At 40.6% G+C, this 68,818-nt stretch overlaps 14 non-coding genes across 14 annotated transcripts; all 14 read right to left on the bottom strand.

Annotated features, from left to right (window-relative positions):
* Positions 1-32,734: 32,734 nt before the first annotated feature.
* trnav-cac (transfer RNA valine (anticodon CAC)) lies at positions 32,735-32,807 on the bottom strand. Its single transcript has one exon. It is a non-coding gene; the product is annotated as a tRNA-Val (tRNA).
* Positions 32,808-32,939: 132 nt separating this feature from the next.
* Positions 32,940-33,012, bottom strand: trnav-aac (transfer RNA valine (anticodon AAC)). The gene has a single exon. It is a non-coding gene; the product is annotated as a tRNA-Val (tRNA).
* A 559-nt stretch (positions 33,013-33,571) lies between these two features.
* Positions 33,572-33,644, bottom strand: trnav-cac (transfer RNA valine (anticodon CAC)). The gene has a single exon. It is a non-coding gene; the product is annotated as a tRNA-Val (tRNA).
* Positions 33,645-34,008: 364 nt separating this feature from the next.
* Positions 34,009-34,081, bottom strand: trnav-aac (transfer RNA valine (anticodon AAC)). The gene has a single exon. It is a non-coding gene; the product is annotated as a tRNA-Val (tRNA).
* Positions 34,082-34,428: 347 nt separating this feature from the next.
* On the bottom strand, positions 34,429-34,501 carry trnav-cac (transfer RNA valine (anticodon CAC)). Its single transcript has one exon. It is a non-coding gene; the product is annotated as a tRNA-Val (tRNA).
* A 134-nt stretch (positions 34,502-34,635) lies between these two features.
* trnav-cac (transfer RNA valine (anticodon CAC)) lies at positions 34,636-34,708 on the bottom strand. The gene has a single exon. It is a non-coding gene; the product is annotated as a tRNA-Val (tRNA).
* Positions 34,709-34,840: 132 nt separating this feature from the next.
* On the bottom strand, positions 34,841-34,913 carry trnav-aac (transfer RNA valine (anticodon AAC)). Its single transcript has one exon. It is a non-coding gene; the product is annotated as a tRNA-Val (tRNA).
* A 347-nt stretch (positions 34,914-35,260) lies between these two features.
* trnav-cac (transfer RNA valine (anticodon CAC)) lies at positions 35,261-35,333 on the bottom strand. Its single transcript has one exon. It is a non-coding gene; the product is annotated as a tRNA-Val (tRNA).
* Positions 35,334-35,474: 141 nt separating this feature from the next.
* trnav-aac (transfer RNA valine (anticodon AAC)) lies at positions 35,475-35,547 on the bottom strand. The gene has a single exon. It is a non-coding gene; the product is annotated as a tRNA-Val (tRNA).
* A 346-nt stretch (positions 35,548-35,893) lies between these two features.
* Positions 35,894-35,966, bottom strand: trnav-aac (transfer RNA valine (anticodon AAC)). Its single transcript has one exon. It is a non-coding gene; the product is annotated as a tRNA-Val (tRNA).
* Positions 35,967-36,526: 560 nt separating this feature from the next.
* Positions 36,527-36,599, bottom strand: trnav-aac (transfer RNA valine (anticodon AAC)). The gene has a single exon. It is a non-coding gene; the product is annotated as a tRNA-Val (tRNA).
* A 758-nt stretch (positions 36,600-37,357) lies between these two features.
* trnav-cac (transfer RNA valine (anticodon CAC)) lies at positions 37,358-37,430 on the bottom strand. Its single transcript has one exon. It is a non-coding gene; the product is annotated as a tRNA-Val (tRNA).
* Positions 37,431-37,564: 134 nt separating this feature from the next.
* trnav-cac (transfer RNA valine (anticodon CAC)) lies at positions 37,565-37,637 on the bottom strand. The gene has a single exon. It is a non-coding gene; the product is annotated as a tRNA-Val (tRNA).
* A 141-nt stretch (positions 37,638-37,778) lies between these two features.
* On the bottom strand, positions 37,779-37,851 carry trnav-aac (transfer RNA valine (anticodon AAC)). The gene has a single exon. It is a non-coding gene; the product is annotated as a tRNA-Val (tRNA).
* Between the last annotated feature and the right edge of the window lie 30,967 nt (positions 37,852-68,818).

Below are 68,818 nucleotides of genomic sequence, written 5' to 3'. Positions count from 1 at the left end.
AAGGAGAGAAATGTTTCACAAATTAAAAAACACTGTGCTCAGAAAACTGTATACTGATAGGAGATTTTAATGTGAGGTGTAGTAGAATGGATGCCTCTAGTTGTGCTAAATTCAGATATGACTCTTCCAGAAATGCATTATGGAAACTTATGGAATGAGGAGAATCTAGTAGATATATGGAGGGCTGAAAATCCAAACAGAAGAGTATTCTCTAGAAGGCAGGTGGTTCTAAAGGAATTAAAACAAAGCAGAATTGATTTATGTCTAGCAAAACAAGAATTGGTGCAGAATGTTAAGAAGGTGTCATATACCTTACAGCATATAGTGATCGTGCAGTAATGTCATTTCAAATGGGTTTTGGGTGTGGAGAGGAGAGGGGGAGGTGTCTGGTGTTTAAATGCCAGTCTGTTAAAGGAGGAAGGATATAGAAATGAAATTGTTGAATGTATTAATGATGAAATGTCTAATGTACTGTTAAAAGAGAATGTGTGTTTATGGTGGGAGGAAGTGAAAGTAAAAGTAAAAAATAGGAGTATTAGGTACGCAAAAAATCATAACCGTTTAGATAAGCAGAAAGAAATAATGCTTAGGAATAGGATGTTGCATGAACTTGAAAAGGCTGATACGGATCCAGACTATGATGTTGTGAATTATTTGAAAATCCATGCAGAGCTGGGTCGTTATGAAAAAAATAAATGTTTGGGTGCTATTGTTAGGAGCAGGGCACAGTACGCTTTGGAGGGAGAGAAATGTACATCCTTTTTTGGGGGTCTGGAAAAAGAAAACAAACTAAGAGTTACATTGTAGAGTTGGAAGATGAAAGAGGTGTAAAGGTAAACGATTTTGTTGGGATCTTAGAGACAGTTGAAACCTTTTACAGAAATCTTTACAAAAAGAATGATGTAGATAAAGTGTGTGTTGGCAAAAGTGTTGGATACAATTAGTGCCAAAGTATCGCAGGCAGATAGAATGATGTGTGATGAAGAGATTTCGATTATGGAAATCAAGGAAGCAATTGTTAGCACGCAAGGTAATAAAAGTCCGGGTTTGGATGGTTTAACAAATGAGTTCTATAAAGTCTTGTAGATATTTTGGCACCCATTTTAGTGAGGGTGTTTCATTATATGGAAGAGAATAAGGAAATCCCTGAGTCTATGTCAACTGAATGTTAACGATCTTATTCAAAAATAGGGGGCAGTAGATTAAAGTTAGAAAATTATAGGCCTATTAGCCTTCTAAATTCGGATTATAAGATACTGACTAAAGTGTTAGTGTAATAGGATGAAAAAAAGGTGATTGGGAGTATTATTGAATCAACACAAGCCTACGGCATACCTGGAAGAGATATTTCAGATGTAATTTGTAGCAATTAGGGATGTTGTTAATCAAATGAAAAATGAAGGTGGTATAGTTTTAAGTTTGGACTTTAACAAAGCTTTCGATAGAGTGGAGCACAGCTTTTTATTACAGACTTTGAGAGGTTTGGGTTTGGGCCAAAGTTTGTATCTTGGATCAACCTGTTGTATAGTGGGGCTAAAAGTTGTGTTAAATGTACACGGAGTGTTAACAGATACTTTCCCGTGGAGAGGTCAGTAAGGCAGGGCTGTCCTTTGTCAGCTCTGCTGTACAGTGTTTCTACAGAACCGTTAGTTACATTGATAATAGTAATAAAGAAGTAAGGGGTGTTGGAATCCCAGGTGGTGGTAAGTCAGTGTTGACATCAGTACGCGATGACACTACTTGTACTGTGAAGGATATAGAAAGTATTGGAAGCATTATGGATCTAGATATTGGCAAGGCATCGGGTGCTAAAGTTAATATAGAGAAGACTGAAATAATGTTTGTTGGGGATATCAATGTAAACGGGTGTGAGATTCCATTCAAGAGCGCAACGGATTTTATTAAAGTGCTGGGAGTAAACATTGGTGTAAAGGAGAAAGAGGCAAAAGATATAACTTGGACTGGGATCCTAATAAAGTCAAGCTAACGTTGAATTTCCGGAATGGAAAAAGAAACTAAAGTTACAAGGGAAAGTAGATTGTTGCAAATGCTTTGGTATTGTCCAAATTTGTGTATGTCTTTGGGAGTCCTGGACATGCCGGAGTGGGTCCTAAATGAATTGAATAATGGTGTCAAATTTTATATGGGATGGTAAAGGAGTGAGAATATCTCCAGAAAAACATTGATTGCTGACTATGTGGATGGAGGTTTAAAACTTGTAGATTTAGATGTCAAAATAAAAGCTATTAGGATAAAAACAGTAAAGAAATATTTGTATGACAGTGAAGATATGTGGAAACACTTCTTTAGAGTCTACTTAGAGAGAGTGGTGGTTGTGAGGATAATGGTTTATTGACAATGGGGCTTAAAAGGGCAATGTTTTGAAAAGGTACCAGATTTTTATAAAGAGGTGCTAAATGCATGGGCAGAGTTGTTGCCTAATGTATCATTATAGAATGGGACATATTGACCTGATTATGAATCAACCTATATTTCTGAATGAGAAAATCAAGAACAAAGAAAAAGTTTTGTATAATAAAGTATTTATGGAGTGCAGGTCTACGGCAAATAAAAGATTATACATATGAGGTAATTCCAGGGTTTTTACCTGGGGAAGCTATTTTTGACATAATCAATGAATGGGATGAAGAGGTGGGAAGGGCGAACAGTGAATAATATGGACAAGATAAAGAATAGTATACCAAGAGCATGGGTTGATTTAATAAATAGTGAAGTTGAAAGAGAAGATTTATTTGTATTTCCTAATTTGTTCATTGGTAGCAGTAAGAAGAAAGTACATTGATCTAGTATACCAGTGTAAAAGATTGTATCAGAATAATGGTAGGAAAAGTGTAGAAGGCCGGCTGCGAGAAATTTTCGGAAAGTAGTTTTTCCGGAATTGGATGAAAAAAGATATTGGGGAAATTTAAATGTAAAATATAATAGTAAGGAGTGTGAAAATAATGATTTCAAACTAAGACATAATAGAATATTTACAAAGGTGGTGCTAAAGAAAATTAATTGTTGAGATAAAAAGGGAATGCGACGTATGTGGACGTTTCCCGGAAACGCTTATGCATTTGTTTATAGAATGTGAGGATTTAAAATATTTTTTTTGCAAAGTTAAGGAAATGTCTATTAGAAACTGGGGGGGAGATTTCGTGAAAAAAGTATGCGTGGGAGGAACTTTGGTTATTTGGAGTGTCTGGTAAATGTGAGGGTGCTAATGTGTGTTTGTTGAATATGGTTTTGAGTTTTGTGAGGTATGCTATTTTTTGTAGGAGGAATTATGTTTCTTTTGACAGAAAGAGGGTTCAGGTGTGGAGTATCTTTATAGCACTGTTCAGTAAACACATAGATATGTTGTTTAATTATGGGACGGAACATTTTGATGAGTCTTTGTTGAAGGGAGTGGGTTAATTTCACGAGAGGAGAGTGGAGGTATCACTTATAATTTTTGAAAGCACTGTTTTGATATTTTCTTTGTTGATAATTTGATAGGGGGTGAATTGTTCACCTGCCTCTGTTAGTCTAGTGTCTTCTGTATTGTTCTCTGTGGATTGTACTGTAAACAGTAGATTGTACTGTAAATATTGTAAACAAACATTTTTGATAATAAAAAAAAAAAAAAAAAAAAAAATCACATTAGCTTGTACACGAAAGGTCTTCGGTTTGAAACCGGGAGGAAAACAGTGCTCTTTGACACATGCAGATACAGGTACTGTTATTACTTTAAACAGAGAATAATTATTGTCATAAATTTATTTTGAAATTCAATCATGCCATAATATCTTATATTTATATTTCCCCACTATTTAAACACATCAGCTATCTAGCAGCTAACCGATCGCTGCATTACATCGCCATCTATAAATAGCCCACACCTAATCTACCTACCTCATCCCCATATTGTTTTATTTACTTTCTACTCTTTTACACTTCAGTTTTGTACTTGCATTCATCATTCTCATCTTCCTCCAGTGTTAATTTGCTACATTGTAATTATCATACCATGTTTATTACCTTATCTCCTCATCTTTCCCACTAATATACTTTCTTTTTTTTCTATTGTGTTATTATTTTTATTCCATTTTCTCTTTTGTTGTTTTTTCTTTCTTTTGCTTTATCTGCAGTTGCAGTTCTCAATACTTGTTCTCCACATTTACTGGTTAAATAAAGGTGAAATAAAATAAAATAAAAATTTTTTCTCTCTCCCATGTCTCAGTTACCGGCTTTGGCCATGTATGAGGTCCTATGTTCAATCCCCAGCTTCTCCATTTAAAATTCTGCATTACCCTCCTACTTTGAATGTTGAAATTCTAAGCAGGAAACGAGATGTGCTAAATAATTTGGTTTTTAATCTAAACATTCCCTTCATCCCTGTTAGAACAATTATAGAACAGGGAGTGCATATTATGTTGCCATCTTTTATGCGTCATTTTCCCAAAACTGAATTTATGTTTCGATCCCAGTCTTTACCTGGTTTAAAAAAAATTGCTGCTATCATTTCTTGTAGTTTTCAATGAGTGATATATAAAAAGTACATTTATTGATATTGCATTTTATCTGCAAATGAAATGGGATGAAGCTCAGAGGGTGCATTAAAATATGATGTCCTCGGTTCCAATCCCAAGATTCTCCACTGATTTTTTTCGTGCAATTTCACATTTACACTAACTACTTTCTAATGTTATAATTTACGGTAAGTGCATGTGCCAGTGTAAGTTCGTCTAGATAAACCGAAGATCATGGGTTTCAAATCACCTTCCGTGCCTTTATGAAAACTCTGATATCATACCTGTATATATAATTGGTACTTGCAGCAAAAGTAAGTTGTATCATTAACTCAACACAGCTATTATAGTAAGGGGATGACTCTCTATGTAGAGCCAGTACTTTACAATGAATGCGTCCAGCGTTAATCCCCAACTTCTCTGTTGACTGTATTTACTTGTTAAATTAGCTTTTGCACAACTCCCACTTTCCAGAATGTGTTGACATTCTAAGAAGGAATAATATGCTAAATCATCTGTTTCTGTAACCTAAGCGCATGGGTTCAATCTTGTTCGGCTTTATGAAATATATATTATGTAAATGTACTTTCATTAATTAAAAATTCATTATTGATATACCACTGCGACCTTTGGGTCTATCTCCACTTCCTACCTATTCTCACCACCCCTGGCTCCAGGTCATCTATAAGTCTATGCTATAAGCTTCTCTTATCTCCAGCTCACTGGTCACATCACCACCCAGCTTTGCAGCGCGCTCCGCAGTATATCTCACTGTCATCCTCAAACCCAACACCTCCATTTGCCCCTTTCCTTCCAATTCTCTCCCCCAATGACTGAAGATTGCAAAAATCGCTGAAGCTGACCTTATATTTCCCTTACTAACTCTAAACATCCTACATTCTCCAGCGCCTAACACCGCTGCGGCTGTATATAAGCCATCTTTAAATAGCCCACCCAAATCTACCTACCTCATCCCCATATTGTTTTATTTACTTTCTGCTCTTTTGCACACCAGTATTTCTACTTGCACTCATCATCTGCTCATCTATCACTCCAGTGTTAATTTGCTAAATTGTATGCTTCGCTACTATGTTTTATTGCCTTACTCCTCCCCCATTTTGCACGCACTTACTATAACTTTCTTTTTTTCTATGTGTTATTACTGTATTCTTGTTTATTCCATTTTTAACTCTGTGTTGTTGTTTTTTCTTTTCTTTTCTTTATCTTGCCAGTCATTCTCATTTTTCACTTCTTACTTTAATAGGTATATTAAACTTTTTTCTCTTTCCAGAAATTTCGTTAGTCTTGCTTTTTGCATGTATGAGGTCCTGGGTTCAATCCCCACTTCTCCATTTAAAATTATTGCATTACCCAACTCCTACTTTACAGAATGTTTGAAATTCTAAGCAGGAAACAGAGATGTGCTAAATAATTTGCTTTTAATCTGAACATCCTTCAATCCCTTTTTACAATTATAAACAAGTGGCATATTCCATCTTTTATGCGTCATTTTCAAAAACTAAGTTTCATGGGTTCGATCCCGTCTGTACCTGGTTTAAGAATTGCTGCTATCATTTCCTTGTAGTTTCAATGGAGTGGTGTATATAAAAAGTACATTTATATTGATATTCATTTTATCTGCAAAATGAAATGGGATGGAAGCTCAAGGGGAGTGCATGCAAATATGGTTGATCTGTTTCAATCCCAATATTCTCCACTATTTATTTGTGTCCATTCACATTTACACACTACTACTTTCCAAATTTATATATATTAACTAAGTGCATGTGCCAAGTGTTAAGGCGTTGGTCTCTAAACCTGAAGATCATGGGTTCAAATCCCTTCCGTCCTTTATGACCGACATCTATATCATGACCTGTGTTTTTATTGAGACTTTCAAAAACAAGTTGTATCAATATGCCAACACATTATTATAGTAGTGGATGTATCTATGGTACATACTTTACATGTATTCCATTATCCCCCTTCTCTGTTGACTTATTTACTTGTTAAATTGCTTTTCACAACTCCCACTTTCCAGAATGTTGACATTCTAAGAAGGAAATAGATATGCTAAATCATCTGTTTCTGTAAACTGAGGCTCCTGGGTTCAATCCTTGTTCGGCGTTTATGAAATCTATATTTCCAAATTACTTTCATTAGACAGTTAGGTCACTTTATTTCACCTGTATGCTCTATCGGCGGCCCTCTCTCTTTTCACCAGACCCACTGGCTCCAGGTCATCTATGGTCTATGCTATAAAGCTCCGTCTTATCTCAGCTCACTGGTCCATACAACACCCACCGTGCACTCGCTCCCAGGTATTCTCCTTCATCCTCACCAACACCTCCTTTGGCCACCTTTCCTTCCAGTTCTCTGCTTGCCAATGGCTACGGAACGGATTGCAAAAATCGCTGAACCTCATTATATTTCCCTCACTAACTTTAAACATCAGCTATCTGAGCGGCTAACCGATCGCTGCGGCTGTATATCGGCCATCTGTAAATAGCCGCACCCAATCTACCTACCTCATCCCCATATTGTTTTTATTTACTTTCTGCTCTTTTGCACACCTATTTCTACTTGCACATCATCATCTGCTCATCTATCACTCCGGTGTTAATTTGTTTTTACTCTCCTACTATGTTTTATTCTTCCTTCCCATTTCACACACTGTATATACTTTCTTTTTCTCTTGTGTTATTGACTGTCTGCTTGTTTATTCCATTTGTAACTCTGTGTTGTTGTTTGTGTCGCTCTTCTTTTTCTTTATCTTGGCCAGGTCGCAGTTCTCAATGAAACTTTTCTCCACCTTTAAATAAGGTGAAATAAAAAATAAAAATCATTTTTTATCTTTCCCAGAACGGGGATGTAGCTCAGTGGTAGAGCGCTCTTCCATTATAGTCCTGGGTTCAATCCCCAGCTTCTCCATTTAAAATTATTGCGTTGAGGCCCAACTCCTACTTTACAGAATGTTGAAATTCTAAGCAGAAACAGAGATGCTCTAAATAATTTGCTCTTGTAATCTGAAGAACATCCCTTCAATCTGTTCTTACAATTATAGAACAGAAGTGGCATGATTGCCATCTTTTGGTGCCGTCATTTTCCAAAACTGAAGTTCATGTTCGATCCCAGTCTGTACTGGTTTAAATTCTGCTATCATTTTTGTAGTTTCAATGTATATTCAATTCTGTATTATTTCATTTTATCTGCAAATGAAATGGATCAGTGCATGCAAAAATATGGATGGGTCCTCGGTTCAATCCCAAATTCTCCACTGGGGATTTATTTGTGTGCCAAATTCACATTATACACAACTACTACTTTCCTAATTTTTATTTTAGAGTGGCATGGTGGCCAAGTGGTAAGGTGTTGGTCTCGTAAAGCCTGAGATCTGGGTTCAAATCCCTTCCTCCTTTATCACATCTATATCATACCTGTGTTTTTATTGAGACTTTGCAAAATTTGTCAATCTCAATTATTATAGTAAGGGATGTATCTTTTACATCTTTACATGTATGCGTCCAACGTTAATCCCCAACTTCTCTGTTGACTTATTTACTTGTTAAATTAGCTTTTGCACAACTCCCACTTTCCAGAATGTTACATTCTAAGAAGGAAATAGATATGCTAAATCATCTGTTTCTGTAAACTGAAGCACATGGGTTCAATCCTTGTTTGGACGTTTATGGAAGATAGCTGATATTATGTAAATGTACTTTCATTAAACAGTGTAAAGAAAAGGTCAATTATTATTCCTTTTTCGCGCCCTCGCTACTATTTCCCAACCCACTCTCCGTCATCTATAAGTCTATGCTAGGTAAAGCTTCGGTCTTATCTCAGCTCACTGGTCCCGATAACAACTCCCACCCTAGTCTCCAATATATCTCACTGGTCATCCTCCGCCCCAACCCTCCTTTGCTCCTTTCCTTCCAGTTCTCTGCTGCCAATGACTGGAACGAATTGCAAAAATCGCGTGAACCTGACACTTATATTTCCCTCACTAACTTTAAACATCACTATCTGAGCACTATCCATCGCTGCGCTGTACATAGTCCATCTGTAAATAGCCCACCCAATCTACCTACCTCATCCCCACTATTGTTTTTATTTACTTTCTGCTCTTTTGCACCCATATTTCTACTTTTGCACATCATCATCTGCTCATCTATCACTCCAGTGTTCATTTGCTATGTATTCCATGCCTATTTATTCCTTTCTCCCCCATTTGCACACACTTATTCTTTCTTTTTTTCTATTGTGTTATTCCTGTACGCTTATTTATTCCATTTGTAACTCTTGTTGTTGTTTGTGTCCTCTGCTTTTCTTTATCTTCCTTCGATTCTCCATACTTTTTCTCCTTTTTTAATAGGTGATAAATAATAAACATTTTTTTCTTTCCCAGAAAGGTTGCTCTTAGCCTCTTTGCATTATGTCCTGGGTTCATCCTTCTCCATTTAAAATTATTGCATTGACCCACTCCTACTTTACAGATTTATTCTAGCGGAAACAGATGTGCTAAATAATTTGCTCTTGTTAATCTGACTGTTCAATCCTTTTCTTTTTATAGACAGTTGGCATGATTACCATCTTTTTATGGCTCATTTTCAAAAACTGAGTTTATGGGTTCGATCCCAGTCTGTACCTGGTTTAAGAATTGCTGCTATCATTTCATTGTAGTTTCAATGGGTGGTGTATATAAAAAGTACATTGTATTGATATTGCATTTTATCTGCAAAATGAAATGGGATGGCTCAGAGGAGTGCATGCAAAATATGGATGAGGTCCTCGGTTCAATCCCAAGATCCTCCACTGAGTTTATTTGTGTGCCAAATTCACATTTACACAACTACTACTTTCCTTGTTATTTATTCCTAGGGGTGCCATGTGCAGTGGTCGTCGGTCTTGTACGATCTGGGTTCAATCCTTCTTTATGACATCTGACATCTGACTGTGTTTTTATTGGAGGTCTTTGCAGAAAAAGCAAGTTGTGTGCAATATGGCAACACAGTTATTATATAAGGATGTATCTCTATGGTGGAGCCAGTCTTTACATGTATGCGTCCACGTTAATCCCCACTTCTTATTATTTTTGTTAAATTAGCTTTTGCACAACTCCCACTTTCCAGAATTTACATTCTAAAATATTCTATCTTTTTCTTCTGCACATGGTTCATCTTGTTCCGTTTATAAATATATTATTAAATTACTTTCATTAGAACATTAAAAGTAAATTGTATTATATCGACCCTCGACCTGTTGTCTAGTCGACTGGCCCTCCTACCTATTCGTCACCACCCACTGCTCCAGGTCATCTATAATCTATCTATAAAGCTCGTTATCTCAGCTCACTGGTCCCATAACAACACCCACCCGTATCGCTCCGCAGTATATCTCACTGTCATCCCCACCAACACCTCCTTTAGCCCTTTCCTTCCCAGTTCTCTTCCAATGACTGCGAATTGCAAAAATCGCTAAACCTGACACTTATATTTCCCTCACTAACTTTAAACATCAGCTATCTGAGCACTAACCATCGCTGCGGCTGTCACATAGGCCATCTGTAATACCACCCAATCTACCTACCTCATCCCCATATTGTTTTGTTTATTTCTGCTCTTTGCACCCAGTATTTCTACTTTTGCACATCATCATCTGCTCATCTATCACTCCAGTGTTTATTTTAAATTGTAATTACTTCGCTACTATGCCATTTATTCTTACCTCCTCCCCATTTGCACACACTATAAACTTTCTTTTTTCTATGTGTGTTATTGACTCTATGCTTGTTTATTCCATTTGTAACTCTATGTTGTTGTTTGTGTCGCTCTTCTTTGCTTTATCTTTTTCATTCTCAATACTTGTTCTCCTCTTTAGTTAATAAATAAATAAATAAATATCTGTCCTCTCAGAGATTGCTCTGTAGACCTGCTTTTTATGGGTCCTTTCATCCCCAGCTTCTCCATTTAAAATTATTGCATTTGACCCAACTCCTACTTTACAGAATGTTGAAATTCTAACAAACGATGTGCTAATAATTTTTCTTGTTATCTAAAACATCCTTTCAATCCCTGTTCGTCCATTTATAGACAAGTGGCATGATTGCCATCTTTTATGCTCATTTTCAAAAACTCAAGTTCTGGGTTCGATCCCATCTGTACCTGTTTAAATTGCTCTATCATTTCTGTAGTTTCAATGGAGTGGTGAATCTAAAAAAGGTACATTGTATTGATATTGCGTTTTATCTGCACAAATGAAATGATGAAAGAGGGAGTGCATCAAAATTGGTAGTCCTCGGTTCAATCCCATTCTCCCTGAGTTTATTTGTGTCAATTCACATTTACACATATATTTCCCGAATGTTGATATATAATTACGTGTAGAGAGTGGCATGGTGGCCAAGTGGTAAGGCGTCCGTCTCTAAACCGAAGATCATGGTTCAAATCCCTTCTTTGCCTTTATGAAAGACAGCTGATATTCATACCTTGTTTTTATTGGAACTTTGCGAAAAAGCAAGTTGTATCGCTATGGCAACACAGTTATTATAGTAAGTGGATGTATCTCTATGGTCGAGCCAGTACTTTACATGTATGCGGTCCAACGTTAATCCCCAACTTCTCTGTTGACTGTATTTACTTATTAAATTAGCTTTTGCACAACTCCCACTTTCCAGAATGTTACATTCTAAAAAATAGATATGCTAAATCATCTGTTTCTGTAACCTGACCACATGTTCAATCCTTGTTGGAGCGTTTATGGAGGATAGCTAATATTATGTAAATGTACTTTCATTGAACAGTTAAGGAAAAGGTAAATTGTATTGATATACTACTGCACCTGTATGGTCTAGTCGGCCTGCCCTTACTATTCGTCACCAACCCACTGGCTCCAGGTCATCTATAATCTTGCTTAGCTTCTTATCTCCTCCTGTCCTATCAACACCCCCCTCCCGCTCCGCAGTATTCTCACTGGTCATCCTCAAAGCCAACACCTCCTTTGGCCACCTTTCCCTTCCAGTTCTCTGCCGCCAATGACTGGACGAATTGCAAAAATCGCTAAAAGCTGACACTTGTATTTCCCTTACTAACTTTAAACATCAGCTATCTGAGCAGCTAACCGATCGCTGCAGCTGTCTATAGGGCCATCTGTATAAATAGCCCACCCAATCTACCTACCTCATCCCCATATTGTTTTTATTTACTTTCTGCTCTTTTTCACTCCAGTATTTCTACTTGCACATCATCATCTCTCATCTATCACTCCAGTGATTCATTTGCTAAGTTTATTATTGCTACTATGCTATTTCCTTCCTCCCTCACCCATTTGCACACACTGTATATAGACTTTCTTTTTTTCTATTGTGTTATTGACTGTATACTTATTTATTCCATTTTACTCTATGTTGTTGTTTGTGTCCACTGCTTTGCTTTATCTTGGCCAGTCACAGTTCTCAATGAAACTTGTTCTCCACTACCTGGTTAAATAAAGAAAAATAATAAAATAAAATTTTTCTCTCCCAGAACGGGGATGTAGCTCAGTGGTACATTTGCATGTATGAGGTCCTGGTTCAATCCCCACTTCTCCATTTAAATTTTGCATTGACCCAACTCCTACTTTACAGATGTTGAAATTCTAAGCGGGAAACAAGAGATGTGCTAAAATAATTTGGTCCTTGTAATCTGAAGAACATCCCTTCAATCCCTGAATTCGTTACAATTATAGAACAGAAGTGGCATGATTGCCACTATCTTTTTTCATTTCCAAAAACTGAAGTTCATGGGTTCGATCCCAGTCTTACTTTTAAAATTCTGCTATCATTTCCTTGTAGTTTCAATGAGTGGTTATATAAAGAAATTACATTGTTTGATATTGCATTTTATCTGCAAATAAATGGGATGATCGGAGTACATGCAAAATATGGATGAGGTCACTCAGTTCAATCCCAAGATTCTCCCACTGTTTATTTGTTGCCAAATTCACATTTACACAACTACTATTTCCAGAATGTTGATATATTTTGCTGAAGGTGGCATGGTGGCCAAGTGTTAAGTCTTCGACGATCTCTTAAACCCGAAGATCATGAGTTTCAAATCCCTTCTGTGCCTTTATACCTCTATATCATACTGTGTTTTAATTGAGGACTTTGCAGAAAATGCAAAGTTGTATCAATATGCAACACAGCTATTATAGTAAGTGGATGTATCTCTATGGTAGAGCCATTACTTTACATAAATCCTCCAAACGTTAATCCCCAACTTCTCTGTTAGTGTAATTACTTGTTAAATTAGCTTTTCCAACTCCCACTTTCCAGAATGTTGACATTCTCAAGGAAGGAATAATATACTAAATCATCTGTTTCTGTAACGCTGAAGCACATAGGTTCAATCCTTGTTTAACGTTTATGGAAGATAGCTATATTATGTAAATTACTTTCATTAAACTTAAAAAAATCACAATTTTTTTCCTCCCTGTAATGCTCTAGTTTTCCCTCGCTACCTATGCGTCACCAACCCACTGGCTCAGTCATCTATAAGTCTATCTAGATAAAGCTCCACCTTATACTCAACTCATCGATAAAACATGTAGCTTTTCGCTCCAGCAGCAGTATATCTACACTGGTCATCCTCAAAGTCAACACCTCCTTTGGCTGCCTTTCCTTCCAGTTCTCTGCTCCAATGACTGACGAATTGCAAAAATCAGCTAACCTGGACACTTATATTTCCCTCACTAACTTTAAACATCAGCTATCTGAGCAGCTAACCGATCGCTGCACTGTCCACACCAGCCATCTGTATAATTAGCCCACCCAATCTACCTACCTCATCCCCATATTGTTTTTATTTACTTTCACTGCTCTTTTGCACACCAGTATTTGTACTTGCACATCATCATCTGCTCATCTATCACTCCAGTGTTAATTTGCCTAAGTGTAATTTTTGTTACACTTATACCTCCTCATACCATTTGCACACACTGAATATAGACTTTCTTTTTTTTCTATTGTGTTATTACTGTCCTTGTTTTATTCCATTTGTATCTATGTTTTTTTGTGTCCTCTTCTTTGCTTTATCTTGGCCAGGTTGCAGTTCTCAATAGAACTTGTTCTCCACTAGCTTACTGGTTAAATAAAGGTAAATAAAATAAAATAAATACATTTTCAAATCTTTCCCAAGGGGATGTAGCTCAGTGGTAGAGCGCATGCTTCTATGTATGAGATCCTGGGTTCAATCCCCAGCTTCTCCATTTAAAATTACTGCATTACCCATAACTCCTACTTTACAGAATTTTTAATTCTAGCAGGAAACAGAGATGTCTAATAATTTTTTTTTTAATCTGTATAACATTCCCCTTCAATCCCTGTTCGTACAATTATAGAACCAAGTGGCATGATTGCCATCTTTTATGGCGTCATTTTCAAACTGAAGTTTATGGGTTCGAGTCCCAGTCTGTACCTACTGGTTTAAGAATTGCTGCTATCATTTCCTTGTAGTTTCAATGGAGTGGTGTATATAAAAAATACATTATTATATTTTTCATCTGCAAATGAGAATGGGATGGAGAGCTCAGGGGGGGAGTGCATACAAAATATGTCTGAGTCGGTTCCAATCCCAAAATTCTCCCTAAGTTTTGTATCCAAATTCACATTTACACAACTACTACTTTCCTGAATGTTGATATATAATGGAGCAAACGTAGAGGTGGCATGGTGGCCAAGTGGTAAGTCTTGTAAACCGAAGATCATAGTTCAAATCCCTTCTTCCTCTATAAACATCGTCTATTTTTAATTGATTTAAAATCTTTATTTACCTTTAGCTATTATAGTAAAGTGGATAATTTTATGTAGAGCCAGTACTTTACATGAATGCGTCACCTTTAATCCCCAACTTCTCTGTTGAGTGTAATTAGTTGTTAAATTAACCTTTTGCACAACTCCCACTTTCCAGAATGTTGACATTCTAAAAGAAATAATATCTAAATCATCTGTTTCTGTAAACTGAAGCACATGGGTTCAATCCTTGTTTGGCGTTTATGGAAGATAGCTGATATTATGAAATTACTTTCGTTAGAACATTAATAAAAAGAAAAAGGTAAATTGTAAATATTACCTCACTGTATGCTCTAATTCGGCTGCCTTCGCTACCTATTCGTCACCAACCCACTGGCTCCAGGTCAGCTATAAGTCTATGCTAAGGTAAAGCTCCCCTTTCTCAACTCACTTCCATAACAACACCCACCCTCACTTTTCGCTCCAGCATATATCTCACTGGTCATCCCCCAAAGTTTCCCCTCCTTTGGCTGCCTTTCCTTCAGATTCTCTGCTGCCAATGCCCACATGAATTGCAAAAATCGCTAACCTACACTTATATTTCCCTCACCTAACTTAAACATCAGCTATCTGAGCAGCTAACCGATCGCTGCAGCTGTACCTAGGCCATCTTAATTAGCCCACCCATCTACCTACCTCATCCCCATATTGTTTTTTTTACTTTCTGCTCTTTTGCACACCAGTATTTGTACTTTGCACATCATCATCTGCTCATCTATCACTCCAGTGTTAATTTGCTAAATCGTAATTACCTCACTACCATGGCCTATTTATTACCTTACCTCCTCATGCCATTTGCACACACTGAATATAGACTTTCTTTTTTCTATTGTGTTATTGACTGTACGCTTGTTTATTCCATTTGTAACTCTGTGTTTGTTGTTTTGTGTCGCACTGCTTTTTCTTTATCTTGTGCTAGGTTGCAGTTCTCAATGAGAACTTGTTCTCCACCAGCTTACCTGGTTAAATAGCGGTGAAATAAAATAAAATAAGATACATTTTTATATCTCTCCCAGAACGGGGATGTAAGCTCAGTGGTAGAGCGCATAAGCTCGCATGTGTGAGATCCTGTGGTTCAATCCCAGCTTTCCCTTTACATTAGCTGCATTTGACCCAACACTCCTACTTTACGAAATGTTGTAATTCTAAGCAGGAAACAGAGATGTGCTAAATAATTTTGTTTTGTAATCTGAAGAACATTCCTTCAATCCCTGTTCCTACAATTATAGAATAGAAGTGGCATGATTTCCATCTTTTATGGCGTCATTTTCAAAACTGAAGTTTATGGGTGCGAATCCCAGTCTGTACCTGGTTTAAGAATTGCTGCTATCATTTCATTGTTGCTTGGCCTGGACACTTATTTTTCCCTCACTAACTTTAAACATCAGCTATCTGAGCACGGCTAACTTGATCGCTGCAGCTGTACTACAGCCATCTGTAAATAGCCCACCCAATCTACCTACCTCATCCCCATTTGTTTTTATTACTTTCTGGTCTTTTGCACCCATTTGTACTTGCACATCATCATCTGCTCAACTATCACTCCAGTTTACATTTGCTAAATTGGAATTACCATCACTCCATGGCCTATTTACCTTACCTCCTCATTTTGCACACACTGGAATATAGACTTTTTTTTTCTAAATGTTATTGACTTGTACTCTTGTTTATTCCATTGCTCACTCATATATTTGTTTGTGTCGCTTCAATTCCACTTTACTTTTATTCAGCCTGCAGTTCTCAATGAGAACTTGTTCTCCACCAGCTTACCTGGTTAAATAAAAGTGAAATAAAATGAAATAAGATACTTTATTTCTCCCAGATGTAGCTCAGTGGTAGGCGCATGCTTCGCATGTATGAGGTCCCGGGTTCTGAATCCCCAGCTTTCCTTTTACGAACGTGCAGTGACCCAACTCCTACTTTTTACAGAATGTTGTAATTCTAACAGGAAACGAGATGTGCTAAATAATTTTTTTTAATCTGAAGAACATTCCTTCAATCCTGTTCCTCAATTATGAGAAGAGTAAGTGCAATATCTTATATGGCGTCATTTCAAAACTGAAGTTAGGATTTGATCCCAATCTCCTGGTTTAAGAATTCTGCTATCAGTCAATGTTGCTTGGCACGCGGACACTTATGGATTTCCCTCCTGAACTTTAAACATCAACTATCTGAGCAGCTAACCGATCCAAGTGCAGCGTACATAAGCCATTAAATAGCCCACAATCTACCTACCTCATCCCTATTGTTTTTATTTACTTTCTGGTCTTTTTACACACCAGTGATTTATAATCTTCACAGATCATCATCTACTCATCTATCGCTCCAGTGTTAATTCACAAATTAATTACCTCTACTACCATGGCCTTATTTATTACCTTACCTCCTCATGCCATTTTCACACTGAATATAATTTTTTTTTCTATTGTGTTATTGTTTGTACTCTCTTGTTTATTCCGTTTGTAACTCTATGTTGTTGTTTGTGTCGCACTGCTTTTAACTTTATCTTAGCCAGGTTGCAGTTCTCAATGAGAACTTGTTCTCCACTAAGCTTACCTGGTTTGGGCCAAAGGTGAAATAAAATGAAATAATAAATTATCTTTCCCAAGAACGATTAGCTCAGTGGTAGAGTAATCCCAGCCGGCACTACCATTGCACGTGAGTTCCTGGTCTCCAGCAGCCTCTGGAACTGCCGATCTATACGCTTAAGGCTGAGTTCATCTCAGCCTATGCCTCTCCAGTCCCTGACTTCCATGGCGCTGGCGGAAACATGTGGATCACCACAGATAACACTGCTACTCCTACTGCTCTCTCCTCGTCTGACTACGTGTTCGCAGACCCCTAGACATCGAGCCAACGGGTGGTAAGCACTGGAATCCTCATCTCTCCCAAGTGGTCATTCTCTCTTTCTCCCCTGACCCATCTGTCTATCTCCTCAATTGAATTCCCTATCACGTTAGCCAAGCCCTTTCAAGCTTAACATCCTTATCATTTATCACCCTCCAGGATTCCCTTGGAGAATTGCATCAATGAGCTTGACGCCTTATGATGTTCCCTTTCCTGAGGATGGCTCAGCCTCTCACAGTTCTGGGGTGACTTTAACTCTCCCCGCGTGCTACCTTCGACTCTATTCCTCTTTCTGCCTCCTTCTTTCCACTCCTCTCCTCTTTCGACCTCACCTCTCACCTTCCCCCCTACTCACAAGGCAGGCATATACTGACCTCATCTCTTACTAGATGCTGTTCTTCCACTAATCTCATCAACTCCCCTCCAAGTCTCCGACCACCCTTGTATCCTTTTCCCTGCTCTCATCCAACACTTCACACTCTCCCCCTACCTCGGATGGTATTGCGTCCCAACCCTCGCTCTCTCTCTCCCGCTACTCTCTCCTCCTCCATCCTTCACTCTCTTCCTCTGCTCCCTTCTCCAACCTGATCTCCTGATTCTGCCTCCTCAACCCTCCTCTCTCCTCCCTCTCTGCAATCCTTTGATTTCCTCTCTCAACCCCTATCCTCCAGGCCGGCTTTCGGTCCTCCTCCTCCTCCGTGGCTCGGCGTTATTTCTCACTAATCAGCTCACAGAACAGAACTCCGGGCAGCCGAGCGGAAATGGAGGGCTCACTACTCCTGCGGACCTGGCATCCTTTCACTCCCTCCTCTCTACATTTTTCCTCTTCTGTCTCTCTCTAAAGCCACTTTCCCACACACTCTAAACTCCACATCATCCTCTAACCCTAGAGCTCTTTTGCTACCTTCTCCTCCCTCCTAATCCTTCTCCCCCCCTCCCCCTCCTCCCTCTCTCACGGATAACTTCCGTCCAACCATTTTGAAAAAAATGTTGCGATATCCGATCCTCGTTTGCTAAGTCCAAACGACACCGCTAGTCTTGTTCACACTGCCCTACCCTGTGCTTTGACCTCTTTCTCCCCTCTCTCTCCGTGGAGTTGAAATCTCGCTGTCTTGTGAACGGCCGGCCACCCGCACAACCACCCACTTGACCCTATCCCCTCCTCTCTTCCCCAGATCATTTCCGCGAGACCTTCTCCCCTACCTCACCTCGCTCATCAACTCATCTTTGAACCGCTGGCTACGTCCCTTCCGTCTTCAAGAGAGCGAGAAAATTCCCCCCTTCTGAAAAAACCCACAGACTCAATCCCTCCCATGTCAACTACACCAGTATCCCTTCTTTCTTTTCTCTCCAAAACTCTTGAACGTGCCGTCCTTGGCCACTCTCCCTGCTTTATCTCTCTCGAATCTTGATCCTAATCAATCAGGTGTTCGGACTTGGCATTCAACTGAGACTGCTCTTCTCTGTGTCACTGGAGGCTCTCCGCACTGCTAAAGCTAACTCTCTCTCCTCTGCTCTCATCCTTCTAGACCTATCCTTTCCATTTTGATACTGTGGAACCATCAGATCCTCCTCTCCACCCTCTCCCGAGTTGGGCATCTCCCGGCCCATCCGCTTGGATTAAGGCGTCCTACCTGACAGGTCGCTCCTACCAGGTGGCGTGGCGAGAATCTGTCTCCCGCACCACGCGCTCTCACCACTGGTGTCCCCCAAGGGCTCTGTTCTAGGCCCTCTCCTATTCGCTATACACCAAGTCACTTGGCTCTGTCTCTTATCCTCACATGGTCTCTCCTATCATTGCTATGCAGACGACACACAATTAATCTTCTCCTTTCCCCCTTCTGATAACCAGGCGGCGAATCCGCATCTCTGCATGTCTGGCAGACATTCAGTGTGGATGACGGATCACCACCTCAAGCTGAACCTCTAGGCAAGACGGAGCATGCTCTTCCCTCGGGAAGTGACTGCCCGTTCCATGATCTCGCCATCACGGTTGACAACTCCTTGTGTCTCCTCCCAGAGTGCTAAGAACGCGTGATCCTGGACAACACCCTGTCTCGTCTCCACCTAACATCAAGGAGGTGACCCGATCCTGTAGGTTCATGTACAACATCTGCAGAGTACGACCCCACCTCACAGAGGAAGCGGCGAGGTCCTGAATCCAGCAGCTTGTCATCTCCCGTCTGGATTACTGCAACTCGCTGTTGGCTTGGGCTCCCTGCCTGTGCCTATTAAAACCCCCTACAACTCCATCCCAGAACGCCGCAGCCCGTCTGGTGTTCAACCTTCCCAAGTTCTCTCACTCACTCCCCGCTCCTCCGCTCTCTCCACTGGGCTTCCAGCGGAAGCTCGATCCGCTTACAAGACCGCGTTGCTTGCCTACGGAGCTGTTGAGGGAACTGGCACCTCCATACCTTCAGGCTCTGATCAGGCCCTACACCCAAACAAGGGCACTGCGTTCATCCACCTCTGGCCTGCTGGCCCCCCTACCTCTGAGGAAGCACGGTTCCCGCTCAGCCCAGTCCAAACTGTTCGCTGCTCTGGCACCCCAATGTAGTGAACAAGCTCCCCTCACACTGACGTATAGGACAGCGGAGTCAATCACCACCTCCCGGAACACCTACGAAACCCCACCTCCCTAAGGGGAATACCTGGGATAGGGATAAAGTAATCCTTCTAACCCCCTCCCCCCCTTAAAAGATTTAGATGCACACTGTTAGCAAAGTGGTTGTTCCACTGGATATCATAAGGTGAATGCACCAATTTGTAAGTCGCTCTTCGATAGCTCTCTGCTAAATGAACTTAAATGTGAATGTAAATGTAGATGATCATGCTTCGCATTATGAGGTCCTGGGTTCCAGAATCCCCAGCTTCTCCATTTTAAAATTAGTCATTGACCCACAACTCCTACTTTACAGAATGTTGTAATTCTAAGCAGGAAACAGAGATGTGCTAAATAATTTGGTTTTGTTATCTGAAGAACATGCGTTCAATCCCTGTTCGTACATTTATAGATTAGAAGTGGCATGGTTGCCAACTTTACATGGCGTCATATTCAAAAACTGAAGTTTTATGGGTTCAATCATCCATCTCTGTACCTGGTTTAAAATTGCTGCTATCATTTCCTTGTAGTTTTCAATGGATGGTTAAAGAGAAGCATTGTATTGATATTGCATTTCCATTCGTGCAAATGAAATGGGATTGAATCTCAGAGGGGGAGTGCATGCAAAATATGTATGAGGTCCTCGGTTCAATCCCAAGATTCTCCACTGAGTTTATTTGTGGCCAAATTCACTTTACACAACTACTACTTTCCGAATGTTGATAAATAAGTTACACCTTAGTGGCATGGTGGCCAAGTGGCAAGGTGTCGGGTCTGTAAACCGAATACCGACTTTTAATGGAGGACTTTGCAGAAAAAACAAGTTGTGGCTAATATGCTTGCACACAGTTATTATAAAGTAAGGGGATGTATCTCTATGGTACAGCCAGAACTTTACATGTATGCGGTCCAACGTTAATCCCCAACTTCTCTGTTTGACTGTATTTACTTGTTAAATTAGCTTTTGTACAACTCCCACTTTCCAGAATGTTGACATTCTAAGAAGGAAATAGATGTGCTAAATCATCTGTTTCTGTAAACTGAAGCACATGGGTTCATCCTTATTCGAAGCTGTTTATGGAAGATAGCTGATATTATGTAAATGTACTTTCATTAGAACAGTGTAAAAGAAAAGGTACATTGTATCTGATATGATCACTGCACCTGTATGGACTCGGCGGCTGGTTCCCTCGCTACCTATTCGTCCACCAGACCCACTGGCTCCAGGTCATCTATAAGTCTATGCTAGGTAAAGCTCCGCCTTATCTCAGCTCACTGGTCACGATAACAACACCCACCAATAGCACTCGCTCCAGCAGGAATATCTCTACTGATCATCCCAAAGCCAACACCTATTTTGGCCGCCTTTCCTTCCAGTTCTCTGCTGCCAATGACTGGAACGAATTGCAAAAATCGCTGAAGCTGGACATTATATTTCCCTCACTACACTTTACACACTCAGCTAAGTCTGAGCAGCTAACCGATCGCTGCAGCTGTACAACATCTGTAAATAAGCCCACCCAATCTACCTACCTCATCCCTATATTGTTTTTTATTTACTTTCTGCTCTGTTTGCACACCAGTATTTTCTACTTGTACTCATCATTCTGCCGTCATCTATCAATCCAATGTTAATTTGCTAAATTGTAATTACTTCGCTACTATGGCCTATTTGTTGCCTTACCTCCTCATGCCATTTGCACACATTGTATTTTGACTTTCTTTTTTCTATTGTGTTATTGACTGTATGCTTGTTGTTATTCCATTTGTAACTCTGTGTTGTTGTTTGTGTTGCACTGCTTTGCTTTATCTTGGCCAGCGATTGCAGTTCTCCCAATGTGAACTTAGAGTTCTCCACTTGCTTCCCGGTTAAATAAAGGTGAAATAAAATAAAATAAGATTTTTTTTTCTCTCTCCCAGAACAGGATGGAGCTCAGTGGTAGAGTGCATGCTTCACATGTATGAGGTCCTTGGTTCAATCCCCAGCATCTCCATTTAATATTTTTGCACTGACCCAACTCCTACTTTACAGAATGCACACATTGTGAGTTCTCAACGAGTGTGCTAAATAATTTGGTCTTGTTATCTGAAGAACATCCCTTCAATCCCTGTTCGGTTACAATTATAGAACAGAAGTGGCATTGTTGCCAACTTTTTATAGCGTCATTTTCAAAAACTGAAGTTCATGGGTTCGATCCCTGTCTTGTACCTGGTTTAAGAATTGCTACTATCGTTTCATTGTAGTTTCAATGGAGTGTATCTAAAAAGTACATTGTATTGATATTGCATTTTATCTGCAAATGAAATGGGATGGAAGCTCAGAAGGGAGTGCATGCAAAATATTGTTAGGGTTTAACCAACTATTTGTTTGCATAACCTATATAATAAAATTAGTTGTGGTGCATAACTTATGAATACTAATGCTAAACATGAGAGGTTTATATTGTATTAACATAGATTGAGCGACATATAATGACATGACTAACTGGAGGGTTCTGGCTAGTAGTGTAGGCTGAGTAGACTTGTGACACACACACACAATGCCTGGTTGTGGGGCCGCTCATGGACATGTGAGGAACTGATAGAGGGAGAATGGCTGGGCACAAGAACAGGCACTGTCCTTGGGTGTTGTTGACTCTCGGGTACACACACCGAAGATAAGCTAGAAGACAACTATGCTTGCCAACAAAGATGCGTCTAGGGCTGGGACCAGCCTGCACGCCAACAATAGGCTGGAGTAAGTCTAAACCACACCCAAGCCTCTACTAGCAGGCCCTCCAGGGAGAGGAACTATGTCTGTCAAGAAGTATTTAAGGAAGAACTTATGATGTCATTTCAGTTTCTCTGTCTGCCTGCGAGTGGTTACAGTGAACCCGTATATAGAACATTGCATTTATCACTATTTACTTAGCTTAATAAACAGCTGTGAAACAGTACTAGAGTCCAGAGTTTCTCTTTGTCCTGACACCAGATTCGAATTGACGCAACCTAACATGATGACCCCGACGTGATCTGCTGTAGGGACTTCACTGGAAACTTGTCCGACCAATTGGCCATCGCTGTCGTCGGACGGTTGTTTCTACAAATCCTGACCGGTCAACTAAAAGGTAAGCAGACACCTATTGTGAATACTGAAGTTCTGCACATTGGCTATTTCAAAGTTCACCTGTTTGATGTAAGTGACCAATTTTTATTTTTACTATAGCACAAATTGGTTGAAGTATATATTAAACATTTGGGTTTGATTAAGTGATAAATGCATTGTTGACAACCGGTTAAACAGTAATGCCCGTGACCTATTAAGAACTGGGTGATGAATGATATGTATTAGGTAATCAATGATGTGTGTGTGTTGGTTAACCTCTTACAAGGACCCTTACGGGGACCTGTAGATATTGATCATATTTCAGGCTAGGGTTCGGTACTAGAGTACTAGTATCGGTTTGAATGTGGTTGATAAATCTGACTATCAACGGGACTATGTGAAGTTTGGGAGGCCAACCCAATCGTGTGAATGTAGTACATTGGATATTAGACAGCGATCTGAATATCTGGTTTGGAGTGTTTAATATATCGGTTATCCAGTAATGCTTTACAGGGTTGATCATCTTATAGAGAAGGTTCAGGATTAGTTCGATTCCCAGGACGAGGTCCTTTACGAGCTCCTATACAAAGAGGTATAGGCTAGGTTTTAGGCTAGGTTCCAGGTTATATTTGGGGGTTTACCGTGTGAGTGTATTTTGATTCCCTGGACGAGGTCCTTTACGAGGTCCTATACAAAAAGGGTATGGGCTAGGTTCTAGGCTAGGTTCCAGGTTATATTGGGTTTTACGGGTGGGCATAATACATTGTTAAAACAGGTCTAGAAATTAGCGGGGTAAAATAGATCATAGGAAGGGAGACATAATTCCTCTGTGGAAAGGTAACGTGAGAATGGGGGATATTGAACCAGAACAGGTGTTGAAGAACTTTGAAAGCGACTCTCGAAAGGAATGGTGGTCGCGATGGGAAAGAATGGAAGAGGAGAGGCAAAAAATGATATAAGGGATGGCTAAAATAAGGTAGTATTAATGCACCCAATGGACTCCCAGTCGACGGGGAGCCCGGTAGAATATTGGAAACGCTAAAACGAAAAACATACACACCTGTTCCAGTGGAAGCAGGAGGGGGAAGCGCATAAAGGAGGTGCAGGAATTTACGGGAGATGAAGCGATACATGGAGTTAATTTTATTTTACAGACGATGCACATTAAACACAGTTGTGTATAATGGCAGGGTATTCCTAGCAAACAGAATGGGCCTGTTTGCAGACAAAACTGAAGGGGTTTTTAAGGTTTTAAGCAATCTTGGGTCAAATTAGTCCAAATAGTACATTAAAATATGGGGTTTCATAGATTGGAAGTAAAATATTTTATCCAAGGGTAGTGTATGTTCAATTAAAGTACCCAGAACCGTTGAGGAAGTTTAAAACAAATTATTAATGATTTGAGGAAGTACAGTGGAGTTATTATTAGGTTTTGTTTGTGGCTAACGTTTGGGTTTCTGAATCGGTGTAGTATAAGGAATGATGACCAAATGTTCGTGGTTATTTTATGGAAAAAGGAGCGCTTAGCTTTTTTGGGAAAAATACCTAGGGACAGGATATCTTAAAGGGGTATACACACATGGCATTTTGGAAGTTTGGTTTTCTGAGTTTTAATAAACACATGAAATTATTTTGATAGGGAATGTTCTGGGAACCTGGGATACAAAATGTAGATACAGTTCTTAGCTTTAATTTGTTTAATGTAGTAAGAAACACGGTTCTGAAAGGGTGGTATGACTTTTGACCCCTCTGGTGACTTTTCCTGTGTGGTCTGATCAGCCACATTGAAAAGCCATTTGGATGGTGAATTTAAGGTCATTGGTGATATTGATTGTAAGGGAATTTGTAGAACTGATAATTATGATGGAGTTAAAGTTCTTAGACACAATTGATAATTTGAACCAATGAGAAGACTAAAAGGGCAAAGCCTTAGACTAAGGGTAGGCTTCCTTAAGGAGTCTATTTCCGTAGAACAATAAGGGTACAATAATGTTTCTTGGTGGAGTAAATCAGATTAGAGTCATTTTTGATCTGATTATGTTATTTGAAAATATTTTGACCAGTAGCAGGGGTATTATTTACATGATCTAGATACGTTTATTTTTCCTTAGGAAGTCAGCTGTGGTTGAAAGCAGTGTAAGAGATTTAACAAAACAAGGCTGTGGAATTGATATAATAGTATTATATTTTGTTGTGAATAAGTTTAATAATGGTAGACTTAGGTCAACAGGACAGGGATATATGACATCTGTAGGTGATCTAGGATCATTGAGGGTATTGTGATACATTTAAGTAGATATGCAATATCTAGACAGGTAGATTTTTCTAAAGTTCAGGAGTGCAACCAAGGAGACAATGAGACATTTAGTCAATATTTGGAAACAACCCAGATTTGATACTTTCTGTTATGAGAAAAAGCTGGAGACAGATAGAAGGGCAGACGGAGAGATCCTCCCCTGCACTGCTGAAACCTTGAGGGTTGGGGAGTAAAGCAGGAAGAAAGGAGGGGGCCAGCAGGAGTAGATAGGAAGAGAATTTGGTTCACTTAGCTCCTAGGATATTAATTCATGGAGAGACTATCGGCTCCGTTGGCAGGCATGTATTTTAGTTTTGATTTTAAGTTTATGTTTGGTAAATTCGCTAGGAGGAGATATGATCATTTTGTTGAAAGTAATTGTTACCCTAACTAAAAGGACAATGAAAGCTTAGTTGGTTTCAGGTGTTAGACACTGAACCATTGCCCAGACACTATTCTGCACAGTAGGCCGAAATAGTAGCATTGACTCGAACCGGTGAAATAAGAAAGGAGAGAAAAGTTACTATTTACACAGACAAGCACATAGACATTTAAAACCATACAAAACAGCACAGATACATCTTAAAGAAGATAAAACACTTGACAGAGAATTGTTACAGAATAGCCGAGGATGAAGGCCCCAGGGAGAATTGGACATGTGGAAAATAAAAGGGGCAATCCTACAAGAGAAGGGGCTGACATAAGGATAATTTGTTTAGATATGCAGCAATATTGATACATGGCTTTGAGCCATGTATAAATAGGGGGAGTATGGTAGAGCAGACGATAGAACATGTTAGGATAATTACTTAAACAAAAACATTTTTGTAGAATATCCATTCCAATATTTGGAAATGGACTTAGTGAACTATTCCAAATTGAGGGGAAGAAGGGGTGTTTTAACAATAATAGATAAGTATAGCAAATGGGTGAAGCATTCCCAACTTACTTGGTGGACATGATTATGGTAGCTAGAATATTAGGTCAAGATATTATCCCTAGAGTTGGTTTACTAGGATCTATCTCTTTAAAGGATGGATGACATTTTAGCTAATCAGGTAGAGCCTATAGAATGCCAGAGTTAGAGATACCAGAACAGGTAGACATAGACGTTGAAGTAATACTAACAGAACACATGAGAATACTGTTTGTTAACCAAACCCGTTATGTCCAAGAATTTGTGTCCAACAGGTGAATTAGAGGAGAAGGTGATTCCCTCAATCCAACCAGAGACTGGGTGTGGATCCAGTCCCGGAGGAGAAAAGACGGGGAAGCAGCCCTGTTGGGAAGGCCCATACCAGGTTCTGTTAAACCATTGCCTGTTGCCATTAGAAAAGCTGAGAGAGTCACTTGGGTCCACGTTATCCACTGCAAGAAGGTATGTACACATATGAGCACTGCTGATCACACACGAGTTAGGAGAAGAACCGAGTACCAACAGGGTCCGGGAGTTACTTCCTTAACCTCTTACATCTAGACGTTCCGCTAGCGGAACACCTGCTCCAATATCCAATGATAGGCGTGGCGCGAATTACAAATTCCTCAAAAAACCCCAAACTTCCATTTTTCAAACATATGACTATTTTACACCATTTTAAAGACAAGACTCTCCTTTATCTAACCACACTGTCCGATTTCAACAAGGCTTTACAGCGAAAGCAAAACATTAGATTATGTCAGCAGAGTACCAAGCCAGAAATAATCAGACACCCATTTTTCAAGCTAGCATATAATGTCACATAAAACAAAACCACAGCTAAATGCAGCACACTAACCTTTGATGATCTTCATCAGATGACACGCCCTACGACATTATGTTATACAATACATGCATGTTTTGTTCAATCAAGTTCATATTTATATCAAAAACCAGCTTTTACATTAGCATGTGACGTTCAGAACTAGCATTCCCACCCCGAACACTTCCGGTGAATTTACTAAATGACTCACGATAAACGTCCACAAAAAACATAACAATTATTTTAAGAATTATAGATACAGAACTCCTTTGTGCAATCGAGGTGTCCGATTTTAAAATAGCTTTTCGGTGAAAGCACATTTTGCAATATTCTCAGTAGATGTAAAAAGCTGGTATTTGATATAAATATGAACTTGATTGAACAAAACATGCATGCATTGTATAACATCATGTCCTAGGGTTGTCATCTGATGAAGATCATCAAAGGTTAGTGCTGTTTACTCCCAGCACTTTTGTTTACTCCCAGCACTTTAATAAAATCCTTTGCGCTCTTGAATGGAATCTCACACCCGTTTCATTGATATCCCCAACAAACATTATTTCAGTCTTCTCTATATTAACTTTAGCACCCGATGCCTTGCCATATATATCTATGATCCCCATAATGCTTCCAATACTTTCTATATCCTTCACGTACAAGTAGTGTCATCAGCGTACTGATGTACAACACTGACACCACCACCTGGGATTCCAACACCCCTTACTTCTTTATTACTATTTATCAATGTAGCTAACGGTTCTGTAGAAACACTGTACAGCAGAGCTGACAAAGGACAGCCCTGCCTTACTGACCTCTCCACAGGAAAGTATCTGTTAACACTCCGTTACATTTAACACAACTTTTAGCCCCACTATACAACAGGTTGATCCAAGATACAAACTTTGGCCCAAACCCAAACCTCTCCAAAGTCTGTAATAAAAAAGCTGTGCTCCACTCTATCGAAAGCTTTGTTAAAGTCCAAACTTAAAACTATACCACCTTCATTTTTCATTTGATTAACAACATCCCTAATTGTACAAATGACATCTGCAATATCTCTTCCAGGTATGCCGTAGGCTTGTGTTGATTCAATAATACTCCCAATCACCTTTTTCATCCTATTCGCTAACACTTTAGTCAGTATCTTATAATCCGAATTTAGAAGGCTAATAGGCCTATAATTTTCTAACTTTAATCTACTGCCCCTATTTTTGAATAAGATCGTTAACATTCCAGTTGACATAGACTCAGGGATTTCCTTATTCTCTTCCATATAATGAAACACCCTCACTAAAATGGGTGCCAAAATATCTACAAAGACTTTATAGAACTCATTTGTTAAACCATCCAAACCCGGACTTTTATTACCTTGCGTACTAACAATTGCTTCCTTGATTTCCATAATCGAAATCTCTTCATCACACATCATTCTATCTGCCTGCGATACTTTGGCACTAATTGTATCCAACACTTTTACAACACACACTTTATCTACATCATTCTTTTGTAAAGATTTCTGTAAAAGGTTTCAACTGTCTCTAAGATCCCAACAAAATCGTTTACCTTTACACCTCTTTCATCTTCCAACTCTACAATGTAACTCTTAGTTTGTTTTCTTTTTCCAGACCCCAAAAAAAGGATGTACATTTCTCTCCCTCCAAAGCGTACTGTGCCCTGCTCCTAACAATAGCACCCAAACATTTATTTTTTCATAACGACCCAGCTCTGCATGGATTTTCAAATAATTCACAACATCATAGTCTGGATCCGTATCAGCCTTTTCAAGTTCATGCAACATCCTATTCCTAAGCATTATTTCTTTCTGCTTATCTAAACGGTTATGATTTTTTGCGTACCTAATACTCCTATTTTTTACTTTTACTTTCACTTCCTCCCACCATAAACACACATTCTCTTTTAACAGTACATTAGACATTTCATCATTAATACATTCAACAATTTCATTTCTATATCCTTCCTCCTTTAACAGACTGGCATTTAAACACCAGACACCTCCCCCTCTCCTCTCCACACCAAAACCCATTTGAAATGACATTACTGCATGATCACTATATGCTGTAAAGGTATATGACACCTTCTTAACATTCTGCACCAATTCTTGTTTTGCTAGACATAAATCAATTCTGCTTTGTTTTAATTCCTTTAGAACCACCTGCCTTCTAGAGAATACTCTTCTGTTTGGATTTTCAGCCCTCCATATATCTACTAGATTCTCCTCATTCATAAGTTTCCATAATGCATTTCTAGAAGAGTCATATCTGAATTTAGCACAACTAGAGGCATCCATTCTACTACACCTCACATTAAAATCTCCTATCAGTATACAGTTTTCTGAGCACAGTGTTTTTAATTTGTGAAACATTTCTCTCCTTTCAGATTCAATGTTTGAAGCATAAACATTAATTAAACGAAAAACTACATTTTGAACTTCAAATTCAATTACAATAAGTCTGCCATCATTGTCAGCATATATTTCTTTTACATTTTTGCACCACATCATTTTTTATCAAAATAGCCACACCACATGTTTTATCCCTCCATGACTACAAAAATTTAATCTGACCATTTTACTCTTAATCTCCTGCATTTTGGAGTCTGTCCAATTGGTCTCTTGAAAACACAACATGTCTGCCTTAACCTGTTGGGTCTAGGGGGCAGCATTTGCACGTCTGGATAAAAAAATGTACCCGATTTAATCTGGTTACTAATCCTACCCAGTAACTAGAATATGCATATACTTATTATATATGGATAGAAAACACTCTAAAGTTTCCAAAACTGTTTGAATGGTGTCTGTGAGTATAACAGAACTCATTTGGCAGGCAAAACCCTGAGACATTTTCTGACAGGAAGTGGATACCTGATGTGTTGTATTGACTTTAAAGCTATCCCATTGAAAGACACAGGGGGTTTAGGAATATTTTGGCACTTCCTATTGCTTCCACTAGATGTCACCAGCCTTTACAAAGTGTTTTGAGTCTTCTGGAGGGAGATCTGACCGAACAAGAGCCATGGAACGGTGATGTCCCATTAGACACCTGGCGCGTACTTCATGTTGGGTACCCTCGTTCCAATACGTTATAAAGGCTATGCATTCGTCCACCTTGAATATTATTCATGTTCTGGTTAAAAAAGGCCCTAATGATTTATGCTATACAACGTTTGACATGTTTGAACGAACGGAAATATATTTTTTTCCCCTCGTTCATGACGAGAAGTCCGGCTGGCTTACATCATGGCTAACGAGACGGAGATTTTGGACATAAATGATGAGCTTTTTGAACAAAACTACATTCGTTATGGACCTGTGATACCTGGAAGTGACATCTGATGAAGAGAATCAAAGGTAATGGATTATTTACATAGTATTTTCGATTTTAGATCTCCCCAACATGACGTCTAGTCTGTATCGCAACGCGTATTTTTCTGGGCACAGTGCTCAGATTATTGCAAAGTGTGATTTCCCAGTAAGGTTATTTTTAAATCTGGCAAGTTGATTGCGTTCAAAAGATGTAAATCTATAATTCTTTAAATGACAATATAATATTTTTAACAATGTTTTCTAATTTTAATTATTTAATTTCTGACGCTGACTTGACTGCGGTTATTGGAGGGAAACGATTTCCTCAACATCAATGCCATAGTAAAACGCTGTTTTTGTATATAAATATGAACTTGATAGAACTAAAAATGCATGCATTGTCTAACATAATGTCCTAGGAGTGTCATCTGATGGAGATTGTAAAAGGTTAGTGTATCATTTTAGCTGGTTTTATGGTTTTGGTGACCCTGTCTTTGACTTGACAAAACATTACACACAACTCTTGTAAATGTACTGTCCTAACATACTCTAAATTTATGCTTTCCCGTAAAACCTTTTTGAAATCGTAAAACGTGGTTAGATTAAGGAGATGTTTATCTTTCAAATGGTGTAACATAGTTGTATTTTTGAAAAATTTGAATTTTGACATTTATTTGGATTCAAATTTGCCGCTCTTGGAAATGCACCTGCTGTTGATGGAGTGCACCAAGGTGTACGCTAAGCGTCCCACCTAGCCCCAAGAGGTTAACAGACACTAATACCTGCTCAAATTTGCTCATGTTTCAAAACTGTTACCATTTAGGGATGCGACTGTAATCATTATGAATGTGTGCAGAAGTATAATCAGAGCCAAACAAGTCCTTAAAAATCCTACTTTTTCTTTTTCCAAAACCCATCATCTCCCTGGTTTTTCGACAATGACCTCTTATTTTTTACAAACAACTGAAGATCCTCACTATCTATTTCATCATCCGTCTCTTTATTTGGATTTTTGGGGGGGACGGCGGGGAAGCCTTTTGAAAAGTGCGCTTTAACAGTGCCCGTGACTTCCCAGTGGACCCAGCCCACTCTTTGGTGTAATTTTTACACAGGCTTAAAGCTGGCTCAGGCACCTGAGAAGCACCTTGCACCATCTCTACCTGTGTATGTCTTTCACCCATCATGTGCTGCTGTTCCACCTTGTCAGCAGCAGAGACTAAAACGGCGTCTCGTGCTTTGCCAGGGAGACATTACAGGCTCTTCAAGCTTATCTGCCACTGTCTCTGGAGTCACACTCTCCATGTCACTCTCATCCTCCCTCTCCATAGGCACACTCCCCTCTTCCTCAGACGTGAGGTCCATTGTTTGCAAAAGTAAGTGATTTTCTCCCTTATTACAGCTACATCTAACTTTAGGTCTGTCACACATTTTGCACACATTTCCTATGTTCCGACATTCTCTGGCATAATGCCCTTGTTCACTACATTTGTGGCATGTGAATTCCGGACATTCCTTAAGTATGTGCCCCGGCTGAATACATAATCTACATACCTTCACTTGATTGTCGTGGATTACCACGAAAATATTCAAATCCCCTCGACAGTGTTAAATTTAGTAGAATATGGCAAGGATTGCACATTGTCTGTAAACTTTACCTTGCAAAATCTTGTCCCATCTACAATGTCCGTTCCTGGCCACATCCTCCTCTTGATTGGCGTGGTCGCCTTCACCTTCCAGCCTTTTAGTTTCTCTTCTATCTCCTCATCCGTAATGTATGCGGGCAAGTTCAAAAAGGACACCACCAGCTCATCGTTCCCCTAGTTCTTTAGCCATGATTTGACAGTTCTTTATCTTTAGCCCGTCTATTAGTCTTTCTTTTTCCATTTACATGAGACATTGTTACTTCATACTTATTCCCGTCTTTCATTCGACATCCCAGTATTGTTCCAGCAAACTTCCTTTATTCCTCTCAGCAATTCCATCGTTGTTATTTTCCCTTCTCCACTTATTTTCCACGTTCACCGTCAGTTCCTTCTCATATGTTCTTTTTTTCAGTTCTTCGTTTAACATTCTGATTTCACTGTTGTCCTTTCGTCGTCGTTTGTATTCTTGATGTCGAAGCCATGTTGTCCGTCCGGTTATTTTAAGCAATATCCCCCAAACAGCTCACGCTGATGGGGACAATAGCAAAAACGTTTCACAGAAACTTCACTACAGTCACTCACAAACTTTCAAACTTATAAGTCAACTAGACCTCCAAAAAAACGATATTCTCTCTCAAGCACTCAGACACCTGCTTCTCTTCCACTTCCTGAAACTCCAAAAAGGGGCGTGTGAAGCGAACGTGATAACCACTACACCACAGAACCTACTGCTACAATTAGCTGCAAGGAGTAAACCGAATTTTAAAAATATTCATGTCACGTATTCGAATTTCCAAAATAAGGGATTAATGAAATTCTTTGTTAACACTATGGTACTTCTTGAATGTGTCAATGAGCGTTGTTTCCGACTGGTTTCGAACCAGGGACCTTTCGCGTGTGAAGCGAATGTGATAACCACTACACTACAGAAACTGCTGTAACACTTATCTGCAAGGAGTAAAACGAATTTTACTGATATTCATGGCACGTGTTCAAATTTCCAAAATTAGGCATTTATGAAAATAACTATTCTCTTTTAAAAGTACTGTACGTGTCAAAGAGCACTGTTTCCACCCAGTTTCGAACCGAGGACCTTTCGCATGTTAAGCGAACGTGATAACCACTACACTACAGAAACTGCTTCAACAATTATCTGCAAGGAGCAAATTGAATTTTACAGATATTCATGGCACGTGTTCAAATTTCCAAAATTAGGCATTTATGAAAATAACTATTCTCTGTTAATAGTACAGTACCTACTGCACATGTCAAAGAGCACTGTTTCCTCCCGGTTTCAAACTGAGGACCTTTTCACGTGTAAACAACGTGATAACCACTACACTACAGAAACTGCTGCTTGATTTTCCTGCAAGAAGTAAACCGAATTTTACAGATATTCATGGCACGATTCGAATTTCCAAAATAAGGCATTTATGAAAGTAACTATTCTCTGTTAATAGTACAGTACCTACTGCACATGTCAAAGAGCACTGTTTCCTCCCAGTTTCAAACTGAGGACCTTTAGCGTGTAAAGCGAACGTGATAACCACTACACTCCAGAAACTGCTGCTTGATTTTTCTGCAAGGAGTAAACCGAATTTTACCGATATTCATGGCACGTATTTGAATTTCCAAAATAAAGAATTCATGAAATTTTCTGTTACCACTATGGTACTTCAGAATGTGTCAATAAGCGTTGTTTCCGCCCGGTTTCAAACGAGGGACCTTTCGCGTGTGAAGCGAATGTGATAACCACTACACCACAGAAACTACTGCTACAATTAGCTGCAAGGAGTAAACCGAATTTTAAAAATATTCATGTCACGTATTCGAATTTCCAAAATAAGGGATTAATGAAATTCTTTGTTAACACTATGGTATTTCTTGAATGTGTCAATGAGCGTTGTTTCCGACTGGTTTTCGAACAAGGGACCTTTCGCGTGTGAAGCGAACGTGATAACCACTACACTACAGAAACTGCCGTAACACTTATCTGCAAGGAGTAAAACGAATTTTACTGATATTCATGGCACGTGTTCAAATTTCCAAAATTAGGCATTTATGAAAATAACTATTCTCTTTTAAAAGTACTGTACCTACTGCACGTGTCAAAGAGCACTGTTTCAAAGAGCACTGTTTCCGCCCGGTTTCGAACCGAGGACCTTTTGTGTGTTAAGCGAACGTGATAACCACTACACTACAGAAACTGCTTCAACAATTATCTGCAAGGAGTAAATCGAATTTTACAGATATTCATGGCACGTGTTCAAATTTCCAAAATTAGGCATTTATGAAAATAACTATTCTCTGTTAATAGTACAGTACCTACCGCACATGTCAAAGAGCACTGTTTCCTCCCGGTTTCAAACTGAGGACCTTTCACGTGTAAAGCGAACGTGATAACCACTACACTACAGAAACTGCTGCTTGATTTTCCTGCAAGAAGTAAACCGAATTTTACAGATATTCATGGCACGTATTCGAATTTCCAAAATAAGGCATTCATGAAATTTTCTGTTACCACTATGGTACTTCAGAATGTGTCAATGAGCGTTGTTTCCGCCCGGTTTCGAACCAGGGACCTTTCGCGTGTGAAGCGAACGTGATAACCACTACACATCAGAAACTACTGCTACAATTAGCTGCAAGGAGTAAACCAAATGTAAAAAATATTCATGTCACGTATTCAAATTTCCAAAACAAGGGATTAATGAAATTCTTTGTTAACACTATGGTACTTCTTGAATGTGTCAATGAGCGTTGTTTCCGCCTGGTTTCGAACCAGGGACCTTTCGCGTGTGAAGCGAACTTGATAACCACTACACTAAAGAAACTGCTGTAACACTTATCTGCAAGGAGTAAAACGAATTTTACTGATATTCATGTCACGTGTTCAAATTTCCAAAATTAGGCATTTATGAAAATAACTATTCTCTTTTAAAAGTACTGTACGTGTCAAAGAGCACTGTTTCCGCCCGGTTTCGAACCAAGGACCTTTCGCGTGTTAAGCGTGCGTGATAACCACTACACTACAGAAACTGCTTCAACAATTATCTGCAAGGAGTAAATCGAATTTTACAGATATTCATGGCACGTGTTCAAATTTCCAAAATAAGGCATTTATGAAAATAACTATTCTCTGTTAATAGTACAGTACCTATTGCACATGTCAAAGAGCACTGTTTCCTCCCGGTTTCAAACTGAGGACCTTTCACGTGTAAAGCGAACGTGATAACCACTACACTACAGAAACTGCTGCTTGATTTTTCTGCAAGGAGTAAACCGAATTTTACCGATATTCATGGCACGTATTCGAATTTCCAAAATAAAGAATTAATTAAATTTTCTGTTACCACTATGGTACTTCAGAATGTGTCAATGAGCGTTGTTTCCGCCTGGTTTCGAACCAGGGACCTTTCGCGTGTGAAGCGAACTTGATAACCACTACACTACAGAAACTGCTGTAACACTTATCTGCAAGGAGTAAAACGAATTTTACTGATATTCATGGCACGTGTTCAAATTTCCAAAATTAGGCATTTATGAAAATAACTATTCTCTTTTAAAAGTACTGTACCTACTGCACGTGTCAAAGAGCACTGTTTCCGCCCGGTTTCGAACCGAGGACCTTTCGCGTGTTAAGCGAACGTGATAACCACTACACTACAGACACTGCTTCAACAATTATCTGCAAGGAGTAAATCGAATTTTACAGATATTCATGGCACGTGTTCAAATTTCCAAAATTAGGCATTTATGAAAATATCTATTCTCTGTTAATAGTACAGTACCCAACGCACATGTCAAAGCGCACTGTTTCCTCCCGGTTTCAAACTGAGGACCTTTCACGTGTAAAGCGAACGTGATAACCACTACACTACAGAAACTGCTGTAACACTTATCTGCAAGGAGTAAAACGAATTTTACTGATATTCATGGCACGTGTTCAAATTTCCAAAATTAGGCATTTATGAAAATAACTATTCTCTTTTAAAAGTACTGTACGTGTCAAAGAGCACTGTTTCCGCCCGGTTTCGAACCAAGGACCTTTCGCGTGTTAAGCGTACGTGATAACCACTACACTACAGAAACTGCTTCAACAATTATCTGCAAGGAGTAAATCGAATTTTACAGATATTCATGGCACGTGTTCGAATTTCCAAAATTAGGCATTTATGAAAATAACTATTCTCTGTTAATAGTACAGTACCTATTGCACATGTCAAAGAGCACTGTTTCCTCCCGGTTTCAAACTGAGGACCTTTCACGTGTAAAGCGAACGTGATAACCACTACACTACAGAAACTGCTGCTTGATTTTTCTGCAAGGAGTAAACCGAATTTTACCGATATTCATGGCACGTATTCGAATTTCCAAAATAAAGAATTAATTAAATTTTCTGTTACCACTATGGTACTTCAGAATGTGTCAATGAGCGTTGTTTCCGCCTGGTTTCGAACCAGGGACCTTTCGGTGAGAAGCGAACTTGATAACCACTACACTACAGAAACTGCTGTAACAATTATCTGCAAGGAGTAAAACGAATTTTACTGATATTCATGGCACGTGTTCAAATTTCCAAAATTAGGCATTTATGAAAATAACTATTCTCTTTTAAAAGTACTGTACCTACTGCACGTGTCAAAGAGCACTGTTTCCGCCCGGTTTCGAACCGAGGACCTTTCGCGTGTTAAGCGAACGTGATAACCACTACACTACAGACACTGCTTCAACAATTATCTGCAAGGAGTAAATCGAATTTTACAGATATTCATGGCACGTGTTCAAATTTCCAAAATTAGGCATTTATGAAAATATCTATTCTCTGTTAATAGTACAGTACCCACCGCACATGTCAAAGCGCACTGTTTCCCCGGTTTCAAACTGAGGACCTTTCACGTGTAAAGCGAACGTGATAACCACTACACTACAGAAACTGCTGTAACACTTATCTGCAAGGAGTAAAACGAATTTTACTGATATTCATGGGACGTGTTCAAATTTCCAAAATTAGGCATTTATGAAAATAACTATTCTCTTTTAAAAGTACTGTACGTGTCAAAGAGCACTGTTTCCCGCCGGTTTCGAACCAAGGACCTTTCGCGTGTTAAGCGTGCGTGATAACCACTACACTACAGAAACTGCTTCAACAATTATCTGCAAGGAATAAATCGAATTTTACAGATATTCATGGCACGTGTTCAAATTTCCAAAATTAGGCATTTATGAAAATAACTATTCTCTGTTATTAGTACACTACCTACTGCACATGTCAAAGAGCACTGTTTCCTCCCGGTTTCAAACTGAGGACCTTTCACGTGTAAAGCGATAACCACTACACTACAGAAACTGCTGCTTGATTTTCTTGCAAGAAGTAAACCGAATTTTACAGATATTCATGGCACATATTCGAATTTCCAAAATAAGGCATTCATGAAATTTTCTGTTACCACTATGGTACTTCAGAATGTGTCAATGAGCGTTGTTTCCGCCCGGTTTCGAACCAGGGACCTTTCGCGTGTGAAGCGAACGTGATAACCACTACACATCAGAAACTACTGCTACAATTAGCTGCAAGGAGTAAACCGAATTTTAAAAATATTCATGTCACGTATTCAAATTTCCAAAACAAGGGATTAATGAAATTCTTTGTTAACACTATGGTAGTTCTTGAATGTGTCAATGAGCGTTGTTTCCGCCTGGTTTCGAACCAGGGACCTTTCGCGTGTGAAGCGAACTTGATAACCACTACACTACAGAAACTGCTGTAACACTTAACTGCAAGGAGTAAAACGAATTTTACTGATATTCATGGCACGTGTTCAAATTTCCAAAATTAGGCATTTATGAAAATAACTATTCTCTTTTAAAAGTACTGTACCTACTGCACGTGTCAAAGAGCACTGTTTCCACCCGGTTTCGAAACGAGGACCTTTCGCATGTTAAGCGAACGTGATAACCACTACACTACAGAAACTGCTTCAACAATTATCTGCAAGGAGTAAATCGAATTTTACAGATATTCATGGCACGTGTTCAAATTTCCAAAATTAGGCATTTATGAAAATAACTATTCTCTGTTAACCTGTTGGGGCTAGGGGCAGTATTTTCACGGCTGGATAAAAAAACGTACCCGATTTAATCTGGTTACTAATCCTACCCAGTAACTAGAATATGCATATACTTATTATATATGGATCGAAAACACCCTAAAGTTTCTAAAACTGTTTGAATGGTGTCTGTGAGTATAACAGAACTCATTTGGCAGGCAAAACCCTGAGACATTTTCTGACAGGAAGTGGATACCTGATGTGTTGAATTACCTTTAAGCCTATGCCATTGAAACACACAGGGGTTGATTAATGTTTTGGCACTTCCTATTGCTTCCACTAGATGTCACCAGCCTTTACAAAGTGTTTTGAGTCTTTTACTGTGAGATCTGACCGAACAAGAGCCTTGGAACGGTGATGGCCGATTAGACTTTGGCGCGCGAGTTCATGTTGGGTACCCTCGTTCCAATACGTTATAAAAGAGAATGCATTCGTCCACCTTGAATATTATTCATGTTCTGGTTAAAAAAGCCACTAATGATTTATGCTATACAACGTTTGACATGTTTGAATGAACGTAAATATATTTTTCCCCTCGTTCATGACGAAGTCCGGCTGGCTTAGATCATGTGCTAACAACACGGAGCTTTTTGGACATAAATGATGAGCTTTTTGAACAAAACTACATTCGTTATGGACCTGGGATTCCTGGAAGTGACATCTGATGAAGAGAATCAAAGGTAATGGATTATTTACATAGTATTTTCGATTTTAGATCTCTCCAACATGGCCGTTTGTCTGTATTGCAAAGCGTATTTTCTGGGCGCAGTGCTTAGATTATTGCAAAGTGTGATTTCCCAGTAAGGTTATTTTTAAATCTGGCAAGTTGATTGCGTTCAAGAGATGTAAATCTATAATTCTTTAAATGACAATATAATATTTTACCAATGTTTTCTAATTTTAATTATTTAATTTGTGGTGCTGACTTGACTGCCGGTTATTGGAGGAAACAATTTCCTGAACATCAATGCCATAGTAAACCGCTGTTTTTGGATATAAATATGAACTTGATAGAACTAAAAATGCATTTATTGTCTAACATAATGTCCTAGAGTGTCATCTGATGGAGATTGTTAATGGTTAGTGCATCATTTTAGCTGGTTTTATGGTTTTGGTGACGCCTGTCTTTGAATTGACAAAACATTACACACAGCTATTGTCAATGTACTCTCCTAACATAATCTAACTTTATGCTTTCGCCGTAAAACCTTTTTGAAATCGGACAACGTGGTTAGATTAAGGAGATGTTTATCTTTCAAAGGGTGTAAGATAGTTGTATGTTTGAAAAATTTGAATTTTGACATTTATTTGGTTTCAAATTTGCCGCTCTTGAAATGCACCTGCTGTTGATAGGGTGCACCACGGGTGGCACGCTAGCGTCCCACATAGCCCCAAGAAGTTAAAAGTAGAAAGTTTGCAGCCATCCACTTCTTTATGTCTGAAACACAGGCTTCTAGCGAGGGCAATTTTGGGGCTTCACCATGTTTCATTGAAATGTACAGCTGTGTGTCGTCCGCGACAGCAGTGAAATTTAACATTATGTTTTCGAATGACATCCCCAAGAGGTAAAATATATAGTGAAAACAATAGTGGTCCTAAAACGGAACCTTGAGGAACACCGAAATTTACAATTGATTTGTCAGAGGACAAACCATTCACAGAGACAAACTGATATCTTTCCGACAGATAAGATCTAAACCAGGCCAGAACTTGTCCATGTAGACCAATTTGGGTTTCCAATCTCTCCAAAAGAATGTGGTGATCGATGGTATCAAAAGCGGCACTAAGATCTAGGAGCACGAGGACAGATGCAGAGCCTCGGTCTGACGTCATTAACCTCTATGGGCTAGGTGGGACGCTAGCGTGCCACCCGTGGTGCACTCCATCAACAGCAGGTGCATTTCAAGAGCGGCAAATTTGAATCCAAATAAATGTCAAAATTCAAATTTTTCAAAAATACAACTATTTTACACCATTTGAAAGATAAACATCTCCTTAATCTAACCACGTTTTACGATTTCAAAAGGTTTTACGGCGAAAGCATAAATTTAGAGTATGTTAGGACAGTACATTTACAAGAGTTGTGTGTAATGTTTTGTCAAGTCAAAGACAGGGTCACCAAAACCATAAAACCAGCTAAAATGATGCACTAACCTTTTACAATCTCCATCAGATGACACTCCTAGGACATTATGTTAGACAATGCATGCATTTTTAGTTCTATCAAGTTCATATTTATATCCAAAAACAGCGTTTTACTATGGCATTGATGTTGAGGAAATGGTTTCCCTCCAATAACCGGCAGTCAAGTCAGCGTCACAAATTAAATAATTAAAATTAGAAAACATTGGTAAAATATTATATTGTCATTTAAAGAATTATAGATTTACATCTCTTGAACGCAATCAACTTGCCAGATTTAAAAATAACCTTACTGGGAAATCACACTTTGCAATAATCCCGAGCACTGCGCCCAGAAAAATACGCGTTGCGATACAGACTAGACGTCATGTTGGGGAGATCTAAAATCGAAAATACTATGTAAATAATCCATTACCTTTGATTCTCTTCATCAGATGTCACTTCCAGGTATCACAGGTCCATAACGAATGTAGTTTTGTTCAAAAAAGCTCATCATTTATGTCCAAAAATCTCCGTCTTGTTGCACATGATCTAAGCCAGCCGGACTTCTCGTCATGAACGAGGGGAAAAATATATTTACGTTCGTTCAAACATGTCAAACGTTGTATAGCATAAATCATTAGGGCCTTTTTTAACCAGAACATGAACAATATTCAAGGTGGACGAATGCATACTCTTTTATAACGTATTGGAACGAGGGTACCCAACATGAACTCGCGCGCCAGGTGTCTAATGGGACATCATCGTTCCATGGCTCTTGTTCGGTCAGATCTCCCTCCAGAAGACTCAAAACACTTTGTAAAGGCTGGTGATATCTAGTGGAAGCAATAGGAAGTGCCAAAATATATCCTCAGCCCCTGTGTTTTCAATGGGATAGGTTTAAAGTCAATACAACACATCAGGTATCCACTTCCTGTCAGAAAATGTCTCAGGGTTTTGCCTGCCAAATGAGTTCTGTTATACTCACAGACACCATTCAAACAGTTTTAGAAACTTTAGAGTGTTTTCTATCCATACCGGCCGTGTGTACTTAGACTTGCATGGCTTAATCTTGCAGACAAGCATATGCTACTGGCAGGATCAACCAGGTAGCCACTCACAACATAGAGGTTGTACCCGGGCACACTAAGCGGAGAACAGCCAGGGACCACTCCTATCCCGTGAGGGGAGGAGGCCCTAGGTCAATCCACCGTACGCCCAGCGGGGAGGCCCTGAATTGCCCGTGGCCGGAGCCACAGGTGCCGGGGCACCGCTTAATCAGGTATCTTGTCTTAGCTGGAGGGTTTATTCGGAACGCCATCAACGTGGATAAAAGACAGGGTTTGAGAAATACATGCGTTTCTGGCGCCGGTACGGCATGGTTGAACGTCATCCGCAGGCATCGCTACCTGGGTACTCCACTCCCGAACCAGGACACCAATGTAGGGCCACTGAGACAGATGGGTCGGCTAGATCTCGCACGAATGGAGCGTGGCTGAAGCTTGTCATCAAGGCGGGGATAACCGTCTCCCGACAGGGGCTCCCCGATAGAGGCAATTCCACGTGGGGCGGGAGGAACCGTCCGTCTGAACACCGACCAAAGGCCGGCCGACAGGGGCCCTCCCAGGTGGAAATAGAATGCAAATTGGTCAGAAGATGTAAAACAGGCTCGACAACAGAGGACAACCATGGATACGCAACGTGTGGCAAGCTGGGACAAGAACCATGGTCATGGAGGACCCAAACCCACAAGGTGATAGCTGGGATAGAGCACCTGCCCAGGACAGAGCTCAATATCCTCCCCACCACCAAGCTGGGAAAATTGGAGCAATACTTAGGACCAATTGGGCGCCGGAGGGATTGTAACCCTCAAAAGTGTCCATAAAGCTCTCCCTATTCGGTATGAGTAGTAGCCATCAATCGGTCGCCGAAGGGATATGGACCGAACTACCATGCTACCACACTACTACTCAGAAGTGTCCGTTTCGCATTTATTATATCGGACTAGTAGTTTGCCACTATCCTTGAGCTTCTAGGCCATGGAAGTCTTCTTGTCAAAAACCAGGTTTCTGATTTCGCGCCGGTACCTGTCTGCCCCACACGGGCATGCCGACTGTGTAAAGACGGGAATACAGAAACTACCGATCTCCACTGTGTTACTCACACGTATATTTTTTTCCCCGTATGAAAATCCGGACCACAAAAAAAACTAAAAACTTGAATAAATCGAAAAGTACAACTCCAATCCGGATGGGGTTTTTTTTGCACGAAAGGGCACATAAACGAACATTTCCATATAATTTAAACCGTTTTTCCATCAAAATGTATAATAGAAAAGCGAGTTAAGTTTTTGAAAAAGAGTTCCCGGAACCGAAAAAATTATTTCCTATGCATGCAAAATTTTATAAACAGGGGCTAATTGTTACCCATCACGAGAGAGGGTATGAGCCAAAATTTGGGAACTCTAGCCCCTCAGGAAGTATTTTTAATCATTATTAGAACATTTCAGAAATTGGTCGTAAAAGTTACAAAGTGCCCACTTTTCATTTTGCTCCAGAGACTAAGTCCAAACGTGCACCTGGTTTTATTTTGGGTTACCAGGTCTAAATTTTAAAAACTGTTTTAAATACTTAAAGGGTATACAGACCTACATACCCACCCTGAGAGCACCCTACTACAGGCCCAACTCAATGGGGGCCGGCCTGGCTGATTTATGGAAGTTCAAAAAATTCTCAGTAAAATGACTAAGTCCAAAAATCTCTGAATATCGGCTATGTTTCACTTCTCAGAAATTGCACTGTTTTATTTTTTGGGTTACCAGGGGAGCTCCATATCTCCATTCCTCTGGGCTTACTCTCTCTACCCTGCCTGCCCACCTGCCTGCCCTCTATCATACATTCTCAACCATGACCAAATGACACACAAAGACATGGGTGAGTTTCAAATAAAAATTCTTTATTTATCAGTGAATCATGGGTTGATTTGTCCCTCAATTAGTGTCCGCTCGGCTGGCGTTACGAGGCAAATTATGGTACCGGTAGTACCGTGCCTGCGTTTCCAGAGAATGACACATATGGTCAGCCACAGTTCCCCGGTCTGTAACCGAGCCTTGATTAAAGTTCAATGTAGCAACGCTTTGTCGAATTGTACCGAAGGTAACTTTACTTCCAATGTCAAATTCTTCAAATAGCTGGCCCACATACTCACAGAGATTGCCGTACGGTTGACCGCGGGACGTGAAAAAGAAGAGTGTTGTGTCTGAGGTGATTCCACTCAGATTAGGCCTGATCTGATGGAATCGTTTAAGCCAAGTGTATTCCTGCTCAGATAGAACAACTCTGCACTCACCGAAGCTATAGTTCGTTTTGTGGCTTGAAATGCACATCTGATAACCCCCACTTTCCAGGGTTACTTCAGTAAATTCCCTCTCACTGAAGGTGGTGACTGGGGATCGTCGAGTGCCATTAAAGATGGCCAACCGGCTGGACATGAGAGCCGCAAACCTACGTCTATCAGCGCAGGTGGCTCGGACCTCCAGCCTACTGAGAACCGAAGGAATAGCTTGATTACTTAGCTCAACAAACCGGCTTAACTCCGCAGCGCTGAGCACCTCGTCCCTGCACCGTTTGCGGAATTTTGCCCTGTGTGTTGCCTGGCTCTGCCGCGAATCCCTGTCCATCTTTGCCAAGCAGAGTAACACCTTTCGAATTCCACTGGCTTTAGCCTAAAGACCTTTTGGCCGGAAATGAATAAGATAATTCAAGAAACTTCGAACATCGGATCGGTATATTTTTAATGTGGATGGTGCCAAACAACGGTCTTCACATTGACCGTACCACTCAGACACACGTCTGTAGTTATCCAGAGAACACAGTCCTTCATCGGCCTTGCCCTCTGACATATAGCGGAGGAATTGCCGTATTCGGGATAGACTGGTGCGACTATTCTCAATTCGTTTAACTGAAGGGTTTTTACCCATAGCAAAGTGTTCATATTCAGTCAAAATTACATTCCTCCAACCTTCAATTCTGGACTCCACACCGCCGCCTTCATCACTCTCGCTCTCCGTGGAAGTCGCCACCACGCAGCCTTGCTCCCTCGGTTCCGAGTATGGTTCACCACCGATCTGACTGGTTGACTGCACCGGCGCAGTCGCCACCGCCTGCTCACTCTTGTCCAACAGCTGCTGATCCATGGACAACTCACTTTCAACACACTGCAAATACACAGGGTTCTCACAGGGCTCCAGCCGGTGCAACACCGCTGTTAGCCTGCATACACTGCCATGATTCGGGCTGATGTCTCTCAGTTGAAAGCCGGCAAGATTGCTAGCACGCTTCCATTTAATAGTAGCAGGCTTAAGTGCATGGACAGACTTGAAATGTCGGTCTATCTGCACGATTTTCAGCTTGGAACATAACCCACAATCACGTCTTAGTCTGCTGCTCATAGCTTCTCTCTCCTGCCTTCCGGTGCGTGTGTGTCTCTTTGTGTGCTCCACCAAACTACAACCTAACCCCTAACCCATTGTGCAGACCGACAGGCCAACAATCTCAACCCCGCTCAAATGAGGGCTCACGTGCACGCTGACGACTACCTACCCCAGTTTAGAATTTGATTGGTAGTATGTCCAGTAGCGTGTTTACTTCGTGTGGGTAGAGTTCTTTTAAGTTAACCTTTTAGGAGCTAGGGGGGCAGTATTTACACGGCGGATAAAAAACGTACCCGATTTAATCTGGTTATTACTACTGCCCAGAAACTAGAATATGCATATAATTATTGGCTTTGGATAGAAAACACCTAAAGTTTCTAAAACTGTTTGAATGGTGTCTGAGTATAACAGAACTATTATGGCAGGCAAAAACCTGAGAAGATTCCTTACAGGAAGTGGCCTGTCTGACAAGTTCTTGTTCTTCTTGACTCTCTTTATTGAAAACTGAGGATCCTTGCTGTAACATGACACTTCCTACGGCTCCCATAGGCTCTCAGAACCCGGGAAAAAGCTGAATGATGTAATTCCAGCCCCTGGCTGAAAAACATTAGCGCCTTTGGTAAGTGGTCTATCAGAGGACAATGAGACTGAGGCGCGTGCACGAGGCGACCCCATGTTTTTATTTTCTCTCTCTTTGTACTAAAACACAGATTCCCGGTTGGAATATTATCGCTTTTTTTACGAAAAAATGGCATAAAAATTGATTTTAAACAGCAGTTGACATGCTTCAAGTACGGTAATGGAATATTTAGAAATTTCTTGTCACGAAACGCGTCGGGCGCGTCACCCTTCTTTACCCTTTCGGATAGTGTCTTGAACGCACAAACAAACGCCGCTATTTGGATATAACAATGGATTATTTGGGACCAAACCAACATTTGTTATTGAAGTAGAAGTCCTGGGAGTGCATTCTGACGAAGAACAGCAAAGGTAATAACATTTTTCTTATAGTAAATCTGACTTTGGTGAGTGCTAAACTTGCTGGGTGTCTAAATAGCTAGCCCTGTGATGCCGGGCTATCTACTGAGAATATTGCAAAATGTGCTTTCACCGAAAAGCTATTTTAAAATCGGACATAAGCGAGTGCATAGAGGAGTTCTGTATCTATAATTCTTAAAATAATTGTTATGTTTTTTGTGAACGTTTATTGTGAGTAATTTAGTAAATTCACCGAGAAGTTTGCGGGGGTATGCTAGTTCTGAACGTCACATGCTAATGTAAAAAGCTGGTTTTGATATAAATATGAACTTGATTGAACAAAACATGCATGTATTGTATAACATAATGTCCTAAGATTGTCATCTGATGAAGATCATCAAAGGTTACTGCTGCATTTAGCTGTGGTCTGGGTTTATGTGACATTATATGCTAGCTTGAAAAATGGGTGTCTGATTATTTCTGGCTTGGTACTCTGCTGACATAATTTAATGTTTTGCTTTCGTTGTAAAGCCTTTTTGAAATCGGGCAGTGTGGTTAGATTAACGAGGTCTTGTCCTTAAAATGGTGTAAAATAGTCAAATGTTTGAGAAATGGAAGTAATAGCATTTCTAAGGTATTTGAATAACGCGCCACGGGATTCCACTGGCTGTTACAAATCATCCCACTGGCCCTAGAGAAGTTAAGGTAAAATGGTGCTTTGGGAGGTGGGCGGTGCCGCTGGAATTATCCCGGGCGGAGATCCCTAGGGGGTGCCCAGATGTCTGGCGGGCGTTTCATCCCACAAAACAATTTTTCACTGGGGGAGACCTCGCCCCGCCGTACTCAGCCTGGACAACCGAAACACTTTTTGACCTTTTTGACTCCGATAAAATTCACTGTCTAGGGATGACATACCACTGGCACACTACGATCCTGGAAGGGAGTAGCCCAATTGGTCACTGCCACCCGAACCACCGGATGACCCAGGACTACAATTGGGGCGGATGCACGACAACTGGGAGGTTTCCTCCTTGAGGGTTTCTTTGTCTGCTGAAACTCACAGGTATGACAGACTGACATGGCTGGTATGGAAACATGGCAACCAATCCGAGAAACCGGACCCTCATACAGTACGCGACTATGGGGTTTTGCCTGATCCTTAACCTATCATGTATCTACAAGGACGCTGGACGGAACTCCAAGGGCGGATGCATGACAACCGTAAAGAGGGCTTGCCCTTTGGGTTTTGTCTGCTCAAACCATTGGAAGTTCAATGACTTACCACTCGACAGGGACACATGGCAACCAACTGAGGGCCGGACCTACATAAGGTACGCAACTCGAGGGCCTTTGCCTGATCCTACACCGAGTATACCCAAAACAGACCAGCTGGATTTGACTAGACATGGGTTGATTGGGAGTGAGGATCCTGGAAGGGAATAACTCTTAATTATACCAATGATTGAAAACATCCAGGACTAAAAGACAGACGGACACGGAAGTAAATACATAGACAACGTGGAGAAAAAAGAAGGATCAGATGGGGAGTAACTCCTAGGTTGAACTATGCTTTCCACTTCCGTTGGACAAACAGACCTTGAAGACTCACCTTAACTAACCCTAACCTTAACCCTTATCCTTACCTAACCTAACCCTAACCTTAACCCTAACCTTAACCCTAACCTTAACCACTCTAACCCCTACCCTAACCTTAACCCTAACCTTAACCATCCCTTAACCCGACGGACGGACGGTTCTAAGCCCAACCAACGCAACCCAGGGCACTTCTACAAGTGGGCAACCATGGGGTCTACAACTTTGGCCGGGTGCGCCCAGGACCCCCTCTGGCCGAGCGCGTCAATGCTGTGGAGTGCACCCATTCCCTTTGCCCCCCTTCGACTTCCACGTGTCAGAGATGGAAGTGGATCAACCGACTCAAAACTAGAAACCTAACCCCAAACCCAACCCAACCCTAATCCCTGAACCTTAACCCAACCCTAATCCCTGAACCTTGAACCCAACCGTAATCCCTGAACCTTGACCCCAACTCAATCCCTGGACCTTGACCCCGATACCAACCCTAAGTTGAACTCAAGCCTCAAATCTAATCTTAACCCTAAGCCTAACCCCTGGGTCTCAAAAAGTGGATATCAGGAATCCCACAGGCCTGAAACAAAAGTATGAGAGCCTAATTTTAACCTTGACACTGACAATCTTAAATCGGTACTTTAAATTATAACCCTGGCTTCGTAAAGATGTATTCTGAGGAGCCTGGGAATTAGAAAGTATGTATTGTTTGGGTAGTGTCTGGGTGTTTATCCTCTTAGAGGATAATGTTACTCTTATCTGTTCTTTTTCCAGGTACAAACCATAACATCTCCCAATTTCCTGTAGGATTATGATGTATCAATAGGAGAAATAGAATTAGAGAACATGTGCCCGTGTATTTGGTCCTCCTGAAGGGCAATTTTCTCTTAACCCTAACCACAACCCCAACCCCAACCCTAACCACAACCCTAATCCTAACCTCCAGACTTTCCCTAGAAACCCTATTCCCACATTGGGTATGGGGCCGGAACCCAAGAGGCTACCAATCATCAGCACCTATTCCCACATAAACCAACGCATACACTCAAGACTGAAAAGCGCATTTTCTAAACACACAACATACCTTCCCCCACTACAACCATTCCGACCCATTTCAGCATACAGGAGGAATCCCAATCTGAAGGACCTCCTAGTCAATGCAACATTTTCAAACAGGCCCTCTCCCCCAGTACCCACTGAAAGCCACTACTACAGACAACTCGACAAACATACACAACCCATACGCACACCGGTAGCCAAATCACACAACTGATGAACATAAACAGCACTAACAGTTTATGCAATCACCTGGCATTATGCAAAAAAATCTATGTGGGGGAAACTGAATCGACAATTTTAACACGTCTCAAACAACATCTATATACAATTACCAATAATAAACTGTCCAGAGCATTTAGTTACACACTTCCAAACACACCATATTATACACCTCAACATCACTGGGCTAAAACTGTCTCTATGTCACGTCCTGACCAGTATAGGGGTTATTTGATATTGTAGTTTGGTCAGGACGTGACAGGGTATTTGGTTTATGGTTCGGGTGTGTGTCTATGTAGAGGGTGTTTGATTTATGTATTCCAGGGTTTTTGGGCACTGTTCTATGTTAGTGTATTTCTATGTTCTGTCTAGTCTAGTCTATTTCTATGTTTAGTTTACTGGGGTTGGACCTTCAATTGGAAGCAGCTGGTTATCGTTGCTTCTGATTGAAGGTCCTATAAGTAGGGAGTTAGTTTTCGTGGGTTTTTTGTGGGAGATTGTGCTGTGTATAGCTTTGTGCCTTACCGGCCTGTTATTCAGCGTTGTGTATGTGTTTGTTTTGGTTTACCTTCTTTGTCCATTTAATAAAAGAAGATGAGTGCACATATTCCTGCTGTGTTTTGGTCCACTCTACCCCTACGACAACCGTGACACTCTACCTGGACCATAGCCCAGAGAAAGGCCACAGAATCCAAGTGGATAGCCAACCTTAGATCTCTGGCTCCACTTGGATTAAATGGCTAAATATAAGTAGGGAAACTATTCATACATTTCACATATTCACACACACAACCCTCCCAATAAACACCAGACTGGAAACAATAAGAGACCACAATAGGCCAGTGCAATGCAAGGTGAAAAACCACAAACGGAATTTATCATAACCCTAACCCTTATACCCCCGTATCCAACCCCAACCCTCATACCCCCTTATCTAACCCTCATACCCCCTTATCTAACCCTAACACTTGGAGCCAACATACCTCACTCCACCCCTAGACTCTCATACCCAACCCTAATTTCTGGTCTATTATTTTGACCTCCTGGCTTTTATTCCTTTGGATTGTATCCCTGGTTGTTAACCCAGGTTTATATTTTATATGATGATCCGGGTCCTCTTTTTATTATTCCTTCCCCCCCCCCTTTTCTTTTTTTAGTAATTAACCTGTTGGGTCTAGGGGGCAGCATTTGCACGTCTGGATAAAAAAAATGTACCCGATTTAATCTGGTTACTAATCCTACCCAGTAACTAGAATATGCATATACTTATTATATATGGATAGAAAACACTCTAAAGTTTCCAAAACTGTTTGAATGGTGTCTGTGAGTATAACAGAACTCATTTGGCAGGCAAAACCCTGAGACATTTTCTGACAGGAAGTGGATACCTGATGTGTTGTATTGATTTTAAACCTATCCCATTGAAAAACACAGGGGTTTAGGAATATTTTGGCACTTCCTATTGCTTCCACTAGATGTCACCAGCCTTTCAAAGTGTTTTGAGTCTTCTGGAGGGAGATCTGACCGAACAAGAGCCATGGAACGGTGATGTCCCATTAGACACCTGGCGCGTACTTCATGTTGGGTACCCTCGTTCCAATACGTTATAAAAGGCTATGCATTCGTCCACCTTGAATATTATTCATGTTCTGGTTAAAAAGGCCCTAACGATTTATGCTATACAACGTTTGACATGTTTGAACGAACGGAAATATTTTTTTCCCCTCGTTCATGACGAGAAGTCCGGCTGGCTTACATCATGTGCTAACGAGACGGAGATTTTTGGACATAAATGATGAGCTTTTTTGAACAAAACTACATTCGTTATGGACCTGTGATACCTGGAAGTGACATCTGATGAAGAGAATCAAAGGTAATGGATTATTTACATAGTATTTTCGATTTTAGATCTCCCCAACATGACGTCTAGTCTGTATCGCAACGCGTATTTTTCTGGGCACAGTGCTCAGATTATTGCAAAGTGTGATTTCCCAGTAAGGTTATTTTAAATCTGGCAAGTTGATTGCGTTCAAAAGATGTAAATCTATAATTCTTTAAATGACAATATAATATTTTACCAATGTTTTCTAATTTTAATTATTTAATTTGTGACGCTGACTTGACTGCCGGTTATTGGAGGGAAACGATTTCCTCAACATCAATGCCATAGTAAAACGCTGTTTTTGTATATAAATATGAACTTGATAGAACTAAAAATGCATGCATTGTCTAACATAATGTCCTAGGAGTGTCATCTGATGGAGATTGTAAAAGGTTAGTGTATCATTTTAGCTGGTTTTATGGTTTTGGTGACCCTGTCTTTGACTTGACAAAACATTACACACAACTCTTGTAAATGTACTGTCCTAACATACTCTAAATTTATGCTTTCGCCGTAAAACCTTTTTGAAATCGTAAAACGTGGTTAGATTAAGGAGATGTTTATCTTTCAAATGGTGTAACATAGTTGTATTTTTGAAAAATTTGAATTTTGACATTTATTTGGATTCAAATTTGCCGCTCTTCGAAATGCACCTGCTGTTGATGGAGTGCACCACAGGTGGCACGCTAGCGTCCCACCTAGCCCCAAGAGGTTAAGGTATTTTATACCATGGTTTTACCATTTATTTAAAAAAAGTTGCCAGTGCATATCAGATTCATCTGTTATCCCCAAACCTAACCTAGCCCGTGCCTGGCATTTTATACAGTATTTGGGTTTTAAAAGACTTCTTAGACTTGATTGTTTTAGTGTGTTCGTTGTTTTAATTTGTTTGTTGAGTAGTTCACAACAATTGAACACCAAACCCAATTGGGACTGTTGGAGGAGAATGAGCGGACTGATGGAGGACTAAGTAATTGACATGGTTTGGGGAAGGATGGTTCCGCCCCTTTAATTATCCAGATTAACACAGGTGTCATTGACTACTCATTAACTGGTTTGTTGAGCAGCACATAATGATTGAACACCAACCCCTATCGGGACTGTGGATTGGAGGAGAATGGGAAGATTGACGGAGGACTGAGCAATAGACATGTTCTGGGAGGTATGGAGCCGCCCTCTCAGCTCCCCATATTAACACAGGTGTTAGTGACTACTCATTACCTCTGAAGAAAGCTATCAGGCTGAAACGTCAGGTCTTTTGTTTGTTCCTTGTTTTAAATTTCTGAAAGTTCCCTTAATGGGTTCTTAAACTGTTTTAATTCCTTTTTTGGATTGAAGGATTTGAAATTGTTTGAAACCCCTTTTTTGGTTCACTGACTATTTGAATGCAACAACACCATGGAATCTAACATATGAAGGCATCTTGGATTATAAAACTCACTCAAAGAAGCTCCAATGAGAACAAGATGCCTGGAAAAGACTAAGGTGAAGGATTTTTTTTCTTACCCCTGAATATTGCTGATGCACTGGACAAACTGTTCTGGTTAGTGAACCATCACCAAATAATTCTTTGGTAGGACAATATTAAGGGACTTTCATGATTTTAATTGTTTATGTTGTCTTTTATGAAAATGTTGTGATTTTCTTTTAAATTTCTTCTTTCTCTCCCCCTTTCTTTTTTGTTTTTGACTCCAGAACGACTGTGGGGCGGTGGAGATTCAGTTGGTATAATATTGTGGATTAAAACTCTTTTATGGTAGGAGAAAATGACGCTTCCCAGGAGAAAATTGGTTTGAGCCTTTGGTGCAGCCCGATAGCCCTGGGGGAATATACTCACTAAGTTTGGATAGCCCTAAAACCTCTTGATCTTAAACTGACTAAGCAGTACTTCAAATTATTACAAGCCATTCACCATGCAGAAATTCTAGCAGAATTGCAAATGAAAAGGTCTTTCCCGCCTGGCATGATGAAACAGGTTGTGAGACTTACGGCTTTTATCAAACCTTCCTCACCCAATCCCACCGTTTTGGAGCTGGTTAAGCAGAAAACGGACCACTGGATGGACACTATGTGCATCTTAGTGGACCACTATGATTCAGTTCTGGCAGCAGGGTTATAGGAGGTGGGGAGATTTGATATTAATTCCTTTGATCGAGCTGTTGCTTGGGCAAGGGCAAGATATAGACGTAAGTTTACCCAATCATCAGTGGCAACGTTACAGGCTATGCTTCCAAAGGCAAGTGCTAGTGAGGTGGTAGGTCCAGGCCAATTGACCATGGAGGCTTTTCCCGCTCTTGTCGGGTGTCCTGTCTCCAGCTCCCAGTAATGTGGTGGGAGTGGGAAACAGCAGTCCGGCCAGTGGGTTAGTTAAGGGTGGGTTTAAAAACAGACCTAAGAGGAGCCCCCCTAGGAGGTCTCCAAATCTATCAGCTCTAGAGCTGGATTTGGTCCCCGGGGGAAACTATTTTGGTTACGGCTGAAACACATTCCCCTAGACCCCAAGCTCTTGCTGGAGATCCATTAACCACAGAGTTGGTCTCAGGGGGGTGGATATTTGGAAACAAACACAGGTGAGGCCTGCTCTTGTTCATAGTCCTAAGAGGTCCTTATACAGTAATGTTGTCCTACAATGTAGTAATACTATTGCTTCTGATTCTGGCCAGGAGGAACCCGGAGTTGGAGGAGCGGGACCCATGTGCGGCTGCCCTTGGGACCCGAGAGGGGGAGAAATGATAAGTGACGACAAAACGGAACTTTTCCTGAATACGCCCTTGTGAGCCCCCAGGAGGGCCCCACGTTGCCGCCGCTCCAGTTTCCCCGGCTGCTACTCCCTTCGTGGGACTTCCCCTCTTGGTTCAGGTCAGAGTAAAACAGTGGGATTTATACCAGCTGAGGCCTACACGGGGTTTCCTTTTCTACCCCGGTGATTAATTTACCTGTCAGGAGGCCTATATCCACCTGCCTTGAAACAGTTAGGCACCCAAATTCTACCAGGAAAATTTTGGATTGGGAACTTACAATTACAAAACCAATTGTTATAATTGGAGACTCCAATATTTCACGGATACCTGGGTTTACCGATTCTAGAGTGCAAGCAGATAGCTTCCCTGGCGCTACGTTCCACCATCTAAAAGGAGTAGTAGAGAAACTAGAACAACATCCAACAGTGGAGAAGGTGGTGTTATCAGGAGGGCTAAACAACTGCCTGTTGAAACAGCTGGCGTTGACCTCCTGGAAGCAACTACAACAACTGCTGAAAGTGGCAGAAAGTACATTTCCTAATGCTACACTCTATGTGCCTATTATTAACTACTCAAATAGATTGGAAAAACAGCAACAGTCACTCTTGGATCAACTTAATCGAAAGATTTTAGAGCAATGTAATTACTTACCTGAGATCAGTAAACTTAGGTTTCACACATTGCCACGGGACCCAGTACATTGGACACGGAAACAGGAAATACCATCTTAAACTTTTGGTTGGATAATTTAAACATGTAAGGGGAGAACAGTGCTTTGATACAGCTCCATATTCAAATATTACTAATCTCTCACACTCATATATGCTTTCTGAGATAGAAAGAAATGTATTGGAACGGGATTGTCTTTTATCCCCACTCCCGGAATTTTAGACCGGATGGAGCTTCGTAGGGACCTACACACATATCATAGAAGGCTGAAATTGTTGGATCATTTTAATTATGATACTGACATTCCTTTTGTACCGTTTACAGATCCCTCAGTTTGGGAACCCAGAATACAATCAATATCTCAATCCATCCAAACATTGATTAGGAAGGATCTCGAGGCATTTAGGTGCTTCTGACCTGGGCAGGTAACTGGGGGAATATGACGCGTATTGGAGTCAGAAACCATCAAATTGTTGGGGTCAAACCGGAATATAGTTATTAAGCCGGCAGATAAAGGATCACAGATTGTAATCATGGATAGAGTACAGTACTTATTGGAGGCTAATAGACAACTGAATAACCCCAAAAATTATGTCGCATTAGATCACTCTATTCAATCTGAGACCAAAAACATGATTAAGATGATATTGTTGGAATTGCTTGAAAAAAAGTTTATTATTCCAAAGCAATATACCTATCTTCTAGGCCCAGATGTACCAAGACCACGACAATTCTATCTCCTCCCAAAAATCCATAAACCTTTGGAAGAGTGGTCGGTGCCATTTCAGATCCCGAGTGGACGCCTCAATTGTTAGTGACTGTGGATCGGAATCATACCGATTTGCTGAATATATTGATTATTTCATCAATCCACTATCACAGAAGCATGCTTCCTATGTAAAAGACACATATGATTTTGTTGGTAAACTTAAAGGTCTTGAACTACCATTGGGGCGTTCTTATTTTCAATAGACATCAACTCACTATATACAAATATTGATACCCCTTTGGGACTGCGGACAGTTAAACGGGCCTTTGATAGGTTTCCTGACCTCAGCGCCCGGATAAAGAAATCTTAGAGTTGCTGGAGTTGAGTTTATTGAGGAATGATTTTAATTTTAATGATAAGTTTTACCTTCAGATCCATGGAACGGCCATGGGGAAGAAGTTTGCTCCAGCCTTTGCCAACCTATATAGTGTTTTTGGGAAGAGACAGTGTTTGTGAAGTGTCAGACCCTTCCCTCTTTGTATCTTAGGTATTTGGATGACATCTTTGGGATTTGGGTGAATTCTATGAGGGAGTTTGAGTGTTTCTTGGAATCCCTAAATACACATCATCCTGCAATTACAATATCCCACAATATACAAAGAGAAAAACTAGAGTTTTTAGACACTCAGGTTTTCTTTGTACCTTCGGAGGGGCAGACTAAATCATTGGCTACTAAAGTCTTCTTTAAGGAGACAGATAGGCATGCTTTGCTACATAAGGCAAGTTATCATCCAAAACATACCTTTAGAGGGATAATTAAATCCCAGTTGATCCGGTTCAACAGAATTTGTACATTGGGTGAGCATGTGGAGGAGGCAACAACCATTCTCTTTGGAGCTTTGGGGCCACGGGGATATTCAAAACGTTTCCTTAGGGAGATAAAAGCAGAGGTAGGAGAATTATTTGGAAGGGAAGAGGGTTACAACAAAACAGCAGAAACACATAATCTGATACCATTTATTGCTACATACTCTGGGAGTCTGGGTGGACTTAGCAGGACGTTGAGGTCTAACTTCCGGGAAGCGCAACAAGCGGTGGAGGGGCTGTTGAATTGTAGAATAATCTCAGCATATAGGAAAAATAAAAACCTTGGGGATAAATTAGTCCACTCTGCCTTCCGGCAGAAAGAGGTACCCTAACAAATTGGAAAAATACCTGGAGAGACCAAAATATATTACTAATGCCTTCTCGGGTTTGGGGTTTCCTATAAGACAGAGAATCGAATTGTCAACGACAAACTTGATTTATGTAATCAAGTGCAAATTGTGCCAAAAAATGTATATAGGAGAAACCAAGAATGCACTACAGGCTAGACTAAAACAACACCTATACAATATGGCAAAAGGTAATAAGAGCACGGGGTTGTATTTACATTTTAGCCTTCATGCCAGTGATAATTTGAAAATCTTTGGTCTGGAGACAAACGGGGGCTGGTCTAGGAAACAACGACAGGGGATGGAAAGAATTTGGATTGGGCGCCTCCAAACAATAGATCCCAAGGGCCTGAATGAAAAATATTAAATTTATTCTGGCTACTTACCTGATGAGAGGTGCCATCTCCAGTGGGATTGGATGAGTGGGGTTTCGCTTAGGGATAGGATGGTGGGGGGCTGTGGGAGAACCGCCCAAGATAAATGTTCGTTTATCAAATAATTTAATAATTTATTTATTTTTACATATATTTTCTAGCACTTATGATCAATATTATGGCACTTATTTTATTCATAGGATTATATTTATGTTATTATTATTTATTTAGTGTGGTGTGGTTTTATCTTTCTATATATACCCCCATAGCACTTATTTTGAGTTTAAAGCACTTGCATATTTAGTGGGGTATGTTTGTTTATCTATTTTTTTATTTTTTTTATTTATCAAAGCACTTATTTTTATATGTCGTCTTTTTTTAATTGTTTATTTATGATTTACGTTTATTTTTATATGTTTTTTTTAACATTTATGATGATATTTATTTTATGTACATTAATTTTCTGCATCTTTTAGTGTGGCGTGGTTTTATTTGGACTTTCTTTGGTATATATTTTTTGAGCACTTATCTTAATTCAATAGCACTTATTTTTACACTCAGTGTGGGACGTTGATCCGTCTATTGTGGTCTTGCCTTTGTGTAGTAGCACTTATTATTGCCCTGTATCGGTACCTTTTATTTGTGTGTTTGTCGGGCGGTTCCCCACTCCTGAAATTCTACTCCTCGAAATCCTGATTCCCTATCCTAGACCCTTATATTCAACCCTAATTCTAAAATCCTAATTATCTACCCCTAATTTATAGATCCTCATGCCTAACCTTAACCCCTAGACCCTAGATCTAAACCTGATTCTTGGATTGATCCTAACTTTAACCCCAACCCCTGGTTATTAGGTCCCAACCCTTATTTTTCCATTTTCACCTCAATCTCTGCACCTTTCTTACCTAACCCCTACCCGAACCCTCATATCCCTTTATCTAATCCTCATACCCCTCTGGTTCTAATCTTAACCTTTATATCCCCTTATCTAACCCTAACCTTTACACCTGCTTACCTAATCCTAACCTTGATACCCCGTTATCTAACCCTAACCCTTATACTCCCTTATAATCCTAACCTTAACCTTTTGTATCCCTTTATGTAACCTTTATATCCCCTTAGCTTTAACCTTAACCTTATACCCCTTATCTAACCCTAACCCTTATACCTGCTTATCTAACCCTAACCTTGATACCCCCTTACCTACCCAAACCTTTACATCCCCTTATCTAACCCTCAGTTTACCCTTTATATTTCTTTATTAAACCTTTACATCCCCTTAGTTCTAACCTTAACCCTTATACCCTTTTATCTAACCTCAACCTTTATACCTTCTTATCTAACCCTAACCCTTATACCCCCTTATCTAACTTTCATACCCCCTCATCTAATCCTAACCCTTATACCCTCTTGACCCTTATATCACCCCGTTTGGCCCTAACTCTTGGAGCTGGTGTGCCGAACTTCAACCCCTGTATGTCTATGACCATCCTAATTTCAGACTGGTGGTCTTGACCTTGGGTTTTGGCTTCTATCCCTTAGGGATTGCATCTTGGGTTCCAAACCTAGGTTTTATCTTCCGGGTAATCTGTTTATAAATATTTTTTCTTTTCCTTCTTCCCCCCCTCTTTTTTCTTTTTCCTCCCTCCCTGTTCTTAATTAAGGTATTTTATACTAGGTTTTTACCATTTATTTAAAGTTTTGCCAGTGCATATCAGATTCGTCTGTTTTTTTTCAACCCTAACCCTAACCCTAACCCTAACCACTCTAACACCTACTCTTACCTTAAACCTAATCTTAACCATCCCTTAACCTAACCTTAACCCTAACCTTAACCACTCTAAACACCTACTCTAACCTTAACCCTAACCTTAACCATCCCTTACCCGACGGACGGTTCTAGCCCCAACCAACGCAACCCAGGGCACTTCTACCAGTGGGCAACTATGGGGTCTACAACTTTGGCCGGGTGCGCCTCGACCCCCTCTGGCTGACGCGTCAGAGCAGTGGAGTGCACCCATGACGGTTTCCACGTGTCAGAGATGGAAGTGGATCAACCTGAACAATAAATAGAAACCAAACCATAGCCAGTCACCGTGACGTTGCTGGCCGCTGGGTCTGGACGCATCAAGCCATTGACTTTTTATCCTGGTATTTTATCCGGGGACCTTTTTAAACCTTTTTTATCCTTTTAGACAAATTCATCTGACCGTCTTATTAGGGTGTATTTTTATCCACCAATTTTAGGAATGAAGGGTTGGTGAAAAGGTTCATTAGTCATTAGGTTTATCATATAAAAAAGGCAACCTAAAAATAACTACATACGGACTCCTCAGGACATCACCTCTGGAATCTTAAAAACCTCTACTTCTTCAACCTGGAAATCAACTAAAGCGGACGACACTTCTGGATCCACCCACTCTCAAGCCTTCACCACTCCAAAACCTCTTGAAAACAGTATTTCTACATCTTCACTAAAGGCCCTTCAGTCAACCACCACAACGATTTGACCTCAACTCTACTCTTGACCTGAAACTCTACAACAACGGATGATACCTTCAAAATCTACTTACTCCCAAAGACTCCACTACTCCCGAAAACCCTGGAAACAGTATTTCTACATCTTCACTAAAGGCCCTTCAGTCAACCACCACATACCTCCTTTCTACGCTACAGGACATCACACAAAAAAAATATATCTTCTCACCGGGAAATCTACTACAACAGATGAAACTCCAAGCACTGCCTATTCTTCAAGCTCACCAATTCTAAAAACCTCGGACACAAACCTTAAAGCTTCACCACGGATCCCTGATTCAACAACCTAACAAGACAATTCTCAATGTTTCAATACTCTACACTCCATCTGAAAACAAGCTCTTTTCCCTCTACACCTGGGAGATAACCACCAAGCGATCGGGACTTCACCTTAGGACCAAAATTAAATAATTATAAATAATAAAATTAACTCTACCGACACCGCTACACCACACATAACCAAACAAATTACCTAGGAACACTCCAACCCTCACTACACAAACCCAAATTACGAGCCTAACCAGGAGAGCCTGAAAAATGCATATTGGATGAACCTACATGGAATATCAAAGCAAACGGTACCTCAAAATACAAGGGGCTACACCCCATGTAAAATCCCCATAGGAATCAATGGAGAAGGCCTCTACCAACACAAATGGGTAAAAAAAACCTTGCATCTAAAAACAGCAGAGCAATCCCATTGGATGATCACGGCCATACCCCTCACATGCACACTGCATGCACCAATAGGATTCTACCTACCTGGTGACCACACCCCCCTCCTTCCCTATAAAAGAAGAAAAATCTCTCAGTCTCAGCACCATTTGGTCGAAAACCTTCTTGAAGACACTTCCACCTGAACAAACAAGCAACTTCGATCTCTCAACCTCCAACGAATACACTTCACTTCGGACCATCACTTCTTACTAAACCACCAAAGCCTCAGCCTCATGCTACACCTGGAACTTTGATATCTTCAACCCGCTTTAATCATTGCGACCACCAATCTCTTGGGGGATCCCCTACATCACAAAGCCTATATTCCAACGAATCAACGCCCTTCTGCACTCATCATGGAACTTCATCGAACTTCAGACCATAGTGTCTCAACCTCCAAGACACTCATCCACATACACACACACACACACACACACACACACACACACACACACACACACACACACACACACACACACACACATACCATTTTTCCCGGTCGAAAGAACGGCTTTTTCCGTACTACGACCGAGTGCACATTTTTGGCACATTTTTACTTTTTACCTCCCTGCTACCTGAAGAAGCCGAGTAAGGCAGAAACGCGTTGTGGCTGGGATACCTCTAGATCCGTTGTGTAGCTGTAAGGAAGGCAGGATCCACATGGACGTTGGAGGTATCTCCTTTTGGCTACTTATTTTACTTTGTACTTTTCTCTCCCCTTACTTTGAGTTTTACACAGGGACACACAGCATGGAAAAACATCTCAACAACAAAACGAAACCTCTCCAAGAAAGCGGCAAAGCCCCACCATACCCGGGGACCCAGAGACCCGGCCATACCCCGACCAGGGTGGCACAGGGAGGGCTCCCTTTGGGAAAAACAAACCCTCCTAAACCTACCCCACATCATACCCTGACAAGGGTGATTGAGGGAGAGGAGCAGAGGTTGAATGTTAAGGTGGCCGCTGAACTTTCATCTCCATCACAGACCAGGATGATATGGAGTGAAAATCAGCAGGAGCAGGTTTCAACTCCCCAACCATCTACTTCCACATACTCTTCAAAGCTAACAAAAAACATAACAATCATTATGACCTACAACTCATTAAGCCGCCGGATGAAGTACAGAATTAAGAAGAGGCTACTCTGATAGCAACTACTTCCTCTCCACACACCCATCCTGACCTTCATAAAGAAATACCAACTTAAGGGACTCCTAGGTACGCAGCCGTTTCCAAAGCTCTCACTACGAACCAAAGAATCTCACCGGGTGACAAATATTTCACCAACCTACTGAGACTGATGAGACTGAGCAATCCTATTACAAACATCCCAACATCATCTAAAAAGTGGATGAGAGAAGAAAAGACCTCCCCAGTTGGCAACAGGACTCCACAGCAAATATAGGCAGCCACCTCTAAAGCTCCGACAAGAAACCAAAGAATCTCACCGGGACCTACAGGCCTAGGAGGGTCCTCCTAAAAATTCCCAAACAACATAGCCTCCTGGAAACACACTACACCTACAGAATCCATACTCCACACCTCATAAAAAAGAAAGGGGGTCATTAGGACCATAACAACAGATCTGTAAATAGCCAGAGTTACCGTGACCACGGACTCTCAAAAATAATAGTTCTTATTGATCACTTGGATCTTTATAAAAACAATTCATTTATATACACAATTTATTTATTTATATATATATATAATTACTTTTCAGTCTCTCTACCTGGGGTTACCATGACCATGGACCCCTGGATAAATAGGTTAAATATTAACCTAAAAACATCCTCTCACCAACCTACCATCTTCAGAAAACATTTTTACTTCTTTTTGGATATACCCACCTACACCCCCAACGGACGAGAAGTATTTTTTCTCCAACAACTCTGGGGACCCCGACCTTGGGGACTCCCCCGCAGCGATTGCTCTTCTAAGCAAATAGGCCCTTCCACTACCTGTAGGACATCACAGGGTCCAGTGGATAGACTGGACTCCTTCGGGACCTCTCCGAGACCCGTTGTGCAGACCGACAGGCCAACAATCTCAACCCCGCCAAATGAGGGCTCACGTACACGCTGGACGACTACCTACCCCAGTTTAGAATTGGATTGGTAGTATGTCCAGTAGCCGTGTTTACTTTGTGTGGGTGAGTTCTTTTAAGTTAAGGTAAAATGGTGCTTTGGGAGGTGGGCGGTGCCACTGGAATTATCCCCGGGCCGGGAGATCCCTGGGGTGCCCAGATGATGTCTGGCGGAGCAGTTCATCCCACAGAACAATTTTTCACTGAGGGAGACCTCGCCCCGCCGCACTCAGCCTGGACAACCGAAACACTTTTTGACCTCTCGGACTACGACAAAATCCACTGTCTAGGGATGACATACCACTGGCACACTACGATCCTGAAAGGGAGTAGCCCAATTGGTCACTGCCACCCGAACCACCGGATGACCAAGGACTACACTTGAGGCGGATGCACGACAACTGGGAGGTTTCCTCCTTGAGGGTTTCTTTGTATGCTGAAACTCACAAGTATGACAGAGTGACATGACTGGTATGGAAACATGGCAACCAATCCGAGAAACCGGACCCTCATACAGTATACCACTGTGGGGTTTTGCCTAATCCTTAACCTGTTGGGTCTAGGGGGCAGCATTTGCACGTCTGGATAAAAAAAATGTACCCGATTTAATCTGGTTACTAATCCTACCCAGTAACTAGAATATGCATATACTTATTATATATGGATAGAAAACACTCTAAAGTTTCCAAAACTGTTTGAATGGTGTCTGTGAGTATAACAGAACTCATTTGGCAGGCAAAACCCTGAGACATTTTCTGACAGGAAGTGGATACCTGATGTGTTGTATTGACTTTAAACCTATCCCATTGAAAAACACAGGGGTTTAGGAATATTTTGGCACTTCCTATTGCTTCCACTAGATGTCACCAGCCTTTACAAAGTGTTTTGAGTCTTCTGGAGGGAGATCTGACCGAACAAGAGCCATGGAACGGTGATGTCCCATTAGACACCTGGCGCGCTACTTCATGTTGGGTACCCTCGTTCCAATACGTTATAAAAGAGTATGCATTCGTCCACCTTGAATATTATTCATGTTCTGGTTAAAAAAGGCCCTAATGATTTATGCTATACAACGTTTGACATGTTTGAACGAACGGAAATATATTTTTTCCCCTCGTTCATGACGAGAAGTCCGGCTGGCTTACATCATGTGCTAACGAGACGGAGATTTTTGGACATAAATGATGAGCTTTTTTGAACAAAACTACATTCGTTATGGACCTGTGATACCTGGAAGTGACATCTGATGAAGAGAATCAAAGGTAATGGATTATTTACATAGTATTTTCGATTTTAGATCTCCCCAACATGACGTCTAGTCTGTATCGCAACGCGTATTTTTCTGGGCACAGTGCTCAGATTATTGCAAAGTGTGATTTCCCAGTAAGGTTATTTTTAAATCTGGCAAGTTGATTGCGTTCAAAAGATGTAAATCTATAATTCTTTAAATGACAATATAATATTTTACCAATGTTTTCTAATTTTAATTATTTAATTTGTGACGCTGACTTGACTGCCGGTTATTGGAGGGAAACGATTTCCTCAACATCAATGCCATAGTAAAACGCTGTTTTTGTATATAAATATGAACTTGATAGAACTAAAAATGCATGCATTGTCTAACATAATGTCCTAGGAGTGTCATCTGATGGAGATTGTAAAAGGTTAGTGTATCATTTTAGCTGGTTTTATGGTTTTGGTGACCCTGTCTTTGACTTGACAAAACATTACACACAACTCTTGTAAATGTACTGTCCTAACATACTCTAAATTTATGCTTTCGCCGTAAAACCTTTTTGAAATCGTAAAACGTGGTTAGATTAAGGAGATGTTTATCTTTCAAATGGTGTAACATAGTTGTATTTTTGAAAAATTTGAATTTTGACATTTATTTGGATTCAAATTTGCCGCTCTTGAAATGCACCTGCTGTTGATGGAGTGCACCACGGGTGGCACGCTAGCGTCCCACCTAGCCCCAAGAGGTTAACCTGACATGTATCTACAAGGACGCTGGACGGAACTCCAAGGGCGAATGCATGACAACCGTAAAGAGGGCTTGCCCTTTGGGTTTTTGTCTGCTCAAACCATCGGAAGTTCCATGACTTACCACTCGACAGGGACACATGGCATCCAACTGAGGACCGGACCTACTAAGGCACGCTACTCAAGGGCCTTTGCCTGATCCTACGCCGAGTATACCCAAACAGACCAGCTGGATTCTACTAGACATGGGTTGATTGGGAGTTAGGATCCTGGAAGGGAATAACTCTTAATTATACCAATGATTGAAAACATCCAGGACTAAAAGACAGACGGACACGGAAGTAAATACATAGACAACGTGGAGAAAAAAAGAAGGATCAGATGGGGAGTAACTCCTAGGTTGAACTATGCTTTCCACTTCCGTTGACAAACAGACCTTGACAAGACTCACCTAAACTAACCTTAACCCTAAACTAACCCGTAGTTATATTAAAAAAATATATATAAAAAAAAAATATATATATATATATATATATATATATATATATATACCCTTAACCTAACCCTAACCCTTACCCTAACCCTTAACCTGTTGGGGCTCGGGGGCAGTATTGAGAAATTTTGAAAAAAATATGTGCCCATTTATAACTGCCTCCTACACCAACTCAGAAGCTAGGATATGCATATTATTAACACATTCGGATAGAAAACACTCTGAATTTTCTAAAACAGTTTGAATGGTGTCTGTAAGTATAACAAAACTCATATTGCAGGCAAAAACCTGTGAAAAATAGATTTAAAAAAATGTGAATTTTGTGACTGTACTATTTAGTGTCATTGTTTTATAGATACCATAGTGAGAAAGGATTCATTTCGCAACACCTACGGCTTCCACTAGATGTCAACGATCTTTATAAAGTTGTTTGAAGCGTCTATGATAAACAGAGAGCAAATTAGAATGCAAGGAAGTTGACATGTCGTCACTTAATTTTTGCGCCTGCGCATAAATCTGAGAAGCGTGAGTTTGTCATTAATTGTTTATCAAGACATAGGATAGGTTGTGTGAAAATATTACTGATGTTTAACGTTAAAAATGGACCAAAAGATTAATGCTAAACAACGTTTGACATGTTTGAACGAACGTAAATAGATTATTTACTAGGTTTTTTTAGCTTTTCGGCGTGATTTTACAACCCCCCACCACGTTTTGTGGGAGCATAATGAACGCTAACTACTTGGTGTTATTTGGACATAAATTATGAACTTTGTCAAAAGAAACCACATTTGTTCCGGACCTGGAATTCCTGGCAGTGCCTTCTGATGGAGATAATCAAAGGTAAGGGGATATTTACAATGTTATTATCGATATTAGATGATGCTAACTGTATAGCATAGCTTATTGTTCTTAGCATAGCACCCCGTTTATTGCAAAATGTGATTTCCCAGTAAAGTTATTTTGAGATCTGGCCATTCGGTAGCAATTACGAGATGATAATATATTATTCTTTGAATGACAATATTATAATTTACCAATGTTTTCGAATAGTAATTTTGTTATGTTCACCGGAAGCATTTCAGAGAAGAAAAAATCTGAATTTCACGCTACTGTAAAATGCTGTTTTTGGATATAAATATGAACTTGATGGAACAAAAAATGCATGTATTGTATAACATAATGTCCTAGGAGTGTCATCTGATGGAGATTGACAAAGGTTAGTGCATAATTCTAGCTGGTTTCTGCTTTTGGTGACGCCTGACCTTGAATTGAAAATGGATGTTTGTACTTTTGTGGCTATGTACTGTCCTAACATAATCTAACTTTATGCTTTTGCCGTAAAGCCTCTTTGAAAATCGAACAATGTGGTTAGATTAAGGAGATGTTTATCTTTTAAATTGTGTAAAATAGTTGATTGTTTGAGAAATTGAAATTATTAGATTTTTGATGTTTTGAATTTCCAGCCTTGTTAGCAATCCCGACTCGGGGTTCATTGCTAACCTGTAGCCCCTAACCCTTAACCTAACCTTAACCCTAACCTTAACCACTCTAACACCTACTCTTACCTTAAACCTAACCTTAACCATCCCTTAACCTAACCTTAACCTGAACCTTAACCTTAACCCTAACCCTAACCCTTTCCCGATTCTGGGTCCGTATCCCTATCCCCCCCATCCTATCCCTGTCCTCCACCCTCAGACCTTTCCCAGACCCCCTGCTCCCACTCCCCCAACAGACACAGAACCCCACATTATACCCATTATCAGCACCTTCTCTGACGTAAACAGACTCCTTCACTCTAGACTGAAAGCCGCTTTCACCCAAACACAACGCACATTTCCCCCACTTCAGGAATTCAGACCCATATCAGCTTTCCGCAGAAACCCCAACTTAAGGGATCTCTTAATTTTTGCAAAATTTTCCAATAAACCCACTCCTAAACTACCCATTGAACAACAGTATTATAGACAACTCTCACACATTCAAAATCCACATGCACAAACCTCCAGTCCTATCTCACAACTCATGACCATTCAAAGCACTAATATTGTCTATGCCATAACATGCACACTATGCCATAACATTTATATAGGAGAAACCGGTCACACAGTCTTGACACGCCTCAAACAGCACCTCTACACATTTGAAAAAAACATTTTACAAACACACCTGGTCCAACATTTTCAAACCCACCCAACCACCTCCCTCCGTATTACCGGTCTGGAGATGAAATCCACCTGGACCACAGGCCAGAGGAAGGCGGCCGAATCCAGGTGGATTTCAAAACGTAATGCTTTGGCTCCACTGGGCATGAACATGAAAGAATAATAGAAAACACTAATAGTGGGAGGGGGTGGGGACCTAATTAAGGGGGCTGGAGGGGCCACTGGAACGAGGAGGAGGTTAAAATAATAAAAAAGAAGCATTTGATTGCTGAACCTGGTGGTGTCTATTTTTGTAGTTGGTGCTGAATTTTACTATATTATACATTTTAACACGACAGGTGATTCCTTCATCTTATTTACTTGATTATTTATTCAACTTTTAAAAGAAATCAAATGTTTATTTTTTAGTTATCTAATTGATCTGGTGGGCGTGTTTTAATGTGATTTTGTATGAAATCTGGTTTAAGGTTAAACATTTTACTCCCAGGTTGTTTTTGGATGATTGTCCTCCTCCTACTTTTGAATTGTTGTGGATGGCCCCTCAGAGCTCTCAGTCTCCCATGTCCTCCCACTTTCTCCAGACCGGTAGGGGGTGCAATAGGCCCGTGCAACCCAAGGTTTGACACCAACACAAACATAAACCCTCTTAAACCTAACCCTAACCCTAACCCTAATCCAGGCACTTGTCATCTCCCGTCTGGATTACTGCAACTCGCTGTTGGCTGGGCTCCCTGCCTGTGCCATTAAACCCTACAACTCATCCAGAACGCCGCAGCCCGTCTGGTGTTCAACCTTCCCAAGTTCTCTCACGTCACCCCGCTCCTCCGCTCTCTCCACTGGCTTCCAGTTGAAGCTCGCATCCGCTACAAGACCATGGTGCTTGCCTACGGAGCTGTGAGGGGAACGGCACCTCCGTACCTTCAGGCTCTGATCAGACCCTACACCCAAACAAGGGCACTGCGTTCATCCACCTCTGGCCTGCTCGCCTCCCTACCTCCGAGGAAGCACAGTTCCCGCTCAGCCCAGTCAAAACTGTTCGCTGCTCTGGCACCCCAATGGTGGAACAAGCTCCCTCACGACGCCAGGACAGCGGAGTCAATCACCACCTTCCGGAGACACCTGAAACCCCACCTCTTTAAGGAATACCTGGGATAGGATAAAGTAATCCTTCTAACCCCCCCACCCCTAAAAGATTTAGATGTACTATTGTAAAGTGGTTGTTCCACTGGATATCATAAGGTGAATGCACCAATCTGTAAGTCGCTCTGGATAAGAGCGTCTGCTAAATGACGTATGTGTAAATGTAAACGTAATATCAGAACATCAGACATGTTAATATGTGTTGTAGTGGTTTAATAATATCAGAACATCAGACATGTTAATATGTGTTGTAGTGGTTTAATAATATCAGAACATCAGACATGTTAATATGTGTTGTAGTGGTTTAATAATATCAGAATATCAGACATGTTAATATGTGGATGGGCATTACTCTGGATCAGAAGGTTGGGTTTTGGTTGGGGAGATGGATGGGCATTACTCTGGATCAGAAGGTTGGGTTTTGGTTGGGGAGGTTGATGGGCATTACTCTGGATCAGAAGGTTGGGTTTTGGTTGGGGAGGTGGATGGGCATTACTCTGGATCAGAAGGTTGGGTTTTGGTTGGGGAGGTGGATGGGCATTACTCTGGATCAGAAGGTTGGGTTTTGGTTGGGGAGGTGGATGGGCATTACTCTGGATCAGAAGGTTGGGTTTTGGTTGGGGAGGTTGATGGGCATTACTCTGGATCAGAAGGTTGGGTTTTGGTTGGGGAGATGGATGGGCATTACTCTGGATCAGAAGGTTGGGTTTTGGTTGGGGAGGTGGATGGGCATTACTCTGGATCAGAAGGTTGGGTTTTGGTTGGGGAGGTGGATGGGCATTACTCTGGATCAGAAGGTTGGGTTTTGGTTGGGGAGACGGATGGGCATTACTCTGGATCAGAAGGTTGGGTTTTGGTTGGGGAGGCGGATGGGCATTACTCTGGATCAGAAGGTTGGGTTTTAGTTGGGGAGGTGGATGGGCATTACTCTGGATCAGAAGGTTGGGTTTTGGTTGGGGAGGTTGATGGGCATTACTCTGGATCAGAAGGTTGGGTTTTGGTTGGGGAGGTTGATGGGCATTACTCTGGATCAGAAGGTTGGGTTTTGGTTGGGGAGGTTGATGGGCATTACTCTGGATCAGAAGGTTGGGTTTTGGTTGGGGAGGTTGATGGGCATTACTCTGGATCAGAAGGTTGGGTGTCTGATCCCAGTATTTTTTTAATTTATACTGAACAAAAATATAAACGCAACATGCAACAATATCAAAGATTTTACTGAGTTACAGTTCATAGAAGGAAATCCATCAGTTGAAATAAATAAATGAGGTCCTAATCTATGGATTTCACATGACTGGGCAGGGGCTCAGCAATGAGTGGCCCTGGGAGGGCATAGGCCCACCCACTTGGGAGCCGGGTCTACCCACTGGGGAGGCATTCCCAGCCAATCAGAATTATTTTTCCCCCACAAAAGGGTTTTATTACACACAGAAATACTCCTGTGCACCCCTCCCCATCCGCAGATGATGATCCCGCAGGTGAAGAAGCCAGATGTGGAGATCCTGAGCTGGCGTGGTTACACGTGTAGGTTATGAGGCCGGTGGAATGTACTGCAAAAATCTCAAAAATGATGTTGGTTATGGTATAGAAATTCACATTCAACACTCTGACAACAGCTCTGGTGGACATTCCTGCAGTCAGCATGCCAATTACACGCTCCCTCAAAACTTGAGTTGTGGCATTGCATTGTGGAACAAAACTGCACATTTTAGGTGCCTTTTATTGTCCC

The sequence above is a fragment of the Salmo salar genome, chromosome ssa07, assembly GCF_905237065.1.
Source record: "Salmo salar chromosome ssa07, Ssal_v3.1, whole genome shotgun sequence".
In the NCBI taxonomy this organism is placed as follows: domain Eukaryota; kingdom Metazoa; phylum Chordata; class Actinopteri; order Salmoniformes; family Salmonidae; genus Salmo; species Salmo salar.
The sequence above is the reverse complement of the archived record's forward strand: the minus strand, read 5'-3'. Positions and strand labels throughout refer to the sequence as shown.